The following is a 70,552-nucleotide window of genomic DNA, read 5'->3' as shown; positions in this document are numbered from 1 at the left end:
TTAGCGCACCGAATTTCACGTCACTGTTAATGGGACAAGAAAATAATGGTGTTTTAAAATTGGGGTCGATGGAAATTGGTTGGTGTTATCGCGTCCTGTAGGGATACTCTAAAGGACCACGTGCTTTGTGAACGGTTAAGTTTGATATACTTTGATTTGTTTATCTGTTCTTGTTTATTTGTAGTTTCTTTTCTTCTTTGCAAGAAAGTCTTCATTTTAATTATAGTTAATTTTATAGTTTAGCTTTTAATTATTTAAGGCTTACTGTTGTATCACTACCCTAGAATTATGCAAATTGACTTCCTTGGAGTAATTTTAATTTGTAACTGATCCTTCTTCATTTGCTGTGTTTAAGAACTAATTAACATGGCTTCCTATTTTGTCCACACTCTTTGAATGAAACAGCTCATTGTTTTATATGTTACGGGATCACTGAATACGGTACTATCGTTGGAGCATCAAAAGGAAATGCGTCGGTTCATTTACAATCATCAGGTGAGATTATATATTTATAATTTTATATAGTAAAATAATTTATTTATTTTTATCATTTTTGACTAACGGTTTATATTTGATTGAAGTAAAAAATGATTAACCATGTGGAACCATATAGGATTTTTGTTGTGATGTAGAGCAACGGGGCACTCGAAATTGACAATTATGTATTACATGCAGAACATAGATGGAGGCTGGGGTCTGCATTTTGTAGGTTCAAGTACTATGTTTGGTACATCCTTAAATTATGTTAGTTTGAGGATACTTGGTGAAGGCGCTGACGATGGAGAAGGGGCAATGGAAAATGCACGAAAATGGATTATAGACCATGGTGGTGCGACTGCTGTATCATCATGGGGAAAGATGTGGCTTTCGGTATGTACAAATTTATTTTAGTAGAAGTGACAAGTTAATATTGAGAAATGGGTATACGAGCAATGGGTTTAGTTTTTTAACGGTTACAACTCTATGGTAACAGGTACTTGGAGTTTATGATTGGTCTGGAAACAATCCTCTGCTTCCAGAAATATGGCTACTACCTTACTTTCTTCCTTTACATCCAGGTACTTGGAGTTTTGTTGTGTATGTTAGTAATGAGGAGGCGATTGTGGAGTAGTGGTGATGGAGTGTGTTGGTAGGAATAGAGTTATGGCGGTCCTAGTGTTCATTGATGGTGGTCGGTGGAAAGGAAGGGGAGTTAGTGATTAATGTTTATTGAGCACAAAGGCATTTTAATGAATTAATGACAAACTTCAAATTAAATGTAAATCATACTTTGAGAACATTTCTATAAGTAATGTTATTACATATATAAGAATATTATTTTTCTAATTTCTAAACCATGAACTGCTATTCTAACAGGGAGGTTTTGGTGTCACTGTCGGATGGTTTACTTGCCCATGTCATATTTATATGGAAAGAGATTCGTCGGTCCAATCACACCACTAGTTCTATCTCTGAGAGATGAGCTGCATACTGTCCCCTATGAAGAAATAGATTGGAATCAAGCACGTAACAAATGTGCAAAGGTACAATTATAGATCACGATAGTATAAATTGAACTGCCACGCTTAATATATAAGTCATATATACATAAATTGTTTCTACTAATTAATGTTCTATCTTTGTGACGGTGATATGTATAAACAGGAAGACCTATACTACGCACACCCTCTACTGCAGGATGTTCTCTGGGCCACTCTTCACAAAGTTTGTGAGCCTATTCTGATGAGGTGGCCGGGGAAATGGTTGAGGGAGAAAGCTTTGCGAAGAGTCATAGAGCATATTCACCACGAAGATAAGAAAAGTCATTATATATGCTTAGGACCTGTTAACAAGGTAATTCATATGCTGTATTTGTGGTTATCCAACTTGTTCAAATCTTAGTTCATAAGGAAAAGGGTGCCGATCCTTTGTCTACGCGAGCTAGTTTCACACACCGCCTAATGAATGGACCTAACACATGTAACTTTATTAGGTGACGTAGAACACGTGTAACCTTTGTTTCTATCACGTTTAAATTACATCAATTCTAGCAGAGTACGTAGTTTTTCGAATTGGGAGTATTCAGCATATGTTTATAGAGTCCAAATATCCAATGTTGTCTAATGATTGTCTTGGATGTCTGCAGGTATTAAATATGTTATGTTGTTGGGTGGAAAATAAAAACTCAGAAGAATTCAAGTTGCACCTTCCAAGAATCCACGATTACTTGTGGATTGCAGAAGATGGCATGAAAATGCAGGTTAATAATTTTACAATACGATAAATTTTTTCATTTATTAGAGCGAGTAATTTTTCATATCTTGTATTGAAAGAAATTACAATTAAAATGTAGGGATACAATGGTAGTTCATTTTGGGATAGTGCTTTCGCTATTCAGGCAATTATCTCAACAAACTTGTACGAAGAATATGGTCCAACTCTAAAGAAGGCCCATGGGTATTTAAAAGATTCGCAGATTGTAGAAGATGTCACTGAGGATGATCTTAATTTCTATTATCACCATGTTTCGAAAGGGGCCTGGACTTTATCAACTGCAGATCATGGATGGCCCATCTCAGATTGCACCGCTGAAGGACTAAAGGTCATATATTTAATTTTTTATTTATAGAAATCATGAAATGTTGTAAGTTTGTTGTATCAATAGAGTTACTGATCATATTTTTATCTATTGGTATCGTGCAGGCCGCTCTCTTAATATCACAAATTTCACACAAAAATGATTTCGGACAACCGATTGAGGCAACACGTTTAGCTGATGCCGTGAATGTCATTATCTCTATGCAGAATGAAGATGAAGGTGGAGTCACAACCTATGAACCGTCAAGATCCTATAGTTGGTTAGAGGTATAAAACATCTAATACGTTTTATATCATTAACTTTTTACCATCATACTTAATTGTACAAAAATGCTAGGTTCATATGTTGATTTGACAAATTTTATGCCGAAATGAAATGACAAGTTCCTTTCGAAAATTTGACTTAGCTGCACCATTCTTTTTATGGTCCGTTCATCTTTTAACGGCCAAGATTCGGTCAAACTTTCAGATAGAACATTTTGGCGTAGAATTTGTCAAACCTTTTTGTGAACCTAGCATTACCGTTAATCGTATGGTTCAAAGGACATAATATTTACTAGTTGTACTCTTCTATTTCCATGCAGCTACTCAACCCTGCGGAAACATTCCGAGATATAGTGATTGATTATCCGTAAGAATTTAACCACAGTTTAATAGAACATTTTCTTGAGCTTATGATTATAATATTTTGGACGGTTAAAGATGAATTAAGCTTCAATTGTTACAATTTAGGTATGTGGAGTGTACCTCGGCATCTGTTCAAGCTCTTACATCTTTTAGGAAATTATACCCTGGCTATCGAAGCAAAGACATCCAACGTTTTATCACGAAAGCTGTCAACTTCATCGAAAAAATCCAAGCTTCAGACGGTTCATGGTTTGTTATTCCTTCTATGTTACCCAATTAAGCAGTCGTTTACGCACTACAATTTGAATAATATCCATTCCTTTCCTTTCTTAAAGGTATGGGTGTTGGGGTGTCTGCTTTACCTATGGAACATGGTTTGGGATAGAGGGATTGGTGGCGGCGGGAAGAACTTTCCAAAATAGCTCCGCCATCCGTAAAGCTTGTGAATTTCTGTTGTCGAAACAGGTCCCTTCTGGGGGTTGGGGAGAAAGTTATCTATCTTGCCAGAATAAGGTGTATACGAATCTCGATGGCAATCGTTCACATGTGGTTAACACAGCATGGGCTATGATGGCTTTAATTGATGCTGGACAGGCTGAAAGAGATGCAACTCCAATTCATCGGGCCGCAAAGGTTTTAATAAATTCACAAATGGAGAATGGTGATTTTCCACAGGAGGTATATTGTTATATAAAACAAGTAGTTAGGTTAAACAATTTTCAAATTACACTCTTAGGGATTAATCTTTTTGCCTTGTTTGATTACTCAAATTTCTTGCATAAGGTTGTATAATATATGTTGATTTGGTTTACGCTTTCCTTTTCTTTGGATTTCCTTGCTCTCTTGGATACTCTTCTCTTCTTAATTCGTACGTTTATCAGTTGTGATTAACTTTTGTCTTTTTAATTACAGGAAATAATGGGTGTTTTCAATAAGAACTGCATGATCAACTACGCTGCATACCGAAATATTTTTCCTATATGGGCATTGGGACAGTATCGGTGTCGAGTTGTACAAAAGGGCCTTTAGAACGTCTCCACATAAAATGGAGCCTTATAGTTTTTCTTCTATATATATTTTATGTAATTTGTAAGTGTATATGTGTTAAATAAAGTAATTGTTATCATGTCTTCTATGGTGTGTAATGTTTCTTTTTTTTTTTTGAACTATCTGTAATGTTCTTTACATTGCCGTTCACAGAGGTTGTACAGTGGTGGGTGAGTTTACTGTTTAACAACAAACAAAACATGCACAAAATGGCCATCTTCCGAAGAAAAGTGGTCAACTAGAAAATCACGTTCGAATATGATTTTTAAGCTAACGAATAAGTTAGTTAATGTCTATGAAAACCTATACTGATAGAAAACAACAGAGAAGACATTAAGTGATTTACATTGGGAACTAAGAATTAAGGTTCATAGTTGTGTGTTACTAACAAAAAAAAAGAGTCAAGTCAGTCAGTTATATGGATGGGAAATGCTAAGTTTACACAAAAAATTGACAAATTTTTTGCCGAAATGATGTGGCAAGTCTCTTTTCAAACTTTGATTGAATCCTGAGTGTTAAAACATAATACGCTCCTAAAGAGAACGGTCCAGGTTCAGTCAAACTTTGAAAAGAATCTTGCCATGTCATTTCGGTAAAAAATTTGTCAAATTTTTTTGTGGACCTAGCATCTGATACATTAACATGAGTTTTGAAGTTCATTGATGAATAAAAAAACTTCAATCAGAAAAAAAAAAAAAAAAAAAAAAAAAAAAAAAAAAAAAAAACCCAAAAAATTCCTAAAATACCTATCAAGATGGTTAAGTTAATCTCGGATCATAAAGTTCAAATGAAAAGGATTTTTGAGTCAACAGTCCAAAATCTGGGGCGTAAACCAAAAAAAATCCACTCTTGCACAAAAACTAGTTGCAGGTCCAAATGTTAGTTTTTTTTATCTCTCTCTTGCCCTTGGACGGGACATGCTGACGTTTTCCTGAAAAAAAAATTGACTGTTAAATAAAATAATTTACCAGTACACGAAAAATTCAAATTTTCAAAATTTTTTGAAAATTTCAAATTCCCGCCCAGCAAACCATCTCTTCCCGGTAAATAAAATAAGTTCCCGTACACAAAAAATTCCAATTTTCAATTTTTTTTTAAATTTCAAATTTCCGTCTAAAATTTCAAATTTTTTTGGACGAAATTTCAAATTCCCGCCCAGCAAAAGTGTCTAGTACAGAAAAAAATAAATAAAATAATTTCCCGGTCACAAAATTTTTTTTCGAAATTTCAAATTCCCGCCCAAATTTTTTTGAAAATTTTAAATTCCCGCACAGCAAAAGTGTCTAGTAAAGAAAAAAAGTTCCAGTAGATAAAATAATTTTCCGGTCACAAAATATTTTTTTCGAAGTTTTGAAATTTCAAATTCCCGCCAAAATTTTCAAAGTTTTTTACGAAATTTCAAATTCCCGCCCAGCAAAAGTGTCTAGTACAGAAAAAACATTCCAGTAAATAAAATAATTTTCCGGTCACAAAATCTCTTTTTCGAAGTTTTGAAATTTTCAGACGAAATTTCAAATTCCCGCCCAAATTTTCAAATTTTTTTATGAAATTTCAAATTCCCGCCCAGCAAAAGTGTCTAGTAAAGAAAAAAATTTCCAATAAATAAAATAATTTTCCGGTCACAAAATCTTTTTTTCGAAGTTTTGAAATTTTCAAACGAAATTTCAAATTCCTGCCCAAATTTTCAAATTTTTTTACGAAATTTCAAACTCCCGCCCAGCAAAAGTGTCTAGTAAAGAAAAAAAATTTCCAGTAAATAAAATAATTTCCCGAAAAAAATTTTGTTTCTCGGGAATTTTTCGATGCCAGTTCCGTAAATTTCTGAACAGTACAGATTCTGATTGACGGGTTGTCATATTCTTTTTCAGAAAAAAATCGTTTCCCGAGAAATTTCGATGGCATGAACGGTAAATACTTTATTTTTCAAGGGCCCTTTACGTAATTTTGAACCCCAAACTGACACATTGGACCTCCCTTTCATTTTTAGGCAACCGTGGGTGGGATTTTCATTTTGAGCCCCTTTTTGGACCAAGGGCCCAATCCCCCAAATGAAAAACCTATTATTGATCACTGTAACATATAACGAAAAGAAAATCTAACAATAGAGTAGGAAAAGGATAGTTAATTTCATGTTTTATTTCAAAAGTCAAAACAATATATTAATAATGAAATTCAACTCAATACTACAAAGAAAAGCCAATAAACATCGATGAAGGGGATAACAGACAAAAAATTCTACCCGAAAGAGAAGGTTGTTCTTCATATCAGATGGTTGTGGTTTTCTTAAATCTCAGCTATATGGGAAGAGATCGGGGAAAACTAGCAGAGATGTAAGCTTAGGATGCGACAAACAAACAGAAAATAAACAAGGAAGTAGTGAAACTATAGTTACTGGAACAACTAAAATTCGAAAAAGATAGATGACCAGACAACATTAAAAAAGTCAATATACGTAAGTAGGTAAAGAGAGATGTTCACCAATGTTAAGTAGACCCAAAATGAGAACCCTTCAAAGCAGAGAAAAGAAACTTCACTTACTAACGAGTGAGATAATTTACATCCGTCCACAATCTATGGAATCCACCTCCCCGCAACTAGCAGAATATCATTTTGTCCTTCAAGATCATAAAACAATGGACCTATATAAAATCATTTTGATACAACAAAGAAGGAAAAAAAATCAAACCCACATATTTGGATTGTCAGAGTGACATATTTTTAGTGAGAAATTAAAAATAAAAGACAAAAATTAAAATGTATGTTAGTGTTACGAAATAGTATAATGGTGTAGAAAAGTATACATGAGGACGCAGTGGGGATGTGAAATCTAGGGAAAAAGAAAAAACGAAGATAAAGTAACATTAGTAAGAGAAGTTCAAATCATTTTTATCCAGTTATGTTGCATCACATCGACTACTTATTCTCATCACCTATTTTTTATGGTGGGGGCTTTCGGAAGAAAGAAAATTTCTAGGGAATAAAGACTTAGACAACCATGATTGACTTAGGGGGCATATTTAGTTTTTGACCCGAAAAATAACTAACTTGTCTCTTTCCCACTAACCTTCATCTTCCTCAAACCTCATCCCACCACAAATCCCGACCACCAACAATTCCGACACAAATTCCGATCACCACAGATTTCGGCCACTACCTTCATCTCCCACCTTCTTTTTTTTCTTTTTCTCTCTCCCTTCTTCTTCTATCTCCTCCTCTTTGCCCTGATGCAGCCATAACGAAGGGACTTCTCCTTTGCCCTCCATTAATGGAGACATGAAATGGTTTCCCTTTCATCATCTTCTTCAATCTGAGTTCAAGGAATAGGTTTTAGAGAGAGAAAGAAAGGAGGAAGAAGAAGTGGTGCCCAGAATCTGTGGTGGCCGGAATTTATAGTAGGATGACGTTTGAGGAAGATGAAGATTAGGGGACAAAAGACAAATTAGTTAATTTTTGGGTCAAAAAATAAATATTTCCCTAAGTCAATCATGGTTGACTAAGTCTTTATTCCCTAGAGATTTTTCTTTATTCTCCAAAGCCGCGGCCTTTTTAATATCTCGGAGATCTAAAAATGAACTTTACACGGGTGAAATAGTAAGACATGGAGCCAATGTTAGGATTTAATGAGATTCATTAGTAGTAAATAAATAACCAATATAATCTATTTTGGTATTGTTATTGCTTTATTGATATTGTCAACCTTCAAAAATCGAAGAGAATCTAGGCTTATGGAAGTTGCAGTAATTGTTGTCATTGTTGGTTAAAGGAAGAAAAAGAGTAACCGCTTCAGCATTAGGAGGAGAATGATGAAGAGACTAAGTCATGAAGGGGGTTCACCATCATCATGAGAGATGAACTACTACCACAATGCCTATCTCACTTCTTTCCGCAGTGTCATTGTAAACCTTTAGAGAGAAATAAAATTTACCTCGGGGTGCGTGCGAATAGAAGATAATGGGATATTGAAAAGTTTTGAAAGTAATGAGAGTCAGACTTGCATTTGTCAAAGATCAAAATGCAAACGTCGTAGGAAGAAATGATTATAGAATGAAACCTTAGTTTTCAAGCCTAGAGAAAAGTAAAGACTTACCTACAAAAGAATTCATCAATCAAGTATGATACAAAAGAATTTGAAAATTCATTATCAATCAGCAAAAATCATCATCAATCATCTTCATAATGGTCAATAAGCAAATTCGATGAGATAAAAAAAGCAGTAGAAAACCTTAAAATGAAATGAAATGGTCAAAGAATAAGAAATACCTGATGAGGGAAGAGCTGAAGCAAAGTTGGGAGAAGGAGAGTGAGAGAAGCAGAGAGGAAGGATAGGTGAGAATTCAGAAATTGATTAAGTTCAAGTGGGTAGAGTTAAAATTATGTAAGGGGATTTCTAGATAGAGAAGTCGAAGAGAAATAGACGGCTAACGGGAGAGGAATTGAGCATGAAGGAAGAAGAGGCATCAAATGTGGGAGGAGAAGGGTTTTGGGTATTAATGAACAGTTGATTTCATTGAAAGTTCTGATTAAAACATGAATAACCATATCATATTTTTATGACTCAGGTTCAAAGAGAACGGTCGTCGTTACCATATATCTACATGGCTTTCCAAGTCAACATCTAGATCGGCATTAGGAGCATTACTATTGTCCCAACTAGGGGTGGGAATCGGGCGGGTTCGAGCTTTTTGTTTTCGAGCTCGGTCGGGTTCGGGCTCAAGGGTAAGCAGGGACGGATCAAAAGCTCGAATCCAATATGTACGAGACCTTGATCAGTGGTCTTCATTGGTTTGAAGTGTTTCTATTTTTTGTTAAAAACATATTATTGAAGTTGTTGATCTTAATGGTTCATACATAGTTCAAGAGAGAAACAGGAGGAATGCACAAAAAATTACAACCTTTGATCACTATCAAGTAGAGATTTTCTATACTATTATTGATATGCAACTTCAAGAACTAAATGCTCCTTTTACTGAGAAGAATATTGAGTTGCTGCGTTGTATGGCATGTTTCAGTCCATCTAAAGGTTTTGCTCTTTTCGACAAAAGTAAGTTGATGCGTCTTGCTGAATTTTATCCATCAGATACTTAGATTTCAGTAGTCTCGACAATATGCTACTTAGTTCTCAGCTTGATAATTACATTTACGATATGAGGCAGAATGATGGTTTCTCAATGAGATTGGAGTCTTGCTAGAACATTGGTGGAAACTAAAAGAGATAAAGCATATCATTTAGTTTATTTGCTTATCACTTTAGCAGTAACTTTGTCGGTTGCAACTGCCTCCGTTGAAAGCACGCTTAGGAAACAAGATGAGTGATTCGTGGTTGAATGATAGTTTAGTAGTCTTTATTGAAAAAGAAGTTTTTAGTTAAATTGACAATGAGTCGATTATGCGAACATTTCAAAACATGAACTCTCGTAGAGGTCAATTGCGATTGTAATCGTTGATGTACTAATATAATTAATTAATACAAGTATTTTGTTAATTATTGTGTTTGCAAAAAAAAATTTATTTAGGTATATAAATCCGCACCCCCTAAGTGAAAATCCTGAATCCGTCCCTGAGGGTAAGCTACCCGATCGGACTTTCGGGCACTTCGGGCCAGGTAAACAAGAGACTCTTCAAGCCCGAGAGCCCGATCGAGCTCTAACGGGCTCGGACGAATCGGGCCGCGGGCTTTATAAATAAAAAATAATTGAAAAAAAAAACTTAATTAAAATAAGTTAAACCGATTTTCATCTATGATTTTCATCCATGATTCATCAACCTTTATTCATCATCGATAATTCATCAACCTTTATTCATCATCCATCATTCATTATCCATCATTTACACAATATTCTATCAACATCAAAAAGAAAAACAAATTACATCATTTAAGATTAAAAAAACAGAAACAAAAAAACAATATAAAGAGAGAGAGAGAGTATGAGAAGCTTTGATCGATTACACAATAAAGAGAGAGTGAGAGATTTAGAGAGAGAAGAGAAGGGTTTCTGACTGATAGAGATGCAGAGAAAAGAGAGAAGAGAAAGTGAGAGACAAACATGCAGAGAAGAGAGAAGAGAAGGGGCGGTGGGGTTGTAAAGAGTTATTAGGGTTTGGGGGTATATTTGAAGAGTTGGTTGATAGGGATTCTGAAATGATCCAAAGGTTGGGGATTTATCCGTCGTTGGATCATGTACAAAGTCGCGGGTATTTAACGGGCGGATCGGGTAGGCTATATTGCGGGCAGACGGATAGAGGGTTCCTTCGGGCGGGCAGGTCGCGGGCGTGGGCGGGTCTCAGGTGTATTTTGGGCGGGCGGTATGGGCCGGTACTCGGGTAAGACCTCCTACCCGAGTACCGCCCGCCCGAAATTTCGGGCCAGGTACGTCCGGCTCGGATTCCAATCGGATTTCGGGTACTAACGGTCCGGGCGGATTGGGCCGGATCTCGGGTTCCCAGACCGTTTTCCCACCCCTAGTCCCAATCACAGTTTTTTTTTTTTTTGTTTTGCTGATAACCTTAAAAAACCGAAGAGAATCTAGGCTTGCGAAAGTTGCGGTAATTGTTGTCATTGTTGGTTGAAGGAAGAAAAAGAGTAATTGTTTCAGCATTTGCATTAGAATAATGAAGAGGCTAAGTCATGAAAGGGGTTCACCATCATCATGGGAGATAAACTATTAGCACAATTCCTATATCACTTTCTCACGTGTCATTGTAACCTTCAAATAAAATTTATCTCTGCCACTACAAAAACACGGATGTTAGAAAGTCGTGGAGAAAAGCACTATTTCCGACGAATTCACATATTTCGTCGAAAATAGTATGCAGACGTGACGATTTCTCTCCCAAACCGTCTAGAAAGCATCTAATTGGGGGCAAATTAAGTGTTGGCAGGAAACACTTATTTTCGACGGCGCTATACTGCGCCAGAAAAAGTCTTATTTTCGAAAAAGATGAACTAATTTCAGTCAGAATTGGAAAGTTTTTCCTAGCGCAAATATTTGGGTTATTGACTACATCATTTATTTGGGTTATTTCTGAAACCCCATTTAAATCAATTAGTTTTATGAAAAACTAACAACTAACAAATCAAAGTTGACGACAAGTTAGCGAGTTCTAACGAACACATCAGGAGTAAAGCAGTAATTAAAGACAAATTATGGAGAAATAACAGGAGAACAAAAAAAAATGAGAAATTGATGTTATATTACACTTGAAAACTTATTACATAAGAAATCACAATTCAAGACAACCAATCCCACCTTCCCTACCAAGATTTATTACAGAAAAAATTGCAAGACGATGGAAGGAAAGCCGAGAGAAAGTCCGAGACAAATCTCCCATTCTCCCTGAACGACCAAGTCAACTCCGCTCCCTCACAACATCTAAAAAGGAAGTGAAGGAGGATAAAACTGTCAGAAGAAAGGAAGCAACAACCTAGGAAAGGCGAAAATCGAGTAGTCCTCAAAATCCACCCTGAGCCAACTAGCTCCCAGGATCAACCACTAATCGGATTTCATGAGAAGATCCGGTGAAGAAAGAAATTCGGGAAACCACCTGAATCTCATCCTTAGTGCGAGGTGAGTTTGACTGAAACCCAAGGGTAGCATCACTTACAAGAAGTGATACTCCCATTTAGCAGAACTTCCTTGATTGGAACAGCAGACAAGCAATTCCGAAATTAAATTCAAATATGGGTCTCATTATAAAGTTAGAGAAATCGAAAGGTTTCAATGAAGAAAAACATCTTAGGAAAAGTTGTCCATGAAGAAAATCAAAAGGTCCAACAAGATATTTATAGATAGAAGTTCAAGAATGAAAAACCTCAAAGGTCTTAAAGAATAAATGTGAAACGCCTTAAAAACTAGTGAAGTAATAAGTGTCATAAGTAAATCATGGCGAGTCTCTAACTCAGTCAGGCATGAGAATCATCTGATAAGAAATGACTAGGGCTTCGAGCCTATGAAAAACAAGGAGATACGGAGTCAGTTGCCCAAAAATAATTAAGAAAACATGTGACCAGAATATCAAAAAGGGGTAAGAAAGAAACTTGTTCTTCAAAATATTAAAGGCATTCGAACTTTTCAAGAATCAAGGACACGTAAGCAGTCTTGGGATCCAGCCCTGGAAGCAGCGCTGCAAAGCATCTCGCTACATGAAAAATTATCGGGTTTCATGAACAACTCTCGTTCAGGTACACTCTAAACCTTAAGAATTTATTCAAATTAATTATACATTATCTTAATTGCATGTAAATTACTTTCATATGGTTATATGTGATGATCGAAAGAAATACTTTAAGTTCTTCTACTCCTTAGTTTCTCTTCTTTCGACTAAGGAGTGGCGGGACTCGTGATGATCCAAAAAATGGTCATCAGTTGACTACAGTGAATAAGTCAAGAAAGATCAAAATCTCAATGGGTCAACTCGTATCAAGTCAACAGGGAGGAATGTCGATTTTTCTTGAGTATCTCAGAGACTACAATTCACTGTAGCGGCAACAACATTAGTGTACTTCAGTTGACTGCATTAGACTGCCAGTGTAGTGACTGCATTAGACTGCCACTGTAGTGACTGCAATGCATTGTAGCGCCAACTACATTACTACGTCTACATTAGTGTACTGTTGTGCTCGTATTTATCAACCATTTCAATTGGTTTCATAGTTAAAAAAATTAAAGTTAACTGAATTTTTAATAGAAGTACTGTCAAAATCAAATATAATTTATTTAAACGTAACAATAAATTTTTAAGTGACGGTGTTAAAATTTAACTAGTCAATATTAATGCATGACCTCTTTCCAAAATAATAAAAAGTCATGTTCCTTTAGCAAAACTCGGTACATGTAACGCCCCAAGTCCTAGTTTCCATACCGACCGCCACGAAAACCAAGATATAGGGTATTCCGTCACGGAATCATAACATAATAATAATGAAAGCCAACTAAATGACAACCAATACATCATGGAGCTCATAAGAACTTATAAGTCAAACTAACGAATAATGAATTAATCATAATCTCTGAAATATCTGTTTGCATCAATTGGTAAACGAAACTGAAAGGAAATACTAAAAACCTAAAAAAAAGGAGTCTAAGCAACTATCTAATCTCGAAAACGAAAACTACGAAAGAAACTCTGAGCTGACGAACTGAGATCACACTGGTGACAACCCATGGTCTCTATCACCTAAAAAATGGTAGGTTGGGTCAGAACCCAGCTAGTAGATTTCCAAATCCCTAAAAATCTTGATATACCAATTCATAACTAAACAAAGATCTGAATAGACGAGAGGAAACAACAGTCTTAAACCAAGGCACAAGTTTCATACCAAATAGCACTTACTCAACCTATCACAACGTTGAGGAAGGTTTTAAAAAAATAACTTCCAATATGATGGGTTACAACCAATTTCCGAAGTCCACTAGTCGGCCTGATTTGGCCCTCGTGTTTGCACCGACTTAAACCTCTCAATAGACAAGAGATACCTCCCAAGAAGGGAATCCGTACAACACGAGCACTTCACATATGAGCAAGAGGCGCGCCAACTTCTGATTGGTAATATGCTTCTTATACAAGACGTATCAATGTGTGGTCCACAAGTTTCTACAATACATACAATTACCCGTGTTGGCATCAACTATCAAGTCAAGCCAACCACCAAATCGCAACAGAATATCCTCATCCATACTAGAACTTAAGCCCATGTCGATCAGGTATCGCATCAATAAACCTGTACTCGCAATCGACCATCGGGTCGAGCCAACTATGCCTAGTTCTGACTCTCATCACTTAACTGAATGATTCAGTCCATACACAATTCAAACAACATAACCACGAATTTTGTAGGTCGATGGAGAATCCAGCACCATGAATGTGGTTGGCAAGTTGAGTCCTCCAGCATAGACAGGCAGAGATACTTCTCTCAAGGTTTGTTTCTGCTCACCACTAGAGCCAATGAGTATAATAGATCAACAACATATGCTTGTCTCGTCTAAGCCCATACCCTGTCAAGTATGTAAAAATAATACATTAGCAGACGACCCATTATCAATTAATTTTTTTTTTACTAGGACATTAGCAATTGTAAGAGACAGGACGAGAGCGTCATGGTGAGGGTTGACGAGCCCCGTGACTTCACTGTTTACAAAGTTGATGATCTAATCAGTACAAGCTGGTGACGGAGCATTGGTTGAGTGTGTTCCAGGGCTGTGAGTTATCCTTGCGCTTCTTTTGGAAGCTAAGTGGTTGCCTCTGTTTACTTCTGAACCTCCAGTTATTATCGAGCATGTCTTTGTCGGGATTGGCGGCTCCAACTCTTTCGTTTGTTCATCCCTGAGCGCTATGATCTTTTTACCTTTATCTGTCAGCAGGTATGTGAGGTGCCCTCTTTTAAGAGCTTTGTCACCTCAAATCCCAAGGTTATACAATCTTCAGTGGTATGTCCTTGATCTAAATGAAATTCACACCACTTGGAGTTATAGCTTGGAGTTCTGATCTTACCTGCCCACCTCACGGTGTTGCCCATATCTTTCATCACAGCTATCACCTACCTGCGTTCCACAATGTGGTTGTGTTCTGTAAGTCTTGCCTTAGGGGGAGTCTGAACCCTCTCGTCAAGTCGTTTGGATGGTGGGTCCAGAGATCTCTTGTTCTCCCTTGGATTGGGCGCTTTGGTGGATTGATCTTTGTTCTGGCCTTCGACCGGGTCTCTTGAATCGTCGATCGCTAGATTGGTCGTCGTACGAATATCTTTTGTGGGGTTTGTCTTCTTCCCACCTTATCTCTAGCCAAGCTCTGGACAGTACGTCATCAAGGGTCATATAATTGAACTTGGTCATCTCTTTGTACAACTCTCCATCATGAAGGTGAAGGAGATGTCCTTCGACCAAAGATGCAATGCAAGGAATTTGTCGGATAGGACAATTGATGAAGAAGATCATCAAGTCCGGACGATTTAGGGGTTGTAGTGTTTAGCTAAAAACCAACTATGATCGTAAAATTACGAAGTAATTCGCGGCTATTTCTATTTTCGATTATTTCCTTAATCTTATTCAAAAGAGGATTTTTGGGAAACCTAATTAGGGTGGGACTCTAACTAGGGTTCTATGTAAGGTCTCTCAGGGATTTGAATAAGGTGTGAAATTTCTCAAGAAGTTTTCTTACTCTACAACATCAAGTAGAAGAGTGAAAGTGAGTTAATTCCCAAGTGATCTAACTAGTCAATAAAGAAGAAGGTGTTCTTCATATCAAACCACCATTGGAGTTCTAGCTAGACACAAGGTGGGAGATCCAGTTGATCATTCGGGTGTCTCGAGTAGAGGAGCAACACGTGGGATTGTTGGTATTCGCATTCGATTGGAAAGGTTCGAGGGAAAAACTGGCGATGAGCGTAATCCTAAACTCTTAGTTGATTATTAGATTATGCATGATGATCTTGGGACCTACTAGTGTTAGATATGAGATGTCTGAGATTCCGCTTAGAACACTAGGTGACACCACAACCCAATAGAAGGAGCTCTTTTTGAAGGCATCCACAACTATCTCGGTGTTGCAATACGGGATGGATACGTTCTCCCTGTTGAATCTTCCCACGTACTCTCTAAGAGGTTGTTCTCTCCTTTTTTGTATTCTGTATAAGTCGCCAGACAGCTTTTCTATCTTCTTGCTACTGCCAACTACTCAACAAAGATATCAGTCAGTTGTGCGAAAGATGAAACAGAATTGTTAAGAAGGTTTGTATACCACGCGGACTTGGGCCTACGAGGCTAGAGCCAAAGCTCTTGCCCATACATGCCTCTCTTAGGTCTCTTGGTATAGCAGCAGTAAACATGCGTTGCTTGTAGGAAGCAATGTGGTCAGCGAGATACGATGTACCGTTGTACATCTTCATATTCGGGAAGGTAAACTTCCTAGGAATCTCTACGAAAGCTATGACATCTACAAATGGTGAGTCAGCATAACTTTCGGACAGATTCTTTTTCAATGGAGTCGGGACCCCAGGTATGAGAGTAAGTAAGGCCTCTAGGTCTGCTAGCTTTTTTGCCAAGCCTTGCTCTAGAGAATTATCTCTAGGAGAGTGCGGGTGTGTAGGGATGTAGGTCACATTAGTCTGCAATGTAGATACAATAAATAAATGAGGAAAAACAGAGGATAGAGGAGCAGCCGTGGTCTGCGTTGTTGGACGTTGTTGTCATCCAGGTCTAGTTGAATGACGGGTCAATTTGAAGGCCGCTGTTTCTGTTCTGTTTGACTGTCCCAGAGTTGTCGAACGAAGGATTGGCTGGTTAGGCATGTCTCTTGCTTCAGAGGTCCTTCTAGCCTGCTCTTCAGGCTTCCGCTTTGTCTACCTAGGAGCAACGGGTCTTCGAGATGGTACGGCTACAGATAATTTCGTGATTTTTTCTTGCAATAATTGATTATCGGCTCTAGCCATGATGTTCTCTTCTTCCAAGACTCTGAATCACTGGGTGTTCTCTTGTGCCATCGGGATAAACTCAGTAATTAGTTGTCAGGTCCCTTCTACTAGCGCCAAAATGTGAGGGGCCGAAATGGCGGGTCAAGAAGTCAAAAGGACCGGAAGTTGGACCTTCACTTGTTAATATTTTTACGGGCATCGACGTCGTCTTTGGCCTTAACTTGTGACCAGAGATAAAACACACGTGACTGTGAGGTCTTTGGGGGACAACGGGGTGGTGCCTGCCAAAAGGACTGCGACGGTCAAGTCAGTAAGCTTGCAAGAGAAGTGATGAATACGTGGATATTATCCTTGGAATGTTACAGTTGGTGGGGTGGTCGGAGTTTGGCACGGCTCGTAGAGTGGTCGGAGCTCGGTCTCTACGGGTAGACTGACTTGGTTAGGGAGATAAAATGATAGCATGTGAGGCCAGTTCTTTAATGAGGCAGTCCAGGCGAGGCTTGCCTTGTTCAGGGGTATGTACCGTAAATAAAGTGGGAGGTTTTAGGATTTGACCTTGTATCCCTTGTATGTAGATAATCACATGGGTGATGTGGGAAGCTTTAAGGGTCTGACCTCTAGGAGAGGTAAAGTAAGCAAACCATTGATATTGATAAAGTAGGCGAACCCTTGATCACGTGGTTGTTGGAGAGAGAAAATAGATAGACCCTTGGGAAAGTCCTGTACTTGTACTTTCTCGGAAAAGTATAAGCTTGTTCCCTTAAGATGAGGTTCTGTATTTGTGTTTTCTAGGAGATATAAAGGTCTTGTACCCTCTGCAAATAATACTTGTGAGGTATTGTACCCTTTATGAACAGTATTTGACGAGGTCATGTATTTGGATGTAAGATTCTGACAGTACTTGGACCAGAGAGAGAAGGAGGATTATGTGATAGAGCGGAGTTATATGAAAAAGCAAGACTATAGAGAGAGAAAGCAAGTTATTGGTTGGTTGCCTAGGAATTGGATAATCAATGTCAAGCTCGGGGGCATTAGTCGATAACCCGATCCTTTGTATCATCTTCTTCTCGGTCATTTTATAGTGTCTTAGTCGACTGTCACCTGGCGGTGAGTTGTCTCTTTAATGCGGTAACGCGTAGAGCTCTCACCATAACTACAAAGATCGTAACCTCCTAACGTATGTATCCAAGATATTGTAACATCTCTCCAACGGATATACATCGGGACGTCTGTTGAGGAAGTGAGGGGGGCCTCTTTATCCAGGGTTGGATGTGTTTTGCATGTTTTAACGTTGCTTCGGGCTCCCCGTAGATAAACGAGTCGGCCCAATGAGCTATTAATTCATGGCCATGGTCACCGTGTAAGCCCATTAATTGTGGATTTCTGTGAGCGTTCCTGGTGACGTATATTGGCCCATACAACCTTTTGCTAATTTCTTACATAGTAAATAGGTAAGAATGATATGTATATCATAGTTCGAATAATATTTCGGTGACCTAGCTTAGTGTGCACGATTGCCTTATTCACCGAATATCCAACTCCAACACATGACTCCATTTATTATTAGGCAAATCTAAACAAGAATCCCATAAATATGGTACTAGACCTATATATAAACAATCAAATTTTTTTTGTTAGTCCAACCCAATCCACACTCATATTAGTTTGGAAGCAATACATTTTCAGGTTAAGTTATTGGTATCACTAGAAGATCATTGTAATAAAAAATTTGGGTAGAATACTTAATTTAGTAGTTTTCCAGCTAAAAGTCGTCTAAATGAAATAAGAACTTTGTTTACACTTACATATCACCACGTTATGCACCCACTTTTGTAATCTCTTCTTTGGCTTCTTCTCTTGACAAAGAAACTCTTTCTCTCCCTCTCTTTCTCCTTTTGCTTGCAATACTGTTTTTTCCTCGTTATGCCCGCTTTAACATTAACAGGTACTATCTGAGGATTTCATTTTCTTCTTTCCTTTGTTTTTGTTCTTTTTTTCATTCTTCAGCTGTTGGATTTTGGTATTTAGTATTCTTGAATAGTTATCCATAGAGACCATTTACATAATACTTGTATGAGATTTCTAGAGAACTTATGAAAAAACTAACAAGAAGTTAAAATGATCAAGATTTTTCATCTTCCTTCTAATAGAAATGATTTTTTTTTTTGAAAGTGATTTATAAAGTCATTACAATGGCATAGATACAAACTAAAGATGTGATAAGCACGATAACCGACGAAATTAAACTTTTTCTGAAACAAACAGACCTAAAACTCAACGAAAGAAAAGGCCTAGAATGATTATTTTTATGAATGAATGATTTTAGAAACTACCACAATTATATTTTCTTTAGAGCACCTCCACCGGTGTGCTCCAACCCTCCAAATTTTATTGGTTCAGAGACGAAGTACGTCGTGCCCCTCCAATTTGAAGTATCTAATTTGATTTTAAGTTTTTATTTTCCAGTCCTACTGCATTACGTTATAAACTCTGTATATGCTTGATTTTCTTAAATTGATAATAATGCCCCATTTTAATTTATGTATCTATATTTTATTAATAAATAACAATTTTAAGTTAATAGTTATTAGTTTCTTGTATAATATTTTATATTAAATTTTATGTTAAATATAAATAGTTAGATAGAATAACAATTTAAAATTATTTTGAAGGGTGAATAGTGTTTTACGGCTGGAGTGAAGCTCCAAAATGTGGGTCCGTTTGTAGGGAGGGTGTTGTTTTAGAAGGACATTTGGAGCTCCACCCTCGGAGACGCTCTTATATTGTGTTTGACTGATACATCGTAACACAAGAATGGACGTGTGTCGGACCTCAAAAATATGAAAATAGTTTAATGCCGATAAATTTTGGACATCAATTAATTATATGTTCTACGTGCAATTTAGTTAAATGAACAATTTTTATTTTTTTTGAAACAGTACACTAAGAGATGGCTCGACCCTAAAAACAAAGAAAAAATAGACAAACAAAAATTAACTTCTTATGTATGACCTACCTAGTCTATCCTCTTCAATGATGTTCATTACCTATGATGGAAACTTGCTAAAAACAAAACCCCGTATCTATGTGAGGTACAAAAAGTGGGAAAACTATCGTTAACTGCTAAGGCTTGGGGCGTCACTAGTGGTATCAGAGCCGAGGACGGCTCTTCGTCGAGGGTGGGGGGATAGTGATAGCCCCACATCGATCGCGAGATCGTGTCCAGAGCCTGGACTATAGGTGAAAGCTAGCGCTTAGTAAGTGGCGAGGCCTTTTGTGGGTGGGGGGGGGGGGGGGGGGGGGTCTTGGAGCATTCGCCAAGAACAAATCCCGTACCTATGTAAGGTGCAAAAAGCCGGGGCAATATCGTTAACTGCTAAGGCTTGGGGTGTCATAGATTTTCTTGCTATAAAATTTATCATTTAATTGGCAGAATGGAAACATTACAAAATAAATAACTTCAAATTATGAAGCTTATTTTAGTATTAAAATCTAGAATTTTATTTGAGTGTGAGCAAGAAGTAATCCTGAACCACCAAATCTCCCTAAGTTTAGAAAGATCTAATATTTTAACTGCATACATGATGTCCATTGCAGTAACTTATCTCAAATTTGTTTGTTATTTCATTGATTGTAGAAGATTGAGCTAGCTAGAACTTGTTGTGCATCCTCAATATGGATAGAATGTCAAGAGATGGAGATGGCCAACCTAATCCTGAAAAGAGCAAAAGAGAAGAAGATGAGGTCATTGCCAAAAGTATACCATTTCTTAAGCTATTTTCCTTTGCAGATACCAAAGATAAACTTTTGATGGTGTGGGGTATAACTACAGCCATTGCAAGTGGTATGACAATTCCACTTATGACCATAATGGGTGGAAATCTTATCAATTCTTTTGGAGATTCTAAAGACACCAAAGATGTGCTTAATAAGGTGTCTAAGGTAATGATGCATCCTTAATTTTATGATTATGATATAAACTATGTGGTTTAATCTATTTGATCAGGGCCTAATTCGTTTGTTTCCGCAAAATTTTCCATAAACACTCAGTTGAAAGTGTCTTGAATATATGTCAATGGCTAACCCGATTCGCAACCGAAAAGCCGTCTCAAGGCACATGACCCATAAGTTTGCACCTATCAGTTTTATCTCATGAGTGGTTTTTATCAGTGTAAAGGGCATATTTTGTGGGTTTTTCGGGAGAGGGTTAAGAGGCGGTTGAGTGTTAAGGTTTAGATAGCTACAAATATTAAAATCCTCGAGAAAATCTCTGTAATTTTGTTCTTCATCCATAGTGAAAATCATCGCGCCATTGTTTGTTGTGGAGTAAGTCTCACCAACCGAATCACGTAAAGCTTTTGTGCTTGTGTGATTGTTTACTTCTATTATTGTTTTTCTTGGTTTGCATGTTCTTTGCATAACAGTGATACCATCTTTATGAGCAATTTAAGATCCCAACTCACTTAATATAATACACTGAGTAACTATCATATACATTTGCATCCTTGCTCGTCACAGTATGTACAAAAACTTATATCATGCTAAAACACATGAATGAATACCACAAAGACATGAAACGAAACATGAAAGTTAGCGAAAACAAAACTCCCCTAATACCAAATGGAGTCCCAATGTTAAGCTTTTTGTGGCGGATTAATCTTCGTGTGATCTCCAGGTAGCATTGGAATTTGTTTATTTGGGTGTCGGGGCTGGTTTGGCATCATTCTTCCGTAAGTGGATATAGTTCTATATAATATTAAACAATTCAATACATTCTCAATGAGCACACACAAAAATGTTGTAACTTTTGATGTATGCTAAGAAAATCGATATTTGATTCTGCTAGAGGTGGCTTGCTGGACGGTTACAGGGGAGAGACAGGCAGCCCGAATAAGAAGTCTGTACTTAGAAGCTATATTAAGGCAAGATATTGCTTTCTTTGATCAAGAAATGAAAACAGGGGAAGTTATTGAGAGGATATCAAGGGACATATCTCTTATTCAAGATGCCATAAGCGATAAGGTATGTACTTAATACTACTAAATGAAAAACCATAAAATATTTGCGCTATATTCACTTGTTATAAACCTGGCCTAGTACTACATAATTGGCTTGAAAGGAAAGGGTTATCCATTGCTTATCTAATTTTCGTAGAAACAAAAATTCTAGTGTTCACCAATGCTGAAGATATTTAAGCCTGAATTCAAAGCAAAAGATGTGGTCACTTGGCACTCAACCTCCATGAGGGGATTGACTTTCATGGGAATTTAGAGACTGGCCTAGCGTTCATTGGAAACTGTCTTACAAGGAAAGGGTTGCCTAATATGCTATGTAGATTATAGTGCCACAAGATGTTGGACAATGAGTATACTTTTCAAGCTTAACGATTGATACCAGAATAATTTTGAACTTGTGTGTAGGTTGGCAAGTTTATTCAATTCACTACTACATTTCTAGGAGGTTTTATAGTTGCGTTCACTAAAGGGTGGCTTCTCTCGCTTGTCATGTTAACTTCTATTCCTCCCCTTGCGGTTTCGGCCGCGGTTTTCCTCATTCTTTTAGGAAAGATAGCATCCCGTACACAAGCAGCTTATTCCCAAGCAGGAAACGTTGCAGAACAAACGATTAGCTTAATAAGAACGGTACGTGCTAATCCCTTGCTTGGGAAATTTATTCTTGTTTGTTGTTTTCTACAGAATTTTAGAAGATAACTGATAACATTTCATACAGGTTGCATCATTTACAGGAGAAAAACAAGCTATTGATAAATATAACAAGTACTTGACAAGTGCTTATAAGTCTGGTATTCTAGAGGGCTTAGTTGGTGGATTGGGCTATGCTTCACCATTATCGATGAATTATCTTACTTATGCCTTGGGCACATGGTTTGGCGCAAGAATGATCATTGATAAAGGCTATAATGGTGGTGATGTTATTAATGTTATTATTGCCTTGTTGATGGGCGCCGTGTAAGTAGTTTACCCTTGCTTCTATGTGACTACTCAACATCGTTTTTATGTTGAGTTGATATTATCTCTACTTAGGCTTGAGCTCTCAAAAGCCCAACTAAACGTTTCAAAACATGCTAAGAGTGAGCTCGCATTTATACGACAGACTCCGCAAACTCCTCTAGCAATGCTGCGGAACTATCACAACTAGCATCTTGAATATGTTTCATTGTGATCATGGTTTAGCATATTATGTGTCTAGTAAACCCGTTTCTATTGAAGTTAATATAAGCACTCCAGTTTTGAATGAGTAAGTAATGGAAAGTTATTTAAGTTTTTCGAATGTTAATTGCTCAGGGCTCTCGGACAAGCATTTTCATGCTTGGGTGCATTTGCTGCTGGAAAAGCCGCAACCTCGAAGATTTTTGAGACAATAAATAGGAAACCACATATTGATTCACATGACACCTCTAGTGGGAAAACATTTGATGGTATTAGAGGAGATGTCGAGTTAAAAGATGTTTACTTCAGTTATCCTACTAGATCAGATGAGAAAATACTTAATGGGTTCTCTCTAAGGATGCTTAGTGGTATGACATCAGCTTTAGTTGGTCAAAGTGGAAGCGGAAAGTCGACTGTAATTAGTCTGATAGAAAGATTTTACGATCCACAAGCCGGTGAAATTCTAATTGATGGTATAAATCTCCAGGAGTTCCAGTTGTTGTGGATAAGAAAGAGAATTGGGCTTGTAAGCCAAGAACCTGTTTTATTTGATTCTAGCATTAAAGATAATATTGCATATGGAAAGGATGATGCAACTCTTGAGGAAATTAGGGTTGCAACTGAGCTAGCAAATGCAGCCAAATTCATAGATGAACTGCCTCTGGTACTTATGTTATTTTCCAGATATGTTTGAACTGTACTATAGACATGGTTATTATGCTTAGAAATGTGACTTTTTTTTCAAATGCATCAAGGGGCTAGACACATTGGTCGGGGAGCGTGGGACCCAGCTTTCGGGGGGACAGAAGCAAAGAATTGCCATAGCTAGAGCAATCCTGAAAGATCCAAGAATTCTTCTCCTAGATGAAGCTACAAGTGCACTTGATTCGGAGTCCGAAAAATTAGTTCAAGAGGCACTGGATGGGGTGATGGTTAATAGAACGACTCTCATTGTCGCCCATCGCTTGAGCACAATTAGAAAAGCAGATCTGATCGTTGTTATTCATGAAGGAAAGGTGGTTGAAAAAGGTATGGGATTTGACGAATTAATACTTTTCGTAGCATACGATTATGATTTTTTTTATCTCTCTTGAGCATGCCCATTTAATTCGCTGTTTTTTCACCGACTTAATTTTCAGGTTCACATTTGGAGCTCCTTGAAGATCCTGATGGAGAGTATAGCCAGCTTATACGCTTGCAAGAAAATAAAAAATCAAGCAATGACACGGTGAAACAAGAAATTAAGGTGGAACTTGAAAGACACTTAAGTCTTCAACGATCCATAAGTCACAGAGAACCAATGCATGGCATCCGCTCTTCCAGAACGGAATTTGATTTCCCTACAACACCCGGGCTACAAAAAGACTATGCACAGGACAGAGATGTCGTTCAACCTAAACAGGACCATAAAGTTCCTTTTTTTCGTCTTGCCTATCTTAATAAGTCGGAGTTTCCCATTTTGCTTCTTGGTACTATATTTGCAGCAATCAATGGAACCATATTCCCAGCTTTTGCAGTTATGTTTTCTAGTGTCTTCAAAATATTCTATGAACCTCCAAATCTCCTTCAGAATCACTCAAGGTTTTGGTCATTGATGTTTGTCACCCTTAGCATTATATCATTTATAGCAATCTCAGCGAAAACAATACTTTTTTCTATAGCCGGATGTAAGTTAATAAAGCGAATCCGCGCAAGGTGTTTCGAGAAGGTAGTGCATATGGACATTAGTTGGTTTGATGAACCTGAGCACTCGAGTGGTGCTATTAGTGCGAGACTTTCTACAGATGCAGCAATTGTTCCTTCTCTAATTGGGGATGCACTTTCACTACTTGTACAGAATATGGCAACACTTATTGTTGGTATAGGTATTGCTTTCGAAGCGAATTGGCAGCTAGCTCTCATTACCCTTTTTTTGCTACCCTTGCTAGGACTAAATGCATGGGCTGAAATGAAGTTCTTGACTGGTTTCGGTGCAGATGCTAAGGTTTGATTTGTATATGTACCATCAAAAGAAAGCTCAAACATAAAATTTACTTTTTGTATTTATCATCTATTATTTCATGATTGCAGATGATGTATGAAGATGCGAGTCGAATTGCTAGTAATGCTATTGGGAATATAAGAACAGTTGTTTCATTTAGTGCTGAACGGAAGGTGATGAAACTATACGAATACAAGTGCAAAGCCCAAACAAATATAGGTATAAAGCAAGGTTTGGTTAGGGGAATCAGTTTTGGTATCTCGTTTTTCTTCGTATTTTCAGTCTATGCAACTATTTTTTATGCGGGAGCAAGACTAATTCATGATGGCAAGTTAACAATTCCAAAGTTTTTTCGTGTAAGTCTTTCTATAACTCTTTTAATTTATCCATGAAAATACTTCTTCGAACATAGGAGATGGATGATGAGGTTTTCCTTCATATATAGACTGTATTATGACCGATACAATCGTAAATATACATAATATTATCAATTTTTGGTTGGTAGACCGAAATATGTTGAAATCTTATACCATGTTTATGATATTATTATTCTGCAGGTTTTCCTTGTTCTGACTGTAACGGCGATGGGAGTTTCTCATTCGATCTCAATGGGACCAGATTATGGTCAAGCTAAGGCTTCAGTTGTATCTATATTCAAGATTCTTGATCAAAAAGTAAAAGTTAACTCCTACGATAACTCCGGAATTACACTAGAAGATGTTAAGGGTGAAATTGAGTTTCGACATGTCAGTTTTAAGTACCCAATAAGGCCTGATGTTCAGATATTTCATGACTTATGCTTATCCATTAACTCTGGCAAGGTAATCTTTATTTAATATTTCTTACAACTTCTAACTAATACGATCAATGTTACCTGATACTCTACCCCTTGCTTACCACGTAAATTAATAACCTAACTCTACTATTAATAAACTGTTTGATTTTAAAATATGCTATAACAATCTTTCTGATTTATGTGACCGACGTTATAACAGGTTTCTGATTGTTTTTCAACTGTACCATGTTCTAAATTGTGACAATCATCATGTATCAGACAATAGCTCTAGTTGGCGAGAGTGGGAGCGGTAAATCAACTGTTATATCGTTATTGCAGCGATTTTATGATCATGATTCGGGTCAAATTACTTTAGATGGTATAGAAATCCAAAAATTTCAATTGAGATGGATGAGACAGCAAATGGGTTTGGTAAGCCAAGAACCTATATTATTCAACGACACTATTCGAGCTAACATTGCTTATGGGAAGGAAGCTGGTGAGGCAACAGAGATGGATATCATAGCAGCATCTGAGCAAGCAAATGCTCATCAGTTCATAAGTGGCTTACAACAGGTTAGAACTTATAACTCTGAACTTTTACTAAAGTCTAAGGTGGTGCGTGTTTTCGTTTCAATGTTAGATTTGAAATCTGAGTTGAGGTTTGAAATCTAACTTTTACGAAGAGAAATCCTATTTCCTCGCTTTCATTAGCAATTACAAATTCACAAACCTTCCCTTCGATGTAAAAGAAGATTTCGGCGTGAAAAGAGAAACCCAGAAGAGGTGCGACTAGGCGCTCTGAGGGTGGTGGGATTTCATCCAAAAAGGTGGCCCGGTGGTCTCCATAAATTACTTAGATTCTCACTAATAGATTCGTCGAAAATTAATCTGCCCAAATCCATAACCTGTGGCTTCATGCTGGAATCAGCTCGCTCTGCCGTCGAGCCTGAATCAGTTCCAAAGTAACTCGGCAAGTCAGGCCGAATCTGACTTCTTAGGCAAAAACTATCTCATCCCTTGTGACAAGACTAGTTGGTAAACGATCCAAAATTGAGGCATGCTAGATCTTAGAAGGGTGGTGGATCTAAAAGGAACAAATTCCTTTAGTTGATAAAGTTTCATAATGCATTACCAAATTTGTGTTAGTTGATTTGAATCCTTAACTGTTGTCCATTTTCACATCTTCTAGCATAGTATTTTTCAATCATCAAGCAAATGATTATTCACTTATGTTTTTTTTTTTACTTTACCCCCTCAACGCTAATTTTATTAACTTGGTGAAAAATGAAGGGTTACGACACAACTGTAGGAGAATGTGGAATCCAATTATCAGGTGGACAAAAACAACGAGTGGCAATTGCACGTGTGATTTTGAAAGCACCAAAAATATTACTATTAGATGAGGCAACAAGTGCATTAGATGCGGAATCAGAACAAATTGTTCAAAATGCATTGGATCGTGTCATGGTGAATCGAACCACAATTGTAGTGGCTCACCGTTTAACAACAATCAGAAATGTTGGTTTGATAGTTGTGGTTAAAAACGGGGTCATTGTGGAGAAAGGAAATCATGATACATTGATGAATATTAACAATGGAGTATATGCATCTCTAGTGGCAATTCAAATGGATGTTCCCACGAATTAAGGTCTTCCCCAAATTAAAGTCTTGTACAAATTGGAACCTTAAATCTTTATATTTTGTCTGATCTTCTCTAGACACAATTGTAGTCTTTGATATGAAAATTACTATTCTTGTTATGTTTCTCCAATGCCTACCCGTAAATCTTGAAATATTTTGACACTAAGATTAGCTGCAACACATGTGTAAACGTGGTTGTCAGTAACACTTTTCCGATGGCTTTCATTTAGGTCGTGTCATGGTGAATCGAACCACAGTTGTAGTGGCTCATCGTTTAACAACAATTAGAAATGTTGGTCTAATAGTTGTGGTTAAAAACGGGGTCATTGTGGAGAAAGGAAATCATGATACATTGATGAATATTAACAATGGAGTATATGCATCTCTAGTGGCAATTCAAATGAATGTTACCACGAATTAAGGTCTTCCACAAATTAAAGTCTTCTACAAAGTGGAAGCTTAAGGTGCTGTTTGTTTTTTTTAAATGCGTCTGAATCTGAATTGGCTGAATCTGAATTAGCTGAACTGAATTAGTTTTAATTAGATGTTTGTTTTCTAAATCTGAATTATTGAGTCTGAATTATATTTTTGACAATTATACCCCTCATTTATGTATTTCACCAAACAGACCCTATCTTTCATTTGCCCTAATACAAACTCTAGAAACCCTAGGTCTTTTATTTTTCTCCTCTCAAATATATCAGCCACCTCTCTCTCTCTCTCTCTCTCTCGTATGATAGAAAAAAAAAAGCCTTTCTCTATCTGACCGGAACTCTCGCCGGAACTCACTTCAAACTCCCTAAACCGATGGATAAGTAGGTCTTGCAGCTTTCTCTCCCTTTCTCTCACCGAACGGAAGGTGTGGTCGACTATCTCTCTCTAAACGAAGGTAAGATCTTGTCGAATCTCTTTCTCCTCACGTCGTCTCTCTCTCTCTCTGTGTGAAGGTTTAAAAGCTGAAACCTCGCCGAATCTGTGTTGTGTGGTGTTGGTCGTAGTGCATGCGGTGGTGGTCGTGATATGTGGTGGTGTTGGTATTGTGGTGGTGGTTTGTGTCTGGTTTGTGGTGGTTTTCTCGGTGGTGGTGGTGGTGGTTTTGTCGGTGGTGGTAGGGATGTTTTTGCCGGTGGTGGTAGGGATGGTTTTGCCGGTGGTGGTGGTTCACTGTTGGGACAAAAGTTTTTAATAAACAGGGGTAGAAATGTCATTTATCGAGTTTCAGCCATCTGACCTATTTTCAGACTTGTTTTAAAGTGAATATAATGGGCTTTAATTCAGCCAATTCAGACCTCTAACTCATTCAGCCAAAATTTCAGATTTTGTTAAATGAAAAAACAAAGATCTGAAATCTGAATTGACGACGACTTCAGATTTCAGATCTGAATTGATAAAAAAACAAACAGCACCTAAATCTATAATTTGTTTGATCCATCTTTAGACACACTATGAGGCTATGCATCATTGCTTCTTTTATCACTACATATTTGCTTTCTTCCTTCCTAAATAGCAAGAGATTCTTGTACTTTTTTTTTTTTGATGAAATATACTTACATTAAAACAAACCATCCATACAAAAGTATCTAATTTAAAGCAGAAATAAAAGATGGTGCAACATTCTAAATTCTTTTCTGACAATTGTTTCTGCCCCATTTAGCTAGAGCGTCTGCTTTGGCGTTGCATTTCCTGGGAGCGTAAGAGAAGATAATATCTGTGAACTGATTCTTGAGCGTAAGAGACTGAGAGATGACTAGTTTGGATTGCCAGTGTAAGCTATTACTTTGACCGTTAATGTACTGGATTATATTTTGATTGTCGCTCTCTATGTGAACATGTTGGATTTGCAGTTGAATGGCCCATAGTATGCTAAAGTGAATCGCCAAACTTTCACATCCTTCCGCATTTTGACCCCGAACTGTGTCTGCTGCTGCTATTATGAAATTTGCTTCATCATCATGTATGATGCATCCAATTCCTGCTGGTTTTGTGAGCTGTGTGAAGGAAGCGTCAACATTGACTTTAAGATAGGGTGTCGATGGAGGTCTTCATTTTTGTTGCTTTGGGTTATCCCTACATTTGTTAGTAATAATAGCTTCAATTTTGAGTGGCGTGGTTGAGGTGTTGTCGACGATGTTTTATGATGTTGCCTGCAATAGGCCTACTTAGCCCTAACTTGGCCCCGTGCTGATCCTTTCTCCCCTTTCCTCTCTCCCTCTCACTTTGGTGCCTGAAAAATTATCCTCTATCTCCTATCAACGAAAAGAATCCATCACCACCTTCATCACCACTAGGCACCTTTACCACCACAATGGACCTTCATCTCCTACACCAGCGGCATCACCACAGACGTTAGCTTCGTCACCACCGACACCAGCTTCATCATTCTCTCTTATATCTATGGGCTTTCAAATCACCATTTAAGGTCGATGATCAAACTCATATTTAACCTTTTAGAGATGAATTTTTATAAAATCAGAACTTTTTTTACATGTTGATGGTTTATTAATGATCTTTTTTCATATCAGTATGATTTTTTTTCATTATTTATACTCCATGATTCGATATTTCATGCTTAGGTTAAGTCGTTTGATGAGATATTTTTATTAGTCAATGAATAATAGTTAAGAAATCATAGTCTTTAAAATGAAGTTGATTAACATTTTGAAAAAAACTAAACTTTTATCGAATAATCTTCAGAAATTTAGACAGTTTATTATCTTAAATTATGAGTTCTGCCATTTGTTTTTTTTTTTTTTTTTTTTGCTTTTCAACAAAATATGAAATGTTGACTGAATTGACTAAATGGCTGAATGGGCTGAATAAAGGCCCATATATTTCAAACTTTGAAAACAAGTCTAAAAGCCAGCCAAACGTTTAAATATTCTAAAATGACAATTATGCACAAAAAAATTAGGAACCGTTTCCCCTTGTATTTTCCGAGAAATTCATTTCAGTAGTCAGAAAATTCACAAAGTTATAAATCATCAGGAATCTTCTCACCGTTCTCTCCCAATGGACTTATGTTTACCGCCATGAAGATGATGATAGTGATTACGATAATCTAGTAAAGTTTTTTAAATAGATTTCATCCAGTTGATCTTTTTTTATGCAGGGAGATTTTTGGAAGATTTATTTTAGCGGTTTCCTATTTTATTTAGTAGAGAATTATTAGTTTTAACAATTTTATATATTTAGGAAACTTTATAAGTTTAAGTTGTAGTATTTATTTATTTAGAAGTTATTATTAGAATTTGATTAGGTTTAGGAAACTAGTATTTTATTTAGGGTTAATTCCGTTTTGGCCCCCGATTTGTGACCAACTGGCCGTTTTGGCCCCCATAAGTGTCCGGTAGTTCGTTTTGGCCCCAAAAATTTCCTATTTGGCCCCAAATTTTATCCAACCTCCCAATTCTACCCCGGTGGCATTTCTGTAATTTTTATTTTTTCTTTTTGTTTGTCCACCTCATCTAATCTCTCCTCCACCACACCACCTCCTCTCCACCTCACCCTTCTTCTCCGGCGGGATGTTGCCGGCCGGAATAAAAAATTCCGGCCGGCCACTTTATTAAAAAAAAAAAAAAAATTCTCTCTTCTTCCTCCTTTCTCTCTCTTCTTCCTCCTTTCTCTCTCTTCTTTTTCCTTTCTCTCTCTTCTTCCTCATTTCTCTCTCTTCTTCCTCCTTTCTCTCTCTCCTCTCTTTATCTCTCTCTATTCCGGCGAAGGATTACCTTCGCCGGAAAATACTGGATCTGGGGTTTCCCCAGATCCAGATCCCCTTCGTCTGGGATTCCTGACGAAGAGGAGTTTCTTCGTCTAGAATCCCAGACGAAGAGGATCTGGATCTGGGGTTTCAAACCCCAGATCCAGAAATTTCCGGCGAAGGTTTAATAGGGAGATATAAAGAGAGGATGGAGAGAGAGAAGATGAGGGGAAAAGAGGAGAGAGAGAAAGGAGGAAGAAGAGAGAGAAAGGAAGAAGAAGAGAGAGAAAGGAAGAAGAAGAGAGAGAAAGGAAGAAGAAGAGAGAGAAATTTTTTTTTTTAATAAAGTGGCCGGCCGGAATTTTTTATTCCGGCCGGCAACATTCCGCCGGAGAAGAAGGGTGAGGTGGTGTGGTGGAGGAGTGATAAGATGAGGTGGATGATAAAGAAAGGTGTGATGTGGTTTTTTTTTTTGTTTTTAACCTTTTTCACAAATAATTCTGTTTTGGCCCCCGAGGATAATTTCGTCAAAAATTTAGCCCTTGGGGCTAAAACGAACTGTCGGACACTTATGGGGGCCAAAACGGCCAGTTGGTCACAAATCGGGGGCCAAAACGGAATTAACCCTTTTATTTATTAGAAGTTGTTATTTAGAGTTTGTTTAGGTTTAGGGAACCCCTAATGCTATATAAAGGGGATTCAGTAATTGTTTAGTTATTCAATATTATCAATAAAGTTCAGTATTTTAGTTTAAATCTTGTTAGTTTTGGGTTCCATAAGTATTAAGACGGAGATCTAAGGCTTTTCAAAGTTTCATAATTTTAGACGGCGATCTAATTCTTTTTGTTAGTTCTCCGCTGCGTCAGTTGGCATCAAGAGCGAGGTTTCTCCTAGATTAATGGCAGAAGACAAGGGTAGAAACACAACCCTCGGCGGTGAACGAGGTAACAATGCTATATGGGCAAAAAATTGACGGGTTTGAGTCATCAACTAGTCCAAGTGGTGGAGATGATTAACAACCTGAATGTCAATACAAACCCTATGCAACCTATTAACAGAGAACGTGTTGAGGGATTCGCCCACAACCAAGTTGTTAATGGAAACGAAGGAAGAACACGACCACTTCAACAATATGTTGTCAATCAAGAAAACGCAGGTAATTATTATCCTAATCACATATACCCGCGTAGAGATTATGATGAATACAAAATCAAAACAGAGATACCACTCTTCAATGGCTATTTGCCGATCGAAGAGTTCCTTGATTGGCTACATAAGCTCGAGCGACAAGTGGATATGTCATATATTGTTCCCGGCGAACAGATGGTAAAGATTATTGCTTGTAGACTCAAAGGATGTGTTGCTGTTTGCTGGGATCAGTTACAACGTCAAAGAGTGGGACAAGGCAGGGCTCCAATTCAGAATTGGCCGTCCATGAAAGAGAACTTGAGGGAGAGGTTCTTACCTCCTGATTATCAACAGCACTTGTTCAGAATATACCAGAACTGTAGACAAGGGTTGGGTTCAGTGAGTGAATATTACAAAGAATTCTCAAAATTGGCTCAAAGAAACAGTATGAAAAGCATTACAAAACCTGATAATGTTTTAATAGATTAATTTCTGAACGGATTAAAATTTAGCTTGAGATGTAGTTTGAGAGAAAAGGTGAGGTTAGTTAATCTATGTGTAACAATATTATTCATGAAACAAAATCCGACGTTATTGTGTTCAAGGATAAGTCTCCTAATATCAATTTACACAATGAGAAAATTATTTCAGAAGAATTGATTCAGAAAATTGAAATAAAAGAAGTTGTTCAAGAATTTTAGTCAAAGAGAATTGTTAAGAAAATTGAGTTAACGGAAGTTGTTCAGGAAATTGAGACAAAGAACGTTGTTCAGGAAATTGAAGTGGTTCAGAAAATTGAGTCAAAGGAAGTTGATTCAAAAATAGGTGAGAATCTTCGCAAGTTAGACTTTAGTCCAATTGAATTTCCTTTATACGAAGATCCGTTCTCAGAATTTTGCGAATCTCAAATTGTTACACATAGATTGACAAGTAATTTTATTCAAAAGTCTACATCAGAGTTCGCAATTTTCAATCTCCAAGTTCATGACATTCACAAGTTTGTTTTTTGGGTGTAAAGGGAGTTTGAATCACATCACAATTACAGTCAGAAATTTTTTTTGTAACATAATAAAGTCTTCGGTCCAATCTGAAAGTTTGGTGATTCCTATGCACAATTCACGAAAAAGTAATCCCAAGGGTGTACCATTCAAGATAACCTTCCAATCAATTAGTAAACTCGAGGCGAGTTTCTTTGAAGTGGAGGAGACTGATGCAGGGGATTTTTGGAAGATTTATTTTAGTAGTGTCCTATTTTATTTAGTAGAGAATTATTAGTTTTAACAGTTTTATATATTTAGGAAACTTTATAAGTTTAGGTTCTAGTATTTATTTATTTAGAAGTTATTATTAGAATTTGATTAGGTTTAGGAAACTAGTATTTTATTTATTAGAAGTTGTTATTTAGAGTTTGTTTAGGTTTAGGAAACCCCTAATGCTATAGAAAGGGGATTCAGTAATTGTTTAGTTATTCAATATTATCAATAAAGTTCAGTATTGTAGTTTAAACCTTGTTAGTTTCGGGTTCTATAAGTCTTAAGACGGAGATCTAAGGCTTTTCAAAGTTTCATAAGTTTTAGACGACGATCTAATTCTTTTATTAGTTTTCCGCTCCGTCATTTTTTAACGATTTGATTAGAATTATTTTTGCATATTTGAAAATTATTTGCAGATCAGCTAAAATTATTGCAGGTAGAGAGAAAAAATAGGTGAGGGTTTGGTTGCTCGAGTAGGGACAAAAATGAAGCAGTATAGGATATAGTTTAAGAGAAGTTGCGTGTGCGGTAGACAAAGAAATGAAGTTAGGTGTGGTATGTTGAAGAGATTGTGTTGTAGATAGAGAAAGCATGTTAGGGAAGAGGAGACTACGTTGGGATAAAGGAAGAGAGAGAGAGAGAAAAAAAAATAGGTTAGGGCTTAGAATTAGAGGAAGTTTTTTTGATACATCAATAAGATGTGATAAACACAGTAACCACCGAATTTAAAGTCGTACAAAATCGAAGGAAATTATGAGTGCTTTAGTGAGAGAAAAGAGTTTAGGTGTGGTCTTTGGAAGAGATCGAAGGCGATAAAGAGACAATAAAGAAAGTAGGTTAGGGTTTAGAATTGGAAGAGGAGATGTTTGTCTAATAAGGATTAGTTTTATACATTTATCATTTTTTTCATGGGTATAAGTCTCAAAATAAAAATTCATTACTATTAATTCAGATTGAAAAACAAACATTGTAAATCGTAAGCTGATTCAACCAATTCAGATAGTCAATTCAAATTCAGATATTTCATGTTCGGAAATTAAAAAGAAGCAAAAACAACCTAAGATATCTAGAACAGTAAGAGATTATAGGGTTATTTCTCGAAAGACCCCCTACTTTATCAAAAATATCGTGAAGACCCCCTTTTTCAGTTACCTTTAAATGTCCGTTAACTTGTCATCACCTCTCTCTCCTCCATCTCAACACCTCTCTCTGCCACCTCATCCTCTCGCCACCTCATCTTCACCGGCGAAGGTTGTTGTTCTCTCTCCTTTTATCTCTCTTTGCTCTACTGTTCTCTCCCTTCCTCTCCCTTTCCCTCTATTCTCCCTCATGTTCTCTCTCTTCTTCTCTCTTCTGACTCTCTATCTCTCTCTATTATGATCCGAGTTTCTCTCTCACGAGAAAGCGGGACCAAAATTCTCTCTAGATTCAAAACTTGTTAATCAACTAGATTCGTTTGAGACCAATCTCTCAATTCTTGTTCTATTTGTACGGTTCATATCAAATGTGTTCTTTTTATTGAGATTGTTGCAATCAGGATCCTTTAGATGAGATTGTTTCAATCGATTTCGAAAGAGATAATAGCGACGATCTGTATAACACTAATTAAACCAAATTGTATAACACTAATTAAGGTTAGGGTTTCCCGTCGATTCCTTCGAAGTTACTGATCTGTTGAAATTTCTCTTTAGTTATCAATTTCTTCAGTATACGAAGTTTATATACCTTGGAAGTAAGACGACGTCTAGGGGTTTTGAGTTCGTTGTCCTCAGCATTTAGAGTTGAGTTGTTGACATGTTTTCGACTTTGATTGGAAAATTTCAATTTGAAAGTCTGGGAAAAGCTAGTTTGTTGTTTCGGAGTTAATCGGGCCAAGTAACATCGTGATTTCAGGTCATGATCTTTGTAGAAGATAAAAAATTAACACCTGATTTCAGCAACCATTAATTCCAGAGAGAGATAGAAAGTGAAAAGATAGAGGAAGGGAGATAAAAAGAGAGGAAAAGAGAGAAAATAATAGGAAGAGAGAGAAAATGAGAGAGAACATAGATAATTTTATTATTTATTTTTTGTAATGTTTGAAGGTCGCTGGCCGGAAAATTGGTCGGCCGGCGACCTTCGCCGGTGAAGAGGATGAGATGGAAGAGAGAGAGGTGATTACTAGTTAACAGACATTTAACGGTAACTGAAAAAGGAGACCTTCTTGGTATTTTTGGTAAAGTAGATGGCTACGCGGGAAGCTGGTCATAAAGTAGGGGGCCTTCCGGGAAATAATTGCGTACCTTGACAGGCACTCCACATTACTCGTACAGGCGCCCTATCCCAAAAAATTTGATATGACCACAGTGCACAACGATCACCCGACGGAATTTAGTTTAAAGATCTGAACGGGACTTGTAGCCTAACAGTTTCTTTCCCCTCTCTACTTGTCACCATTTTTATTTTCTCTCTCTAAAGAATAAAAAGAAGAACGAGCTTTTGATTTTCAGAACTCAGTCTAACGATCTAAAACCTAAATATAAAGAAGAACTAGGAAGCTCTTTCGGATCGATTTGGCGGCAATGTTTTTTATTTCTCACCTCATTCAACAAATACACCATTAATTGTTTTTAGGGCACCGTTTCTTTCTAATGGCGTCTTGGCTTAAAGTTGCAGAAGGTATGGAACGTTAATCTCTTTATCTCTCTATTAATTAATTCAACATTTCAATCGATCCGATTACATTTCATATTATTTCTCTTTTTTTGAGGGAAATCCCCTTTGAAGTGTTTTCATTTGGTTAGTTTTTAAGATGAATTTGATCATTAGGATGTCACTTACTTTGATCCCGACTCAAAAGGGTAGGCAAGATGGTATTGAATTGTTGAATCATATCTAATTTAACTTAGAGATCTAGTGTATATTATTATGAAACAATCAATAACTATTTGGGATTTTTTGGTGTTGATAAATAATGTATAGACAGTCGTTGTAATGTAATAAACTAGCTTATTGTATGTATGAGGTCGTCGAGGTGGGCATCCTCCTCGAGATATAGTTATGTGATAATTGGAATCGACAGTCGAAAATTTTCTAATGTTGCACCCACTTACCCATATGACTAACTCCCATCATGTAAGAAGTTCTTGTATACCAATGTGGAAATGGAAATTGAACTTGTGCACATGTTATTGACACCCCTAGCGAGGTCATAGTCGATAGATGAAATAAGCACAAAGACGCTTAAAGATGGTCTCGCACCTAATCATAGGTTATGAGAATCACACATATAATTGAGAAGTTTAAGATGACAAAAACCATTTAGCCGACCAACGTTACCAAATATTCTCCATCACCTACATATCGCGTACCCGATTCACCGTACTCGATTTTCGTACCCTTTTTAAGTGGGTTCGCGATCTAGTACCCCACAATTAGTGCACCGGAATTTTTAGTCTTAATTAACCTAAGATCTTTGTAGAAAACTATAAATTCGACTAATTGGGTAGTTAAACTACAAATTTTTTTTAATTGGATTGTTAGATTGTAAGTTTGATGGAGAAATGATGTTTAAGAGTATGTGTATCTATTATAAATGCAACATAGAGAGTATTTGTTGTCTACGAAAATAGTCCAAAACGTACTGAAATCGAAAATGGCATACCGGAGAAGTATACCCTTAACATACCCGATACTCACATGGTAGCGTTCCGCGTAGCGATACCCGTACCACGTATCCGGTACCAGGTAACCTTGAGCAGAACCATATCTATCATGCTTCTGGCCATCCGGTTGGCTTCCGACGACTTTCCGGCAAACTCAAAACATTCCTTTAAACCCCAGGTTACCAGCCCCTCGCTACTGCCATTGCACGGAATTGGTTTTCCGGTATAGCGCCGGTTGGTAACTTTCAGGCGGTCGAAGGGGAAGGTTTTCTGTCCACCGGACTCTCGCCCAGGCCACCGGCAGTGGTAGTAAGGACGCAATGCATAACCTTAACGTTAAAATCGAGAACAAAAGACTTTTGATTTCGAGATTGAGGGGGGGTAGGATCAACTTAACCGAATTAGGTTATTTTAGGGAGTGGAGCATCAACCTACCGGAACAAGGAGTGGATCACCTGAGTAACTTTCTTAAGGACAGGGCGGCTGATAGAATCAAGAACATCATATCCAAAAAGATAAGCAGGTTCAAAGACGGGAGCAGTCTGTGGTTATGGGAAACTATGGCTAATGGTAGAGGGGAGTATATTTGGGCACATCGAATGGGGTGGGAGATAATAGAAAGAGATCAGTATGTATCCCCATGGGTATCAAGGCAGAGGGGTGGTTATCCATGGCCAAAACCTTGAAGGAGTTTCTACTCGTTAACAGTAACAGTAACCTCCCTCCAAAATATCTTCAGAGCCTAGGTATCTCAACTTCTAATAGATTCCAGATTCTAGATAAAGTTAGTGCTGTAAAGACGAATGGGAAATCGGATAAAGTTAAGAATCTGGATAGTATTAAGAATCTAGATAGTATTAAAAATCTGGATAGTATTTCTTGGGAAAAGGGTATAAGATCTCACAAGCAACCATGAGAAGGTAATACCCACGCTGGGTTTAAAGACTTTAATTCCCAACCACAACCGTTTAATGGCCCAATTCATGGAAAGGATAATAAAGTAGGAAAACCTACCTTTTCTGGCTATAAAAACCCCAAGTCAGTGGAGAAGCCGAACCATTATCCTCACCCTCCACCCCTAAAACACTCATCCTTTCCGTCCATCCCTTCCTCCTCTAACCCTAGTTCGGCGATGGCAGACATCTACAACATGAACTGGTCATCAACGATTATTCTAGAGAGAGAATCGTCATCAGACCACTGGCACTTGGTTGAAGCAGCAGTTAAAAGGATCATGGGAACAGATGCAGTGGAAGTTCTCCCTTATAAGAACGGAGCAGCTTTGGTAAAGACGCAAGCGCCGACGGACGGTTTGAGGGCGTTGGAGTTCCTAGAAGAAGACGTCACGGGCAAAAAGGTTTACATCAGAAAATGGAACCCTCATTGCAACTCTGTGATTATCACACCCTTGTTGATGGAAGTTAAGATGTATGGGATCCCGTTCCATCTATGGAACGATAGGACTTTCGCCAATCTTGTGGAGGATTTGGGGGAGATAGTGGAGATTAGTTATGACACATCGCATCTCTTGAACCTGAGATATGCATGTGTCTCAGTGGACGTGAAACCGAATGGCTCTATCACGGAAAGGAAGACTCTGATGGTTGAGGGAGAGTGCTATCATATTTGGATCACTACTGAGGTCATCGCGGAAAGAAGACAAAGTGTTCAGGTGCTTCACTCGCCGGAAAACAAGTCAGGTCAACCGGAGAAGATGAAGTCTCAATCAGGTGGTGCGCATCCCGAGGTACAGGCTGGAAACAGTAATGCTAGCAATTCCGAAGCAGACCTGCCTACTGATAAGGTGATGGAGGACCAGTCTACCCAAGGCATGGCTGATGTGACACCAAGTACGGATTCAAGGAAAAGCAAAGGAAAAGGCGTGGTAGGTAAGGAGATTAGCAGAGGAGATCACCAAAAAGCTGAACACCATGCCAGAGATGAAAGGAATCGAGATCAGGCCAGAGATGGTGAAGGCTTTGACTAAGATGGTGAATGATACAAACAAATGGGCCAAGTCGATTTCGTACAAGCGGGCCAGCAAACACCATGACTTTTCTAAAAAGAAGTTGTGGTCATTGGGTAGGGTCCCATCAGTTAAGAAAACAATCTCTAAGAGCTACAGGAAGTCCAGTACATCTAGGCCCACTACCAAGGAGCCCAATAAGCAGCAGGACGATCAAAGCCCAGAGGTATGTAGGAATAATGCAGGCGCAGACGAGGATGAGAGGATGGCCCAATTCATGCAGACAGGGAAAGAGTTAGGTTTCTCAGGCTCGGACGAGTATGAGAAGGTGGTCGAGATCATGAAGGCGGAAGGAGTTGGTCCTAAGAACAAGAGACAGAAGAAGGCTGGAGAGGAAGAAGAGGTGCTTAACACAACTCCTCTTGCCATCATGCGGCCAGAAGGGAGCAAAAAGCAGCAGTCAGGTGGAAGTAAAGAGTACAAATCAGGCTCGTCAGGTGAAGTGGGAATGGCTATCGCAATCCAGGAAGAGGAAGAAGAGGTAACAACTGTTCGTAAGAAGAGTAGTGAAGACAAGGTCAGCAGAGAACTGAAGAACTTGGTGTGGGGTTTGTCCGATCCACCATCGTCAATGAAGAAGTCTCGCTCGCTATGTTGTAAAAGGCGACGCTTAAGCGAGCTTAAGCGCCGGGTTGAGGGAAGGGGCGCTTTAATTTGAGGCGAGAAACCCAGGTTTCCCCTGGTGGCGCCTTCAGCCGCTTAGGCGAGCGCCTTTAGGCGCCCCAGGGGAAGCGAGAGGCGGCCCAAGTCGTTAGGGTAGTGCCCTCAGCTTCTTTTTTTTTTAGGGCTTTAGCCCAAATCGACAGCTTCCCCTAATCTGTTTCTCTCTCTAACCCTCACGGCCACCACCATGAACGACTCTTGAAGACGAATCTTCATCTTCTTCTCCTTCTTATTTCATCAATCTTCATCAATATCATCAGGTAAGTCGTTTATTCTAACCTGTTCATCTTCTCCCTCTTCTTGTTTCTATTTCAAGAACTTTTAAAATCTCTTTTTTTGTTGTTTTTTTATAATTTTCAGCAACTAATTTTTTTTTTTTTTTACTTACTCTTAATCTTTAGTCTTAACTAATGTTGTTTACTAGTTAGTAGTTACTAACTTACTAATACTATTAACTCTATTTCTTATTACTAACTTGAAAAATAAAATTACTTGTTTACCTAGTTGTTTACAACAATTTTCAGCAAATTTTTTTTGTTTTTTTACTTAAATCTTAACTTGTTTATTTAGTCTTAACTAATTTTACTTACTATTAACTTGAGAAAATAAAATTTAGTTGTTTACTTACTTGTTTACAACAATTTTCAGCAACTCTTTGTCTCTTTCATACTTTTTTTTGTTACTTCTTTGTATATTGTGCTAATATAGTGATGTGATTATGTGAAATTGTGAATTATATGGTTTGTGTGAAATTGTGAATTATATGGTTTATGTGAAATTGTGAATTATATGGTTTGTGTGAATTTGTGAATTATTTTGAATGCTTGGATGTTAAGCTTTATACCTTTAATTTTGACATTTGAGTGTTTATTTTGTTATTTTTATGTTAGGTACTTGGGTATGTATGTATTACTAAATATATATACTATTTGTTTGAGACAAACACCTCAGCTCGCCTAAGCTCGCTAAGGCGAGGCGATGGGTCTGTGCCTCGCCTCGCGCCCGTAACAACATAGCTCGCTCGGCACCTAACATGGGGGAAATGACATCTAAATGTCAGTAAACCTCCTCAGCTGGAACATTAGGGGTCTTGGTAACCCAGCAAAGAAGTTAGCTGTTAGGAAAGTTGTTAAATAGTTCAAAGTGTCTGTTTTGTGTGTCCAAGAAACTAAATGTATGGATTGTACGGAGGCAATTGTTAGGAGCGTTTGGGGGAATGGGGTCTGTGGATGGGATGCCATCCCAGCATTAGGGTCATCTGGGGGTATTTTGTGTGTATGGGACTCTAATATTTTGGAAGCTAAGGAAGTCTATAAATCTAGTTATTGTCTTTCGGTTTTATTCAAGAACAAGGGTGATGATTTTGAATGGGTATTCACAGGGGTCTATGGCCCCTGTAAGAAGAACCAGAGAAATGAGTTTTGGAAGGAACTGGATGCGGTGGCATTGAAGTGGCTGCGTCCTTGGTGCATTGGCGGCGACTTCAATGTTATTCGCTTCCTTCACGAGAAGAAAAATGGAAAAAAGATCACTTCGAGTATGAGAGATTTCGGGGAATGGGTGGACCGGAATAGCCTTATGGACCTTCCGAAACAGGGCATGGAATTCTCTTGGTCCAATAATCAAGTAAACCCGGTTCTTAATGTGTTAGACAGGTTCCTTATCAATTGTGGGTGGGAATGCAAGTATCCTAAAGTCGAGCAAATTATCCTACCGAGACCTGTTTCTGATCATGCTCCAATTCTTTTGCGCACGGATTTTGACTCTTCGAATCCTCCGCCCTTTCGGTTGGAAGAACGTTGGATGCGCGATTCAGAGTTTTTGGTTAATGTGGAGTTGTGGTGGAACGAGGCTCCCCTAGGGAACTCACCTAGCAACTCCTTTTGGAGGAAGCTGCACTATGTCAAGAACAAGCTCAAAGTCTGGTCTAGGGAGAAGTTTAGTAAGTTCCAAAGAGAGTTCTCTAAGTTGCAAGTCGAAATTCATACTTTAGACACGAAGGAGGAGGTTCACACCTTGTCTGAGGAAGAGTTCTTGGTCCGGAAGGAAATGAAGGTTAAGTTGAAGAAGCTAATGGGGCTCGAGGAAGTCAGCCTTAGGCAGAAATCGAGGGCTACGTGGCTAAAGGCGGGTGATAAAAACACGGCATATTTCCATAGGATTGTGAAGTGCAGAGCGCGTCAGAACAGAATTAGCATTATTATTCAAGAGAACGGGTCGATTACGTCGGAAGAGGATATTATGAAGGAAGCGATTAAGTATTTTAGTAACTTGTATTGCGAACCTAAGTTTTGGAGGTCGGGCATTGAGGAAATGAGCCTCCCTCGGTTATCCCAGGAGCAAGCTGGTTTCATTGAGGGTGACTTAACTGAAGAAGAGGTTCGCAAGGCTATTGCGGAGCTGGCAAAGGATAAGGCCCCAGGGCCGGATGGGTTCCCAATTTCTTTCTATAGCAGGTGTTGGGAGATTATTAAGGTCGCGCTAATGGAGGTAGTGAAGGAGTTCTCGGAGACGGCATCATTGGATTGGAGGCTAAACCAGACGTTTATTGTACTAATCCCTAAGAAACAGAATAGCTCTTCGTTTGCTGACTTCAGGCCTATAAGCTTAGTGGGAGGTATGTACAAAATACTCCCGAAGGTCTTAGCCTCGCGCCTAGCAACAGTTATGGATAAGCTTATTTCCCCGTTCCAAGGGGCGTTTGTTGGAGGTAGGCAGATTTTGGACGGCGTTATGATTGCAAATGAGTTGATTGATTCAAGAAGAAAAGAAGATAGAAGGGGGCTCATGATCAAAGCGGACCTAGAAAAAGCGTATGACCGGATTAACTGGGATTTCCTTTATCATATTTTGGAGAGAACGGGCTTTCGATACAAATGGCGTTCCTGGATTTATGCGTGTGTTTCTTCGGCTACCTTCTCGGTCCTGATTAATGGCAGACCATCTGTCGTATTCCAGAGTTTGAGAGGTATTAGGCAAGGAGACCCAATCTCCCCTCTCTTATTCCTTCTAGTCGGAGAGGTGCTAAGTCACTGTATGCAAGTAGCAGAAGAAAAGGAGTGGATTAAAGGGTTTCAAGTGGCAACGACTAGCAGGCGTATCAACCATCTCCAATTTGCGGACGACACTCTCTTCTTCCTCCATGAAAGTGTGGATCAGGTCAACAAACTTCGGGACATTCTAATCTGGTATGAGTTATGTTCAGGCTTGAAAGTAAACTTAAACAAATCCTATATTTATGAGGCGACTAAGGTGGGGGCAGACAACAGAAATCATGAACTTCTCAAAAGCTTCGGATGCCCGCTGGGTAGCCTCCCAACGACATATTTGGGACTGCCACTGGGGCATAGATACAAAGCTAAGGCTCTTTGGGACCCGGTTATAGAGAGAGTCAATAAGAAGCTTGCGGCCTGGAAGGGCCATGTCCTGTCCAGGGGAGGAAAGGTAACCCTTTTGAAATCAGTGGTACAAGCTCTTCCAACATACTACTTGTCTTTGTTCGCAATCCCTATGAGTGTGCTGAAGGAAATAGACAAAAAAATGTGTAATTTTTTGTGGAATGGCAAATCGGATCACAAACGTCTTCACTGGGTTGCTTGGAAATATGTAAGTTCCTCAAGGGCAAGTGGAGGTCTTGGGGTCAAGAAGCTGAAGACCATGAATCAAGCCCTCTTGACTAAGTGGCTATGGAGATTCGACCTAGAGACAGACAAGTTATGGAGAGAGATTATTGGGGATAAGTATGGGAGTAAGCCGGAACTTTGGGCTCGTAAGGTTAGGAATTCATCGTACGGGTGTGGAGTATGGAAAGGCATCCAAGGTCTCTTGAGCAAGTACCATAGCTTAACTAAGTGGGAGCTGGGTAACGGAGACAAGATTCACTTTTGGTCCGAAGTCTGGATAGGTACTAATCCACTCAAGGAACTATTCCCCCAGGTTTTTGCGATAGCTCGGGACAAGGAGGCGACAGTTAGACAGATGTTCAACGTGGAATCGAACTCTTGGACATTCAAACTAGAAGATCTTTGAATGACTGGGAGGTGCAACCCTATATGGACCTGTTGGCTTTGCTTCAGGAAGTTTCGTTGGGCAGCAGTAATGATAGTAGAGTGTGGAGGTTAGATGCGAAAGAGAAACTGTCGGTTAGGTACTGTTACCACCTTCTGGATTTAGGTGACCAAATCATGAATCCAACCCTCATTAAATCATTCAGGAGGCAGGCAATCCCTCCAAGAGTTAGATTTATGCTTTGGGCCACTATGCTAGAGAGGATTCCGACAGTGGATTTGTTGAGGCGCAGAGGACTCCAGATCACAAACCGGTGTATTCTTTGTAAAGCTGAGGAAGAGTCTAGTGATCATATTTTCATCCACTGTAAGGTCGCGAGTAATATTTGGTCATACTTTTTAACTTCCCTCAACATCAAGTGGTGCATGCCCGGATCGGTTCCTCAGTTGTTCGAGCAATGGGAAGGCATCTCGAAGCCTAAGAACAGAAAAGATATTTGGGACTTGATCCCGGCAGCGATAGTGTGGAGTATATGGAAGGACCCTAATAACAAGATTTTCAAAGAGGCTAATGATAATACGAGTTTAGATGCGGATGATATAAAAGCTGTAATCTTTGGGTGGGCTAGAGGCCTACCCAAGTATCTTAATTCTTCTTTCATAGATATAGTTTGTAACTGGGAGGCGTGGATGTCGCGAGAGATTCACTAGCTGCCTCCCCGATTGTATAGTTTCTTTTCCTTTATATATTAATTCAAAGTTTCAAAAAAAAAAAAAAAACGAGCATATTAAGGTATTGTTGCTAACTGACGGGGAGAAGGTGAGAATGAGATTGCTAGTTAAAGGTATAAAAGTTTGGATAATTCAACATGTAGTCATGTTGAAGCTGTATAAAACTTGAAATCACTGCATATATATCGAGAGAGAAAAAATAGGTGGATACGTACAGAGCATTCTATGATGCATTCTTTTCTCCTGAAGTCATGGGAAAGTTTGGGCTAAGAACCTCTCTCTCTCCAATATGGGCTTTGAATACTACTGCGAAATTGTGTTAGCAACGTTGTCTCCTTAGTTGAGATTGGTCGTTTGATTTTATTTGTTCTTTGAGATTCATAATGTAATAAATAAAATATTAATAATAATAAATAATAATAATAATAATATTATTATTATTATTAATAATAATAAAGGAATTAAATTTCAGAATATTTCTGTCTAAATGACCGAAAGTTCCACCGAAACTGAAATATAAGTAAGTTTCTCTTAAAAATGCCTCGTCAAGGAAATAAATTTCGAAATATTGATAAAAATAATAGGAAGATTAGGTAAAAATAAACTCTTACGGGAAAAATCCATGTTGCCTTGTTAGACTCCTTGTTCTTTGACATTTCATTTCGAATTTCATACCGCAAATTTAATTAGGTAAAAAATGTTTCTAATGTTGTTCTTTTTCAAGTGGTATGTCACCAAAAAAGATGATCTCAAAGCTCTTAATCTAGTGTTTTGGATTCAGATTTATTAGAAGTTGTAGATCGACGAGCAAAGCTGGTAGTCAGTGACTATGAACACCCTGACTCAAAATCACCAGGTATATATCTTAATGCTCCTTTAGATATGTTAACATCATTATGAGCATATTTAGTGTGTGGCAAGCTTCACTTCGCTTGTCAGGCAACCAATTTTTTATGTTATTAACTTTCAAGAATTTTTTTAACAAGACTAAATTGTCTATCTATGTTTCTTTGTCAACTTCTAAGCATCCAATGGACAAGACTTTCAACCCAGGATGACTAAATCGAAGGAGAAGGTTTTTTCTACATGTCTTTAATTTTAAATAGTACTTCGATATATTAATGATGGCATGAGTTGAACTATGTTTTGATCTCGCAAATTCGTGTATGCCACATTCTGCAGGCTGAGTTAAAGCTCCCAAGTAGTAGTAGTATGCAAGCAGCATTAGATAATACTAAACCTGATGCAGATTATGTTGTTCTGCCACCTAAACATGATGTGTCCTCTAGCAATTCGACAACCCAGACTAGCAAAGAGCTAACTTCGGATCCAAATAAAATAGCCACTATTTCCGGCAGTTCTTTATCTGAGACATTCTCAAGTGACGTGGATCCTTCTGATGGTTCTGGCGGGGTTGAAGTACCTGCTACTACTAATTATGTAAATCCGGCCAGTTCATCTATAAATGGTGTGATAACTATTGAAAACTCATTAGATGGAAATGTTGGACCCTCTGCAGTTTCAGTGGGCTCAGGGGTCGATACTGTTGATAAAGATCATCCTGCTGATGCTAATCAAGTCAGTGAGTTCGGAGCTGAAAATGTTTCTTTGAAAGATGACCAAGAAAAGTCTGAACCAGAAAGTGACCGAACACATAAAAGCATTGACACTGAACAAAAAGATGCGGAAGTAAAGGAGAAATCTCTTTCAGATTCAAAGAAGCAGCAGGAAAAGCCAAAAGATGCAGAGCTGAAAGAGAAACCTATTTCAGAACCAACAAAGCTTCAGAAAAAATCAAAAGATGCCGCGCTTGAGGAGCCATATATAGACTCAAAAGAGCAACTCGGGAAACAAAGAGAATCTGAGCTTAAGGAGCAATCTCTATCAGATCCAAAGCAGCAACAGGAGAATGGAAGGAGTTCTTCTCCTACCAGAGTACAGGATCAACTTGATGAGGTACCTTCTGTACTATACATTAAGCGTATCTCACTGGACATCATGTTACATGTTTAGTGATTCACTATAATCATTAACTAGTCCTTTAGTTGATTCACAGGCTCAAGGACTGCTCAAAGCTGCTGTTTCTACTGGTCAGTCAAAAGAGGCAAGGTTAGCTAGGGTGAGATATCTTTATCTTCGTCCTGTTTTATAGTATCTTGTAGATGGTGCATACAGCTTCATGTTTTTCGAATAGACATACACTATGTATGTCAGCTTAGATCTGACTCCTTCCAACAGTTTGTTAAATATCTAAATGTCTGAAAAGAGTTTTAGAAAAATGAAAGCTTGTACAATAACTGGGTAGCTTGGCAGGAAGTTGAGGAGGATTAAAGTAGATAAACACATCCAGCATATTACTTTGTGTCCCAAGGTTCCTCATGTTTCTTATGTCACTTGATTAATTTTTAGATGGCTTCTAGAATGTTTTAGAGAGGAACTTGTTTCTGTATGAAATGGTTCTGACAAGAAACATTAGAAGAGTAGAACTAATTTATTGTTGGTTCAAATTTTATATCGAACATGCAATGGCAAATAATCCTTTAACTAATGGTCAATGGTTGCCTTTAAAAAGGAGTACATACGGTCTGCTTGTTTTACATGAACTGCTTTTTTCAAGTTTAAATTGGTCATCTTCACTTTCACTCCTGTGTTGTAACCTTGATGTGGCCAAATTGGGTATGTCTGTGAATGTTAAATATAGTGTTCATGATTTGAAAGAAAACCTAAACTCTGGAACCCTCTTTAGGTCATAGTTATGCGATGTATCATATATGCCCTTAATTTTTACTCATAATTATCTCACATTTAGATCCTACGTTCTTACGTGACCCGAGATATTACCTATGTATATTTGTTGTCTAGCTCAATTACGTTGAAGTAGATAAAATGTCTAATTTCCTTTTGAATAAGTGAAGGGAATTAAGTTAATTTCACACTACTATGTGCAAAATGACTGATTTAGTTTCTCCACAGGACCACAAGTCTTGGACATAGCAAAACTCAGAAAACAGTATCAATATCTCATTGTTCTTTCCACGTTACTGCGTCTGGCAGCCGTGGCTTGATTTATTTAAATGATGACATGCTACTAGAAGTTATATGACCAGTGCTCAATATTTACCTGCTTGTTATCACCCTATCTTCTAGAAAAATGTTCTATGGACTTACTGTTACGTTAGAGCATTTCCTCATAGTGCTCCATAAACTTTTTCTCTATCAATCTACAGGTGTGTGCTGGGCTTTCAACGCGCCTTCAAGAATACAAATCCGAAAATAAACAGCTGGAGGAACTTCTCGTATCAGAGGTTTATTGGCATATTAACTTTTTGAATTGTAAATAATGTGAAGGTTCCTTGTGCTCATTTACTAAAAAAAGAAATTGTATTTTTTATCTGGGTGGAAAAGAGAGAAAGGAGCCAGTTCCATGAGGCTCGTATAAAGCAGCTTCAGCAAGAGTTGTCTACGTCTAAGATTGAAGTGTCAAGAGTTGAGTCAAGTCTGACTGATGCTCTGGCTGCAAAGAATTCAGAGATCGAGAACCTTATTAATTCTATGGATTCAGTCAAGAAACAGGCTGCCATTTCTGAAGGAAAGCTGGCTTCCCTTCAGGTACTCTTCTGAATAGCATACCTAGTGCCTTATTTTGAGTCTTAGAACTTATCCATTTGCATCTTTTGTCAAATTGAGGATTTAAACTAATATAGTGGAGCGCAAGAACTCTTGAAATAAGCTTACGAAGTTCAGAACAACTAGAAGTAATCTATAACAATTAAAAGGCAAGAAGTAAAGATAAAGGTAATGGCAACCAATAGAGATATTATCATTCTAAAGATGATGAAAACAGGAAAAGAAGAGCCCCTTTTATTATAGGGGTCAGCCAGCCGTGTGAGCGTCGGAGTTTCTATTATACTAGAATATTTCTTTCTAAATTCTTATAAACTCCAATTTCCTAATTTTGGTGAACTTGCTGCCTATCTGCAATTAAGTGAACATCCAAATCTTGGTTGCTAAATGCCTAAATATAACAAGTTACTAAAAGAGGTTAGAGCACCCATAGTGGGTTCCTTGTAGCCCACAACCACAATTACATCACCCTCATATGCGGAAGGTTCATCAAAAACCAATTTTTGGATGGCATTCGACCATGCAGCTCCACGAGAAATGGGGACAAAGTTGATATTTTAATCCTCCAGACGAAGTCCTATGTATAAGCCTACCACAGTATTAGTTTTGAATTGCCTGATTAATCCAAGCAGTTTGTAGTGGACAAGGGCTTCAGTGTTCAACCCAAGTGCTTCACTAGAGAGGAAGAAATGTAATTCTCCACAGAACTGTTAGAATAAGATTTTGTTGCAAAGACACAAAAGTTCTGTCTGACTAAGATCTGAAACTCTTTTAATCAATATATATATATATATATATATATTTGGAACCAATGATGTCAAAATCGCGCGATTTCCGATTCAGATCGTACCCATTTCGATTTAAATGGCACTGTAGATCGCAATCTACACTAAACCGGACGATTTTTATGCAAAATCGTTTTTTGAATCATGAATCGTGGGATTCAACCTGAATCCCATGATTCAGATAACTTGAAGAAAAGAATAGATGAAGAGGGTTTCAAGGGTTCTTCAAAAGTTTTCTGAACTTGTCGAAGAAGGAAATGTAAAAGTCTTGCTTCGCTGCCGTAATTCTTCATGTTCTACAGTTCTACTGCCTTGCTAATCTCTTCCTCTCTGGTTTCTTCTTCTTCTTCTTCTTCTCTGTCGTCTTCTTTCAAGGTTTTTAGAGAGAGAGAAAGTAATTTCTGGTTTAATCTCTCTCTCTCTCTAAAACTTTTCCTAAACTAGTTCAATGTACAGCTCACGGGTTAGAGAAAGAAAGCTCTCTCTCTCTCTCTCTCTCTCTCTCTCTCTCTCCAAAACTTTCTTTGAAGTCTTATCAATACAGCTCACATTTTTTTTTGGAAATAAAGAATTGGCATTTTGAAATGACTTTCCATTTGTTAGTATGAAACTATTATGTTTAAGCCCAAAGTGAATAAGAGAACGATATATTGGGTGCAATTAGTTGTATTCTAACTCATAAATCTTAATTAATTAAATATATTTTTTAATACAAAATGAATACCTAACCTAATAGATCATTTGAAAAATAAATTAGATAATATAATATACATAAGAAATATAGACACCTGATAAAATTTAAATCTTACGATTTACGATACGATTTGCGATTTGACAACATTGTTTGGAATTGTGACAATGGTTTCACCTCATCTGGGTCAGTCAATATATGAGGCAAATCTTTTTCATTATCACGCTCTTGAATCTTGATATTTATCATCTCTAGTTGTCAAAGTCTAACTTTTATTTTGCTGAAGATACTTATTAGAGACATATCCTTGTTCTCCACATTGATAGCACTTGTTTGTAGAAGATCTAGCCATCTAGGATAATCTAGGGTTGGGAAAACGGTTCGGAAACCCGCGATCCGGCCCTAACTGCCCGATCTGCAAAGGTTTGGAGACCATAAAAAAGCCCGAGGCGGGCTCAACCGGCCCGTTAAGACGGGCTTTAGCGGTTGGGACACGGGCAGGGCCCTTTGCCCAACGTCCGGCCCAATAAACCCGCTCGATAAGCCCGTATATTGTGAGCCCGACATCCGCCCGAAATATTTGCTTGGCCTGTTAGCCATTTTACCCAACTTATTGTTCCAACCCTTCTTAACTTAGGCTAGGGAAAGCCAACAACCCTTGGTTGAAGTGGTAAGAGGTATAATCTTCCACCTTAGAGGTCAAGGGTTCGAGGAACACGCTGAACAATTCAAAAAAAAAAACTTAGGCTAGGGAAACAAGTCCATGTATAATTAAACTAGTCACATGACTTAAGAGATGAAAGAAGTGGAGTTTGATTTATATATTCACAACATAATGTGAACTCTTCTTTAGGTGTTAAATGTAGGACTTTTATTTAAGGGAGGGAAGGATAGCATCACACAAGAAGAATAGTTCTTCTTTCTTTAATCCCACATCAGTGGGACTAAAGAGAAAGAAGTTGGTTAAGGATTATTTATATCCTCCTTACCCCAACCCATCATGCATTCTTTCTTTAGTCCCACATCATTTGGACAAAAGAGAAAGAAGTTGAGGAAGGATTATATATACCCCTTACCGTGATCCATCATGCATTCTTTCTTTAGTCTCACATCATTGGGACAAAAGAGAAAGAAATTGGGGAAGGATTATTTATATCCTCCTTACCCTAACCCATCATGCATTCTTTCTTTACATCATTGGGACAAAAGGGAAAGAAGTTCGGGAAGGATTGTTTATATCCTTCTTCCCAAGTTGGCAAGCGTCCCTAGCGGCTCACTCTCCCCCACTCCCGAAAAATTTAAGCTATTAAACTAGTGAGGCGGCGTCCGCCAAAGCCCGAGTGGGCTCGCGGAGTCGCAGGCAGAATCGGGCCGTGGTCACTCTAATTGTCAAAATGATCCGGTCCAAGTGCGCACTATACCCTAACAGACCACCACGCTTTGAGCCCGATCCCTGAGAGTCCGGAAAAAAGCCTGTGGGCGCTCATGCCCCACCGATTCCACCCCTAGGATAATCATTATGTACTCCCTTTTGTTGGTCCGTCTTAAAATTATTTAATCCGTTTACCTTGTTTACATCATAGATATTGTTCACCTAAATCTTGAAATTGCTTAACTACTGTTAAATATTAATAAGAAACTAAATGTCCAACTGATGTCAAACGACATACTCTAAGGGCACTTCCTTATTTTATTTATCTAAGTTTAGACCTCCACTGAGGCTTTAGCTAACATGTTTACATCGCCAAGACTAATCGAGACTCGGTATAATTCTCTATCCACAGGCTATTACCACAAGGTTTGACTTTAATTACAACTTTGTTACCTGTATAACAGTTCCTGTGTTGTTAACCAGGCTAATATGGAGTCTATTATGAGAAATCGGGAACTGACGGAGACAAGGATGATGCAGGTATCTTTCTCAAGTTACTCAGACAAATTTTCTCTTATTTGTAGTCGGCTCTTTGTATTTGTTTTCTCCATATCACGAAGTTCTTTGATTGGTTGCTGTGTCTTCACTGTTAGGCTCTACGAGAAGAGCTGGCATCTGCAGAACGTAGGGCAGAAGAAGAACGCGTGGCGCACAATGCTACCAAAATGGTTAATCTTTGTCTTGCCTGAAACTGTGTTAGCTGTTTGTATTTATTTTCCCTGATCTGGGACTTTTTTTTAAATGAGCAGGCAGCTATGGAGAGGGAAGTAGAATTAGAACATCGAGCTCTTGATGCTTCAACAGCACTTGCTAGAACCCAGGTATCTGGTATTTTGTTCCAATTACTTGGTAACCTTCTCCAAGTTGAGAAAAACTAAGATAATAGAATAAAAAAAAAATTACCCATTTAAAAGGGATGAAGTAATGAGAAGGAAGATTATTTGTCATCCACAGTTAGGTTTCTTAATAAGATATATAGATGCCTATATTTCTTGATTGACAAAAGTATGCTACTCAGAGAACAGCTGATGAAAGGGCATCGAGGGCAGCAGATCTGGAGCAAAAGTTGGCAGTGTTTGAGGTAGACATGATCTTTCTTTACATCTTTCCGTCACCGTTCTTTATTTTCCTTTTTTGGTTCTTTATGTCAATGTTCTATCTCGAGTATTCAGTGTAATCACCAACCACATGTTATCAGGCTGAATGTGCATCCTTAACTCAAGAGCTGCAAGATATGGAAACTCGTGTCCGCCTTGGACAAAAGAGGTCTCCTGATGAAGCAAATCAAGCACTTCAGGTAGATACTAGTTTAAGTTTTGTATATATAGCGTTATAGCTATATAATATTTATTTTCATTATGCTAGGACTTTATTAAGGTTAATGAAATAGTGTTATTGGTATTGCTAAGCACGTTCTTTATGCCAACCCTCTTCATCAAAACCAATGATATCTTGAAATCACACTTAAGCAGACTCCAATTTTTCATTTGATCCAAGATGAAACTTAGATAAAGTAACGCTGGTTAGACCATGATTTAAAGTAAGATCTATATTTAAAATCTAGAAAGCATCAGTAGAAGGCATGAAAGAGATAAATAATGTACAGCAATAAAGAGAAATAACTTTGGCAACTGTTATATTTCATCAAGCAGAAAATATCCTTAACAAGCAAAATCTTTACTTATAGTCTTAACTCTTAACATTGACTAGTGAGTATAACTTGGGAATGGTAAGAGTTCTAAATTGCTAAATGGATTAAACTTCATTCTAAAACAACCTTATCTTCAACATTTAGCAACTGAATAAGGGGAAGACTTTCTACCAACATAAAATACATATAAACTTAGAGCCCATAAATCCTAACAGCTTCTTATCTACTATAGTTACTATATCACCCAATACACCATAATGCTATGCCCTGCTGCCGGTATAGCTTTCTTCACTGCCCCTGCGGGGCCCAAGGATTTTCCCACATCATTGGAGTTGAAGTCAATGTTTTGTTTTATATATTACATATATCAGACTATCAAAGTCATTTTACCCCCTCTAAGGAAAAATGTTATTTATTAGAAAGTTTATACATGTAGATGCAGGCCTGGCAGGAAGAAGTGGAACGTGCACGCCAAGCTCAAAGAGATGCAGAAAGCAAGCTATCTTCTTTGGAGGCAAGTTTTTTCTAGCTTGAACTTTATTGGTCTGGTTGAGAATCATTTGTTTAAATATTTTACTTGGATAAGTTGGATGAGAGAAATTAGCACTTTAGTACTTTTAGAAGTAAACCCGTTCATGTTCTTTGTTTCTAGGTTATTACTATTAGAGAGTCAAATAGATACATACATGTCATTTCAATGTTTTTTTTCGTTATGTGAATTCAATGAAATGTTTTCAGGCTGAAGTCCAAAAGATGAGAGTGGAAATGGCTGGCATGAAAAGGGATGCTGAACATTATTCACGGCAGGTTAATGCCCCCTTATTTTATTTGTCTATCTCATATGCTCAGGCTCAGCTTGGCAACTCTTGAACTTTTTGGAGCATCTGTCAACGAAAAACACTTTCTGCACTGTTTTTAATTTTTAAAATTTTTAATATTTACCCTGGTCAACTCCCTGACACAGGTATGAATTAGTTTACAAAAGTTACCCTTTGCTAGTTTGCTATATGGTGAGTGTATCCCCAAATGTACCACCTTCAAGCAGTAACTCATCAAGCAAACCATTATTTACAGATTTACTGGTAATGACCTTCTGTAACCTAGGTCTCACCTTTTTCAACCTCAGTTCCACCATCCTTTGGGTATACAGTGTCGCTCCTGAACATTGGTTACCCATATATGTACTATTAATTGTTGATTGCAATCTGTTAGGAGTAAAGAACCATGTGTATCTACTGAAATGTTATGTTTACAAGGAGGAAATAAAGAGGAAACAATTTAATCTTTACGAAAAGCTAATTCTGAAGAGCACACCTAAGCACATGCCCAGACATGCGAGATGTCCATCTCGTTACGGCTCATTTAGCTGTAGATCATAACTTCAATAAAAGAAGTAGATTGTTTCCGCTCTATGTTTGGAGTAGAGCAAGACTGACCAAGGTACATAACAATGTGATAAAAACTTTGAGCCGTCAAAGATTAGTTAGCATTGACGATCTACTTATATGATCAGCTTATGGGACATAATTGATTCAAATGAAGAATCTAATCAGAAATTCAAAATAGTGATCATTTAATCCTCCGCAAGAAACTTTTGAGCAATGGGAGAACATCAAACTTTCTAAGCAGGGAAGGCAGATATGGAGTATTATTTCTTAAGCCCTGGTTTGGGGGTGGGGGATAATGCGATCTTCAAAGGGCAAGTCAAGGCTGAGAAGATCATAGAAGATATTTAAACATATCTTTATTGCTGGAGCAGGCTGACAAGTGGGTCAAATTGAAGTCCTTAGATTCTTTTTATCGTGGGATGCTCTTATAGTAACAATGTAGCTTTTGTTTTTTGGCCAGCAGAAGCCTAATCTGTTTGAGTCCCTTGGTTACTAGCTTTAGGACGTAGATTTTCCCCATCTCTTTATTATTAATTAGAATTATTTAAAAATGTCCTACACGAGAAAATAAAAGACAATAAATACTTGAAGTTAGAACTTCCAATCCTCTGTGAAAGGGATTTTGGTCAAACATTCAAATCATTTCCTCTGTTTTATTGTACCAATAAAACCAGTATATCCTAGGGTCTGTCTGGACTTCTCTGCTTAAACATACTTTTTCTTTGAATTCCATATTTTCTATTCTACGTACATAATCTGTAGTAAATGCTTCATACATTTCTACCTACTGCGATCTTTAACAGGAGCATATGGAATTAGAAAAGCGATACCGTGAGTTAACAGATTTATTGGTACGTCCGACTTCAGGCTTCAGAATACTTAGAACTCGTCCAAGTACGATTTAGTAAGGTAACAACTTGAAATCAATTCCATTGAAAACTGCTATCATTTCTTTCAGTACTACAAGCAAACACAATTAGAAACTATGGCTAGTGAAAAAGCTGCAGCAGAGTTTCAATTGGAGAAAGAAGCAAAGCGTCTTCAAGAAGCGCAAGTATGTATTTCAATGTATTTATGTATTCTTCTTTCATGTACATTTGGCATCTTTTCTTCTTCAAGTTATACAAGTTACTGCTTTACCGTGCAGGTAGAAGCAGAAAAAAGTCGAGTGTCTCGTCGGGCGTCATCATCTTGGGAAGAAGATACTGATATCAAAACTCTCGAGTATGTTATTTATCTCTGTTTATCTAGTATAAGCGTTTTAGTACGTCTGTCTTAGTGTTTTCATTGTTCCATCTCTCAGAACAATTGAATCTGCACAGACTTTGCACTCTCCCTGCCCATTAAAGTTTCTCCAAGTTTCTTGTGACACCCTTAGTTGTTCTGGATCCATTACAGTCCATTCTGTACTGTAGCACTGTACGCAAAACTGCAAAAGTTCCTATAGTCGTCAACCTGTAGAAATATGGAAAATCCTTTTAACATGGGCACCTGAAGTACCAATATCAGTATCTGACATCTTAATATACAAATAAGAGAAGGTGGCTGTATCAGTATTTAGGTTTTCTTAGATTATTTTAAATATATACTTCTGAGTCGGCCTTTATAAAATTGTAAATAAATAACATTAACCTAAGGGAGTAAATGGTAGACTAACGGATCGATTATATCCATGTTACAATATTCTTATATTTGATATCCGATATCTGACTGAATAAACTAGTAACAGTAGATTTTCTTTACTATTTTAAATAAATGTAGGCCCCCCAAGTGTCTGGTTGAAATAACACAGGGCCGTGGCTGAGAATTTGGGGGCCCTGTGCCAAATTTGAAACAGACTTTTCGTATAATAAAAAATTACAAGTAGAAGTTAAAGAGCGTACAAGATAATTTAACATTATATGAAAATTATAGATGAATCCAAATATATTTCAAAAGAAGTAGTTGCAGTAAAAAAAATTCAAAAATTCTTTTACTGTTAGATTATTATATGTTAGATTACACGTTTAAAAATCTAGTTTGTTATATGTTAGATTATACGTTTATAATATGTTAGATTATACGCTCAAAACTTCCAAATATATGAAATCTAGTTTAAAAATCCACAATTACTTGTGAACAAATTAAAAAGAAATTTGTTTATTATATGTTAGATTATACGTTTATAACTACAAATAACACAATACAATTTCATATACTTATGGATTGTTTGCATTTTAATATAATATCATATAGAATATTTTGTTTACAAGTTATTAAATAAGAGAGGCCAAAAACAATCTATTCACAAAAAAGGTGTAATGGAGCAGAAATTAGGAATCAATTAACAATTGCACTCTAGCTAGGCATAGAAAAGAATAGGAAAATTTGGAGATCACGGGACTTGAACCTGAGTTACAAACATGAAACTTAGGATGGCTTTCCAATTGAGCAAAGATGCTAAACGTGTTAATAAGCTAGCTTCTCTCTATATTACAAGCCTCTAAGAGAAATGGGCCCTAATAGTGGGGGCCTAGTGCGGCTGCCCTGCCCGCACTGGGCCTTCCATGGGCCTGAAATAACACCTCATTTTTCAAAAGCAACAACTTTTTCTCTGTTTAAGAAGCAGCACAGAAGCTACTTCTGAAAAAGCAGAAAGTACTTGACACGATTTCCCGACACTGAACTTGCCCTTATTATCATAAGTTTACTACCAGTCTCAGAGTGACTATTTCTTTGGGAGGAAGACTCTTCACTTTTGCTTCCTTACAAACTTAAGAGTCCCTAAGAAACCAGGAAACTTAGGTAAGAGTAGCCTGGTTCCACCTAGAGTGCCAATGCCCCATGCCCTGCATGGAGGCTTGACATGTGCCAGGGCTTACTTTGGCCGGCGCATCTTGATTCTCGTGAAACACAAGCTGTGGCTCCATTGTTAATGGATCTCTATCGCTGGTCGTGCCATCCTAGGCATTAGCGAATCAAATGATACCCTGATGCCTCGTCTCTTAAATGAAACATAAACTACCTTCAGTTACTGGAGAACATTTTCACTACAAATTCTCGTCTTTTTTTGAGTTTTGACAAGTAAAAAAACCAGAATCTCATTTGTTCTCATTAACCAACTGCAGGACTCTACCTTTATATCATCGACATATGGCTGGCGCAAGCTTACAGGTAAAATAGCTCCCAGTTTTGTACCTAATCAAATCATCCTCTTCTTTAACCCTTAACATTTTTTCCTTCATTTATGTTGAATACTTCCTTTGTACAGCTGCAAAGGGCAGCAAAGCTTTTAGACTCGGGAGCTGTTAGAGCCACTCGATTTCTCTGGCGGTATCCAGTTGCTAGAGTACTCCTACTCTTCTACCTGGTGAGAATACATGGTTTCCAAATTTCATATTAGAGTTCAGGAAAACATTTCATTGAAAAGACTATCCTTTATTCCTATGACATAATATCACTTTCAAAAAATAAAAAAATTGTACTATTTTTACTGTTAAGTACTGTTTTATCCTATGTAATTTAGGCTATAAATAATGTAATAATTTGTCGGGCTTTAGGCCTCTTTCATTCTCGGTTTAAATTAGGCGGTTATCGTGCTTATTACATCTCCATGATGCATCAATGCCTTGTAACGACTGACGTAGATCGTAGTCGAATTCTCAAAAAAAAAAAGTACTGTTTTATTTTACAGTTGTGTTATTATTACTGGTTAATTACCTTTTCTTGATTTTTTTATTAATTGTATCCCGTTTAAGCAAAAAAAACTATTGTTGGAGCAATAAGTTTATAAAAAAAAAACTATTGTTGGAGCAATAAGTTTATAACTGCCTGGACAAAGACACATAATCCCAGTGGTGTCAAATGGGTCGGGTGGCCCAAGCCCATGTGTGTCTAGAGCGCGGGCATGCTCGATGGGCCGGTCTGTTTAATGGCCTATCGAGACCGATTACATTATAATTTGTTCCATTGGTCGGTGCAGCCTGTGTATATAGGCGGTTTGGCCTGACCCACGGGCCGACTTTGGACGTGGTGGGTGTCTTCGCCTGGCCTAAACCTTGTTTCAGAAACAAGGCAAATGTGTGTACATGGTTTTTTTTTTGCATAAGCGTGTACATGGCTTTAAAGCACCTTTATTGATTTTTTGAGTGCAGGTATTTGTACATCTCTTCTTGATGTATCTGCTACATCGCCTTCAGGTATGGAATCACACTATACTCTATATACTATGTTATTCTATTATGCTGGAAGGATCTAATGATGGTTTTCTGGAACATTAGGAACAAGCCGACAATTTTTCAGCTGATGAAGTGGCAGCTTCCATGGGACTATCCAGACCAGCTTTGCCATGAGAGATAAATTATCATTACAGTAAGTTTGCTTCTGGGTTTTACCTGGTCCAACATTTTGTTAGTATACTAAGTTGTTCGTCATGTGAAAACTATCAAAACAAAAGCAAGATAAGGGGAACTAAATGAACTTCGATATTCATTTGTTGCTTTTAAGGAACATGTTTATTATATGGTTCGTGATATCGGGCTGAATCTGGCAGGTACTGTTATGTATTATAGGGCACATAGCCTGTCAGAACCAGATAGTTTTCTCAGGCAGGGTGTGTTTTCTTACTTCGGTTAAATTCTATTCCAAACAATTTTTATTTCTTATACAACTCATTTCATTCATAGTGGATCTACAATGTGAAAGGGTGTAGATTCTTAATCATTCTGTAAAACAAAGAATAAAACTTCTACATAAATTTGATACATCACTTATATTATGACGAACTAAATTGTACTGAGATTTCAATTTCTTGGGCGACAAGCAGGCCGAGAGGAGAGACAATTATGCATTTTACCTTTTGTATTTGACAAACCTATTAACGGCAAGGAAAAACCCCTGATCATCATGCATTAGCCAAAATATTATTTTTCTCTTAATAGGTTTATCAAATACAAAGGGTAAATGTATATTTTTTTAGTTTTTGCAAAAAGACAAATTAAAAAAAAAAAATGCATTAGTCTAAATGTTTTTGGTAAAAACAAAACAAAAATGCGTAAATATATTTTTCTTTACAAGACAAATAAAAAAATGCTTTAGCCAAAATATTAGTCTCAGTGTTTGTCAAATACAAAAGCCAAAATGTGAAACATTTTTGCAAGATAATTTTTTTAGCCAAAAAGAATTTGTTCCGAAATTTATAAAAATGTTGATATCGAACTAAAATTTGTTCGCAAGTTTTCAAAAATATTTCTTTACGTTGATTTCGTGAGTAAAATTGTACTCTCACAAAATGTTGTTTTTTCAAATATTATCCGGAGTTGAGTCAAGTTTCCTTTTTTTTTTTGATGAGGGAACATTGCATTAAACCAACAAGAGTATTACAAGCCCACCAACTAAAGTAAATGCAAAATAAAAGACGGTACAGAATTCCATTCTTTCCTATCTACATTCTTTCTTCCCCATTTCGCAATCGCATCAGCTGGAGCATTGCCTTCCCTAGAAATATAGGTGAACATGGTTCTTTCGAAATTGTTAATGAGTGATTTGATCTGCTGTAATATCTTTAAAGATTGCCAATGTAAACCGATACAAGTTTCCTATTATATCCCAACTTTTGGATTTTTAAAGAGTTAATTCCTATATGGCCCCCTACTTTGTGACCAGCTTCCTTTATGGCCTCTTTTTTTTCGTAAATTCAAATATGGCCCCCTATTTTTAGGTAAATGTCATTATTACCCTTCTTAATTCTAAATTTAAAACATTAAAAAAAATTATTTCCACCTCACCCCTCTCCACCTCATGTCTCCCTACACCTCACCCTTCTCTCTCTCTCTCTCCAATTCACCTCTCTCTCTCTCCAACTCACCTCATCTCTCCCTACACCTCACCCTCTCTCTCCAACTCACCCCTTTCTTCTCCGGCAAGGTGGCCGGCCGGAAAATTTTCCGACCGGCCACCTTCTAAGCTAAAAAAAATAATAATAATTCTCTCTCCTCTCTCTCTCTAAAATTTTTTTTTTAAATCTCTCCACTCTCTCTCTCTATCTAAAACTCCGGCGAAGGGGGTTTCCCTTCGCCGGAGTTTTAGATAGAGAGAGGAGAGATTTTTTTTTTTTTTTTAAATTTAGAGAGAGAGGAGAGATTTTTTTTTTTTTAAAAATTTAGAGAGAGAGGAGAGAGAATTTTTTTTTTTTTTTTAAGGTTTGAAGGTGGCCGGCCGGAAAATTTTCCGGCCGGCCACCTTCCCGGAGAAGAGAGGGTGAGTTGGAGAGAGAGAGGTGAGGTGTAGGGAGAGAGATGAGTGAGGTGGAAATAATTTTTTTAATGTTTTAAATTTAGAATTAAGAAGGGTAGTAACGACATTTACATGAAAATAGGGGGCCATAAAGGAAGCTGGTCACAAAGTAGGATATAGGAATTAACTCATTTTTAAATTATGTTCCCATGTAGTTGATGCGTGATGGTGGAGGTATTTTGGAGGAGGTGGTTGAGATGTGGTGGTTGATGTAGAGGAATTGGCCGAGAAATACATGGAGGAAATAGAAGCGGCCAAGTATAAAGGTGACAGACTAAAACTAAGCTACGGGTGTCGGAATTGAAAGAAATTTTGAGGGATGGTGCGAAATAGCGTTCTGGTCATTTGTTGTCGCGTCGCCACAACGGGCCCACTTTGAGGGGCAAATTCCGTCGTTTAGGGCCTCAAAACGGACTTTTACTAGTTTTTCTATTTTTGGAAATTGTATCGGCTTAGGGTTACTACTATTCTAGTGTTTATTTTATTAGGAGTTGCTATTTGAATTTGACTAAGATTAGGAAACCCTATGCCTATATAAAGAGGGTCTAGTAGTTGTTTCAGTCATTCATTCAATCAATAAAATTCAGTATTTTAGTATTCTTAGAAGTTTCGGTTCTATAGTCTTTAGACGGAGTTCTAAGGCTTTTTGTTAGTTTTCCGCTGCGTCAGTGGTGGAGATATGGTGTTGGTGGTTGAGCTTTGGTGGTTGTGGTCATAGTGTTAGTGGAGATTCAATGGGGGTGGTTGTAGTGATGGTGGATATTCAGCGGTGATGGTTGTAGTGGTGTTGGAGATTTGACAATGGTGTGTTTTTTTTTTGTTGAAAGCAAATGCATTAAACTTAAGAGTCAATTACAAGATTCAAATTAGAAAAAATACATACATAACCGTAAATAAAGAAAAACAACAAAATTACAGCATTGAGGAATTGCATAATATCGCTTCGATTAGTGGAGCTTCCTTCATTCTGTAGCTTATAATCCTGCCAACTCTGCAAGAGGATGATATGTAATGTGGTCTTGAGAGTCCTTCCGGTTGATTGAAAAATGAAACTAGTACCGAATTTCCTGTAACATTTAAGATGGGTTAAACAGACACCCAAAGTTTCAGAACGAAATGCGGATGTCTGTAAAGTGGAACCAAATGAAGATTCCGAGTTATCCCGGCAGTATTCTCCATATGCAGAGACCATATCCGCTCGAGTTCCACAAAGTATACTCTGATTAGACACCTGGTAAATGGGATCGCTGTTACAGCCCGAGTATAAATACCCTGCTAATCCGACAAATGTTCGCAAATGAATTGCGAAGAGGGGTGGAAGTGATCTTGTTACGGAATATGGATAAGAAGTTAAATCTATTCGCAAATCAAATACAAAAGTAATCGACAGAGATTGAGCTGAGAGATGAGAGACAAAAGGTGGGCTATGAAGATGGACACAACTATGTGAATCGTAGTGCCTTCCTGGGTCGAAAGGTAAGTTAAAATATTAAACTTCTTATAAGACACTCATGAGCCACAAGGTTAATCTATGGATCCAAATAAACATAATTTGATCTCTGCCGTTAAAAACATTCTTGATGCCGTCATGAAGGATGGTAGATGAAGATCTGAGGTTTAAGTTGTGTTCAATAGAGATAGAAGAGATGTTTGAACCTAGGGTATGGTCTTCGATTAACAGTATAGGGATGAAAACAACCACCATTTGACGGTCTTTAAGCTCGACCTCTATAGATACAAGACTTATGATCAAGTGAAGTAAAAATAGCCATGCAAGATTGATAACTAACTATCTATCAAATTCTTAACCTATAAAGGAAATTAGAACCTGAACCAAGGGCAGTTAGGCATCAGATTAAATAAAACAAAAAGCTCTGGATCAAGTGCTAATAAGAGAAGAAGATCAACTAAAAGGTTAATAATATTAAGAAGCAACTAATAAAAATAGAGATTACTGCCCTGATTATTGAAAGAAGCCTTGATTTATGACGTTATGAGCACAAATCCACTCTCTTCGCTACCTCCCCTTTGCTAATTTACTGTCTTCTAGTCGTCGTTCAAGGGGGAACCAACTTGCAAAGCATTTTCCATGGATTCCTATGATCAATCACTTCACGTGAAGCTTCCTATCTCACGCGACGTTCCGTGAGATGATCTCTCCAAAACCTTGCGAAGTGCTTGCTGCATCTTCACGAAAAAAAACTAAAATTAGTGGTTTGAGTGATTTATAGAAGAGGGTTCTAGTGGTTTGGGTGAAGGGGTAACCAGGAAACAAGCCAAGTTTTAAGCTGGTTTCTATAGAAGATTGGGTGGTTTGTAGTTGATTTGATGAGCTGATGTTGAAATTGATATGTGTCGGGTGATTATCGATGGTATGTTGGTGGGAAAAGAGGTTGCATGTGTGATGAAGTGATTAAAGATGGTGGATTGAGTGGAAATTCTGTCTTGGTGGTTATAGTGAAGGTACAATGATGGTGATTGTTGTAGAGGTTTTGTTATTTTTCGGTCGGAAGTAGACAAGGAAAAAACTTGATCAAAGCATGCATTGCTGAATTTAAGTAATTTAAACTCCGAAATCAAATGTCAAAAGTTTAAACCCTAAAAGAAAGTCAAATTTTAACTTCAGCAACAAATATTGACACCTTCTCACGTGATTAATCGAATTATAGTTTTCCCACAATTTAATGGTATTAGTATACCAGACGATCTTGACTGAAAGATATCAGATTGTCACCACCTACTAATCTGTACGTAAAAATTAACATTGATGCTTTGCTTATAGATATCAATGAACTTGGAGGGATTAGCTGTGTCATTCATCATCATAGAGCTCAATCTATAAATGCAAAGACTTTTATACGAACACTGACAGGAATGCTGAAGAAAACAAAATTATATTTATTCTCTTGGGAATCAGGTGGGCCGCTAACCTAAAGATCAAATTCCTCCATGTGGAAAGTATGCAATCATCAATCATCCCAAACCCCCGAGCAAAACGATAAACTGGCAATCTAATGTCCATGCTACATTGATCAAGAAACTTCTCCCGTAATTGCAAGGCATCATTTTCTCTCCTATCCTCGCAAAGGAAATGAGTTAGCAGATATTCTGGCTAAATGAGAAAGGATTCATATTAGTAATTCTATTTCGACTGTTATTCCATCTCTAATTAGTCATAAGTATAGTAACAACTCTTTTATGTATTAACAAAATGATAAACTAGCAATTTAATGTCCGTGCTGCATCGATCAAGAAACTTCTCCTGCAATTTCAAGCATCATTTTCTCTCATATCCCTCACAAAGGAAATGAGTTAGCAGATATTCTAGCTAAATGAGAAAGAATTCATATTAGTAATTTTATTTTGACTGGTATTTCATCTCTAATTAGTCATAAGTATTGTAATAACCCTTTTATGTATTAACAAAACGATAAACTAGCAATCCAATGTCCATGCTGCATCAATCAAGAAACTTCCCCCGCAATTTCAATGCATCATTTTCTCTCATATCTCTCGCAAAGGAAATGAGTTAGCAAGTATTCTGGCTAAATGAGAAATGATTCCTATTAGTATTTCTATTTTATGTATTAGAGATGGAATGATTGTTATTCCATCTCTAATTAGTAATAAGTATTGTAATAACTAGCGGTGGGAATCGGTCCGGACCGGTCGGTACCGGACTCTAACTTCATCGAACCGGTCGATTCGGACATAAACTGTTGGTGACCACCTATTTACTCGGCGGACTCGGACGGTCACTCTCAAAAATTCTTTGTCCATTGACCGTCCAAGACCGTTTATTTTACCGGTCCAGTCGGACAACGGACGGTCTCGGTCCGGACTTCTCACCAAATTTACTTAATTCAGAACTTTATTTTTATTACGACAAACAAAATTATTTACAAATGAAGATGTTTATCCAAGAAATCAAAAGTAAATATAAAAAAGAAAAAACACAATTGATCATCATCTGACAAGATATAATTAAGCCATGCACTAATAATTTGGTCTTCCAGAGGACTATATGACTATAGCCAACGACATCATATATTCATATGTCTATAAAATTGAGGTAATTTCTAGAAAGGTCAAAATAATATTGAAAATGAGTAGAAAAGCACAAAACATTTGAAAATTATTATTCAGGTCAAAAAGTGTGCAAATACTAAAATACCCCTTTTTGTCATTTTGTGTAACTAAATTCTTTCATTTTTCTTTAAACTTGAAATCGATATAACTTTTGTTTGAGATGTCGGATTTCTATAAAAATTGTATATTTAGAAATGATTTTTCATTAGCTTTCTAACAAGATCCACTTTCAATACTTTTTTTCAAAAAAAAAAAACCCAGAAAAAAATTCCTTTACATTTTTCTGCAAACGTGTTTGCAATAATCTGTTATGCAAACGTGTTTGCAACAATCTGTTATGCAAAAGTGTTTGCAACAATCTGTTATGCAAACGTGTTTGTAAAAATCTGTTATGCAAACGTGTTTGCAACAATCTGCTCTGCAAAAGTGTTTGCAACAATCTGGTTTACAAACAACTTCTGCAAACACGTATTCACAACAATCGGTTTTGCAAACAAGTGTTTGCAACAATTTGTTTTGCAAACACGTGTTTGCATAATGTAAACCGCAAACTGTGTTTGCAAAATATAGATTGCAAACATGATTTGCAAGCTTGCAGAATATAATCTTGAGCTGCATATCTTGCAAACTCGATTTGCAAATCGAAAATATAAACTAAAAGTACATGTCTACGAAATCTTGAGTTTGGAATTGATTTCATCATTCATCATATAAAATTCATGAAGTCTATCATCACTCAAAAATACTTATATACCAACACAAAATAGTAGTTACATTTGGCCCATTTAGTTCCGTTTGGTTCATCATCCATCGGAATTAGTAGTATACCGCCACAGTCGCTACCATCACCACCTCCTCCTCCTCCTCCTTCTCCTTTATCTGTTCTATCCCCATGCTTAGTGTCCCTTGCCTATCAGAATCAAAACTATAGTCTTCAACGTTGGGTGATCCTTGATTATTGGTTCTAACAAGAATTACCTCGTTGAAGCAACGATGAACGAGTTACTTGTCCACATAACCCTTAGTTTCAGACCCCCATTTGTGTAAAATGATTCAGGTATACTGCCATTATCCTCGAGCAAACCTTGAGTTCCTCCACCTTAAATTACAACTCTACAGTAATTTCTAGAATTAATTAATCCATCAAAGAGTAGTAGAGAAGAAGATCATGTTAACAACCAAATTAGTCCAATTTCAACAAGAAACTTTAATAAGCTTGAAGATAAGAAACTTCACTAAGCATTAAAAACTTCACTAAGCTGAATTGCATCTTGGGTTGTAAGAAGATAATTTGAATGGGAAGAATTCAAATGGAGTTATAAGACCACAGTAAAGTTGCATTCCAACAAAAAAAAACTTCACTAAGCTGAAGTTCTTACCGAACTCCGAAATGTTAGTATATCTCTAAGGTAGTTAACTTAAGCCCGGAGTTTAACGGTTATCTAACTATGGTGCCTTAGATTTTAATCTAACAACCATGTGAAAAAGAGATAGACAAATGAACTCTATCCATAAATATAACTAGTTTTAGCAAGCAAAGTATAATCGTATAAGCATGACTAATGCTTACTTGAACCAATATCCAAGGTGCCATGTTTTCTCTTTAGCTGCACCCTTACTCTCCCTACTAGCATGTAATCACGCGGATACGCTTTATCCATCTGCAACAAGGAGACGTATTAAATCAACTACCGAGCCATGGAACATCGAAGACAATCACCAAGAAATAATACTATCAAGAAATAAGATAATAAGAGAGTCACCTCAATTTCATAATGGAGCTTAAGAGCGCTGCAACAATCACCAATCTCATCTCAATACAAGTTGGATTTTCCCAAGATTTACTTGCACTTATTCGTCGTCCTTGAGCTATTGTTTTCTTTGAATTAATATAAACAGGATAAATCACAACCCATTTCTTTATATTAGGCACAGAGCCGTCCATGGCTACAAATAAACTCAAACTATGTCAATTGGGTTGAGAAAAGCAATTATTGAAGATTGAAATGGAAAACAAACTCTTCAATACTGGAGTTTATTAAAACAAAGCAATCTATAAGGCAATAAGAAAGCAACCTTTAAGACTACCATCATTGTTGTCATCAATATAACCTTGAAATTTAAATCCACAGATCTGACCACCAAAACAAGAAATGATGGATTCTTCTTCTTATTCTTGAGATTAGGTTTGTTGTTCTTGATGTTGGTTGACATTGTTGTTGGTATTGCGTAGATGATTACAGAAAATGAGTAGATTGAAGTCGGTGACACCATGAGGAGAGAGAGAGGAGGGATTAATAAATTTCTGAACTAGATGAATTAGGGTTTCAACATACTTAGACCAAACTGAAAAATCTAAGATGATGATCAGAGATTCAGAGAGGCTCATGAAGAATAAAAAAGAACTGTTGATTGAAAGAGGTTCATGATGGAAACCACGAACTCATAGAAGGAAGAAGAAGAACCACTGAGAAAAAGAAAAATATTCCCCAAATTTGTGGGTTTTGTGAGAGAAAGGAACTTTTAATGTATGAGGGTATTTTGGGAACCTAAATATTAAGAAATGACCTGATTAATAATTTGTGATATTCTTTCCTAAATATTAAGAAATGACCTGATTAATAATTTGTGATATTCTTTTAAACTGTATGTGTCAATACCCATGATATTTTGACACTTCTAGTTAATATAAAAAGTTACTTGCTTTTTTAGTTATTATAAATATTTTTTTGACCTTAACCATTTTCCCTATAAAATTCAACGGTCAACTTCTAAAAATGGGTACAGTTTAGTCGGTCAACCTATTCGGTCACTCGTACCGGTCGGTTAGCAGTCGGTCCTTCGACATAGAATTTTGACCGTGACCGTCCGCCAATTCTTTCGGGCCGGTCGGACACTGACCCTTATGACCATCAGGTGTCCATGGACACTTTTTATCTCGGTCAAACGGGTCGGATAGCGGTCCTCCGGATCTTTTTCCCACCGCTAGTAATAACTCTTTTATGTATTAATTTATGGCACTTTCAGCAAAAAAAAAAAACAAGAGTTATTTATTTTTGTACTGTCGAATGACAAAAAAAAACTTATTCATTATAGTTTATAGAGTCAAATCCAAAAATGCAGAATAACAATTCACGCTAAAAAAGTTCTCATCTCATCTGTGTCACTTTCCAATTTAGTATGTATTTATACTAACTGACTATGCCAAAGTTAGAAAAGAAAATCATAATACAAAAGAAGAAACTTCATACACCTTAAAGCTTTCAGACAAAACAAGATTCTATACAATAACCATTGAGAAATTTCATACATCTAAAAGCTTTTCGGGCAAAACAAGGTTCTATTCAGATTTTTAAGATCTGCAAGTACAAGTTTATATTTATATGCAAAATTGCCACAGAAGATATTGCTTAAAGCAATGGACCCCCAGACGATCTCGAATTCATCGTTTGGTTGGAGCTTGTCAGGGAGAATCCTTTTTCAGTTTCCATCTTTTTCCACGACTACTACTGCTAATTCAGGGACAATTCTACAGTCTAAAATGAGGGTCGACGACATATTCTCCTCAGACGAACACTTTCCTGCATAAAGAAGAGAATTTTACGAATATTAAGATCAATTGGAAATCCATAAATGACATGATCCACTGTAGAATCTGGCTTAAAATTGAATATACCAGAAGAGAAATATGAGGCCGAGTTTGGATTTCTATTTTAATCTGTGAAAAGGATAGAGCTACAGTAGTAGTAAATACTAAGCAGGCCCGTGTGCGTGTGCTTTGTGTGTCTTGTGTGCTTTGTGTGTTTTGTGTGTTCTGGGTATAACTCGCAGTGTGCATAACAATAACTCGCTCTGTGTAAAAAACTTCCCTCAAGTTAAATGTGACTGGTATTGGGACATTATATCAGAAACACATACAAAGCTGTTCCCGCACCAGCATATCGTATAAAGATCACAAACCAAACATTAGTAGTGTTTGTTTTTCTTTTTAGCTCTGAAATAAATTTGCATTTATTAGCATGTAACGTATTTCGTAATTCGTAAACATGAGATTTTTGCATTATTTCATGTATCTAGCGGGCATTAGATCTCAAAAGTACACAAATTTTCAGCTATAAAATTTGTTTGGATTTCAGAAGAAGACTTCCTTTGGGATCTGATGTTATTAAAGAGATAAAAGAATGCACCAAGTCATGTCATAGATAAACATAGCGTGAAAATCAGAATCAGGCGTAACTAGAAAACATTAACAAACACTAACTGATACTATGCTTTTCTAATTTTGGAGACTTGCATTAAGATAAGGACATGAAATTAATATTACCTCACTTTTGTCATGGTCATAACGAACCAAGAAGAGGCACCTGCAGCCTCTGATGTCATGCAATCTCCTTTTGATTTCCACAATATGGGCATCATAATATATTGCCTGGTCTTTTCTCTCCTGGAAATAGCCGACATTGATGAGACAAGATAGTAAGAAGGCATAGAAGAACACAGAATAACTAAAAGAAATTACCTGAAAACAGAGAACAAGATCCCCAACTTGGACCTTCTCACATTCTGATGGCTCCATAGGGACTGAGCGCAAACGGACCGCCTTCTTCACATTTACCCACTCATCCTCTTCAGCACCATAGCCAACAAATCGTACACGTACTTCCTGCAATAAATGAAAGATACAACTTTCTGTTTATACATACATATATATATATATATATATATTTTAATCATTTGAATTAATTGGAAGCAAAACCCCTGAGGAGATACACGAGGATATGGACTATTTTACATAATACTGTTCTCCCAATTAAAGGCGCATTTGGAACATTATCCCGACAGAAATAATATGGAACTTATGGAAAGACAGAAACAACAAAATTTCAAAGAATCTAATATTAGCACCAGGGTAGATACCGAGGACGTAAAAGGCAGTCTATGCTTGGTCTAGGGCTATAAAGGTTTTCAAACATGTGGCTTTTGTAGAAGGCGTGGATGATGTAACAAATCTCGAATGCTCTAACCTTTTCTGTACATATCTTTCTTCTTTCAATATATATTCATTCAAACTTTCCAAAAAAAATGAAATTGTCATGACAAATTTCATTCTTCTGCTCCAGAGATAAAGCATGCCTTTAATCTCGTCCTCCTTGATAGCGCAATCTAGATTTGTTTCTTTGAAGATTTTGTTGACTTTCTGTTTGTATATTAAGACCTATAAATATGCTGTAAGATCAGTCTATCCCCAACTAAAAGAAAACTCTGCCGATCAGTCTATCCCCAGACGCGTTTGTCATATTAAGACCTATAAATATGCTGTAAGATGTTTTGAGGAGAAGGGCGGCTAGTGGAGCTAGTCAATGGGTTAAAGATGTAGTGGATTCTCTTCAGAAGAAATTACCTTGGTTTCCCTAGGCCCACCTAATTTGTTTACGAGCCCCAACAATTAATATTTGTATATTTAGAGTTGCAAAAGAGTAATGTGGAGAGAGAATCTCCACCAAAATAGACAGAGGATAACAAAGCACGCCCAACAGGTAGTCAATATCTAAGCTTCAAGCATGCCCACTAGCCTATTTCTAAACTTTAAACCTCCACTGCAACTTCATCTTGCAAAAGAGTAATTTGGAAAGAGAATCTCCACCAAAATAAATGAACAGCGGACAGCAAGCATGCCCAGCAGGTCGTGATCTCTAGGCTTCAAGCATGCCTGCTAGTCGATTTCCAAGCTCCAAGCCTCCATTGCAACTTCTTCTTCAGCTTAGGTTTTTTTGGAAATTTGAATTAACATATATTAGAAAAGGAACTGTACAAAAGTTGTGAAAACAAACTATGTTTTTATGTTACGTCATTAAAGCCTCCCAATCGCAAACGAAGTCATATGACGATATTGTTTTAGCCCAGTTTATATTTCTGCTCCAAGTGAACAGATTTCCTTCAACATCCTCTGCAAATGTACTCCTCATAGATATTCTCCTTAAAAAAAAAATTATTCCTATCATTCCATATGCACCATAGGGCGCTTTCTAGTATCAAATTCAGATAGCTTTTCCTTGTTTCGATTTGTTCAACGCCTCCCATTCTTCAGCTCAGGGTCATTAATGAACCTGAAATGAAAAAAGATATGCAAGAAAAGAGAAGGAGAACGAGACCTTCTGCCTCACATGTGATGCGACAGCTTCACTGTGTCACCCCATCTCATGCTCGAAACAACATAAACTACAGGAATGGGTATGGTCCCAGTT

General features: G+C 37.5%; 4 protein-coding genes and 1 pseudogene across 12 annotated transcripts in view; 3 read left to right on the top strand and 2 right to left on the bottom strand.

Annotated features, from left to right (window-relative positions):
* LOC147538896 (cycloartenol Synthase-like) overlaps positions 1 to 4,337 on the top strand; it is a 6,571-nt gene extending 2,234 nt beyond the window's left edge. Inside the window, exons 3-14 of the mRNA XM_086640780.1 lie at positions 406 to 495; positions 676 to 870; positions 974 to 1,058; positions 1,357 to 1,523; positions 1,645 to 1,833; positions 2,126 to 2,239; positions 2,333 to 2,581; positions 2,683 to 2,844; positions 3,162 to 3,208; positions 3,310 to 3,453; positions 3,540 to 3,882; positions 4,117 to 4,337. Coding sequence (XP_086496906.1) covers positions 406 to 495; positions 676 to 870; positions 974 to 1,058; positions 1,357 to 1,523; positions 1,645 to 1,833; positions 2,126 to 2,239; positions 2,333 to 2,581; positions 2,683 to 2,844; positions 3,162 to 3,208; positions 3,310 to 3,453; positions 3,540 to 3,882; positions 4,117 to 4,233 — 1,902 coding nt within the window. The 3' untranslated portion in view covers positions 4,234 to 4,337. The remainder of the gene's footprint in view (positions 1 to 405; positions 496 to 675; positions 871 to 973; positions 1,059 to 1,356; positions 1,524 to 1,644; positions 1,834 to 2,125; positions 2,240 to 2,332; positions 2,582 to 2,682; positions 2,845 to 3,161; positions 3,209 to 3,309; positions 3,454 to 3,539; positions 3,883 to 4,116) is intronic.
* Positions 4,338 to 18,464: 14,127 nt separating this feature from the next.
* LOC147538895 (ABC transporter B family member 5-like) lies at positions 18,465 to 29,097 on the top strand. 3 transcript variants are annotated; one of them, XR_015226434.1, is made up of 14 exons: positions 18,465 to 18,599; positions 20,292 to 20,596; positions 21,330 to 21,384; positions 21,501 to 21,676; positions 22,075 to 22,296; positions 22,385 to 22,623; positions 22,960 to 23,488; positions 23,580 to 23,853; positions 23,964 to 24,808; positions 24,895 to 25,161; positions 25,363 to 25,626; positions 25,860 to 26,156; positions 26,874 to 27,309; positions 28,663 to 28,749. XR_015226434.1 is itself a non-coding variant. In XM_086644836.1 (14 exons), the coding sequence occupies exons 2-13, from the start codon at positions 20,330 to 20,332 to the stop codon at positions 27,228 to 27,230; spliced, it is 3,792 nt and encodes a 1,263-aa protein (XP_086500962.1). In that variant the 5' UTR covers positions 18,490 to 18,599; positions 20,292 to 20,329; the 3' UTR covers position 27,231; positions 28,879 to 29,097. The 3 variants fall into 3 exon arrangements, 2 of the variants coding, with proteins under 2 accessions (XP_086500962.1, XP_086500963.1); XM_086644836.1 differs by lacking the exon at positions 28,663 to 28,749 and adding an exon at positions 28,879 to 29,097 and having other exon boundaries at positions 18,490 to 18,599; positions 26,874 to 27,231; XM_086644837.1 differs by lacking the exons at positions 18,465 to 18,599; positions 28,663 to 28,749 and adding an exon at positions 28,879 to 29,097 and having other exon boundaries at positions 20,124 to 20,596; positions 26,874 to 27,231.
* A 6,483-nt stretch (positions 29,098 to 35,580) lies between these two features.
* On the top strand, positions 35,581 to 58,708 carry LOC147538894 (golgin Putative 1). 7 transcript variants are annotated; one of them, XR_015226430.1, is made up of 22 exons: positions 35,624 to 35,960; positions 45,156 to 45,230; positions 45,400 to 45,449; positions 45,557 to 46,330; positions 46,431 to 46,493; positions 47,602 to 47,679; positions 47,780 to 47,983; positions 51,330 to 51,386; positions 51,500 to 51,574; positions 51,656 to 51,727; positions 51,925 to 51,987; positions 52,105 to 52,203; positions 52,994 to 53,071; positions 53,296 to 53,364; positions 54,749 to 54,796; positions 54,904 to 54,999; positions 55,097 to 55,169; positions 57,053 to 57,098; positions 57,196 to 57,294; positions 58,079 to 58,123; positions 58,205 to 58,295; positions 58,477 to 58,708. XR_015226430.1 is itself a non-coding variant. In XM_086644833.1 (22 exons), exons 1-21 carry the CDS (start codon positions 35,933 to 35,935, stop codon positions 58,274 to 58,276), a joined length of 2,268 nt encoding a protein of 755 aa, XP_086500959.1. In that variant the 5' UTR covers positions 35,624 to 35,932; the 3' UTR covers positions 58,277 to 58,295; positions 58,477 to 58,708. The 7 variants fall into 7 exon arrangements, 4 of the variants coding, with proteins under 4 accessions (XP_086500958.1, XP_086500959.1, XP_086500960.1 ...); XM_086644833.1 differs by having other exon boundaries at positions 55,093 to 55,169; XR_015226432.1 differs by having other exon boundaries at positions 35,665 to 35,960; positions 45,142 to 45,230.
* A 6,415-nt stretch (positions 58,709 to 65,123) lies between these two features.
* LOC147538893 (signal recognition particle 19 kDa protein-like) lies at positions 65,124 to 66,254 on the bottom strand (annotated as a pseudogene).
* Positions 66,255 to 67,537: 1,283 nt separating this feature from the next.
* Positions 67,538 to 70,552, bottom strand: part of LOC147538892 (protein SAWADEE HOMEODOMAIN HOMOLOG 1-like) — a 7,421-nt gene continuing 4,406 nt past the window's right edge. The window contains exons 7-9 of the mRNA XM_086643451.1: positions 68,827 to 68,970; positions 68,632 to 68,751; positions 67,538 to 67,888 (exon numbers count right to left, since the gene is read on the bottom strand). Coding sequence (XP_086499577.1) covers positions 67,844 to 67,888; positions 68,632 to 68,751; positions 68,827 to 68,970 — 309 coding nt within the window. The 3' untranslated portion in view covers positions 67,538 to 67,843. The remainder of the gene's footprint in view (positions 67,889 to 68,631; positions 68,752 to 68,826; positions 68,971 to 70,552) is intronic.

This window comes from Eschscholzia californica, unplaced genomic scaffold, assembly GCF_041429995.1.
Source record: "Eschscholzia californica isolate CP2 unplaced genomic scaffold, dmEscCali1.0.p SCAF_5, whole genome shotgun sequence".
In the NCBI taxonomy this organism is placed as follows: domain Eukaryota; kingdom Viridiplantae; phylum Streptophyta; class Magnoliopsida; order Ranunculales; family Papaveraceae; genus Eschscholzia; species Eschscholzia californica.
Note: the sequence above shows the minus strand (reverse complement) of the source record. Positions and strands in the feature narration are given on the sequence as shown.

What these genes read in the sequence shown, in the direction of transcription:
- LOC147538894 (XM_086644832.1), top strand. Translation starts at nt 35,933, where the DNA reads ATGGCGTCTTGGCTTAAAGTTGCAGAAG. An exon ending in AAGCAAATCAAGCACTTCAG is followed by an intron (nt 52,204 to 52,993) that starts GTAGATACTAGT and finishes TTATACATGTAG; the next exon opens with ATGCAGGCCTGGCAGGAAGA. An exon ending in GCAAGCTATCTTCTTTGGAG is followed by an intron (nt 53,072 to 53,295) that starts GCAAGTTTTTTC and finishes AAATGTTTTCAG; the next exon opens with GCTGAAGTCCAAAAGATGAG.
- LOC147538895 (XM_086644836.1), top strand. Translation starts at nt 20,330, where the DNA reads ATGGATAGAATGTCAAGAGATGGAGATGGCCAACCTAATCCTGAAAAG. An exon ending in TGGTTTGGCATCATTCTTCC is followed by an intron (nt 21,385 to 21,500) that starts GTAAGTGGATAT and finishes TGATTCTGCTAG; the next exon opens with AGGTGGCTTGCTGGACGGTT. An exon ending in AAGATGCCATAAGCGATAAG is followed by an intron (nt 21,677 to 22,074) that starts GTATGTACTTAA and finishes ACTTGTGTGTAG; the next exon opens with GTTGGCAAGTTTATTCAATT.